At 44.2% G+C, this 72,089-nt stretch overlaps 1 protein-coding gene across 1 annotated transcript; it reads left to right on the top strand.

The window, feature by feature from the left end:
• Positions 1–19,534: 19,534 nt before the first annotated feature.
• SYT16 (synaptotagmin 16) lies at positions 19,535–66,367 on the top strand. The gene is made up of 6 exons (XM_024194407.2): positions 19,535–20,099; positions 37,818–38,030; positions 48,303–48,559; positions 53,304–53,747; positions 55,963–56,152; positions 66,054–66,367. The coding sequence occupies exons 1-6, from the start codon at positions 19,535–19,537 to the stop codon at positions 66,365–66,367; spliced, it is 1,983 nt and encodes a 660-aa protein (XP_024050175.2).
• Positions 66,368–72,089: the final 5,722 nt, after the last annotated feature.

Below are 72,089 nucleotides of genomic sequence, written 5' to 3'. Positions count from 1 at the left end.
TTTGGCTGTGATGAGTTGTCACGTTTGGAGTCAAAGGGGTGAAACTAGGAAGATTGGCGTTTGTAAGATGAGAATAATGGGGGCAGGAGGATTCTAATTAGGTTAGCTCATTCTTTGCTACCCACCAAATCAGAGAAAATAATAAACCTCACATGCCAAAATGTTTGTTTCCTTTTATTAATAGAAGTTCCTCGCAAATAGTTCTGTGGGTGGCAGTACAGGTTATAAGAGACACATGTGGAGTGGGTGATGGTAACAAGGCCTCTCTCTTACAGCTTATCAAGTCCAGGTGAGACAAACGAGACCATCAGAATGACCTTTTTGCTTCTCTTGTCCTTGAGGGGAAGGTGGGTCATGCTCGGTAAGCCTCTGTTAGTGCAGGAAGAAACCAGCAGGGGATGTTTGTGGAAATTCTGGAGCAATCACTTCATGCTTTCAATGTGCAGAGCAGGCAGGCATGAATGCGAGAGTTTGGTTTCTTATGAGCTCATGTTGCCGTTAGTGTCACAAGGAAGGAAATGAGTAATGGAAGAGCAAAGGGTGGGGCTGTGGGCATATTCTTTAAAGTCTGTGTTTGAGTGCTTGCTTATTTCCTTTTTGAGAGGATAGCAATTGATGGATGTATCATCACAGTGATGCATGTTATCCCCTCACTGTCTCAAAATACTGCTTTAGTGGTACCATGGTAATGAGGGAGCTGTCTTTAAAAAAAAAAAAACATAGTATGACTTTAGTGTTCAAGAAAGTTTGCAGACTGACAGCCCTGGAAACTGAGGTGTTCATACTTATTTGCAGGACAAGCAACAGTAGTGCAAGCTTCCCCGTGCTGACCTGCTGATGTGTCTCAGCTCTGACCTGGAGGGACCACCTCTAAAAATGTGAATGGTTTCTGTCCTCCTTCAGTCCTTAATCTTTCTGGCTGCATTGACTTCAGTGGGACTGAAGCATGTGCACTTTAAGTATCTTTCTGAATTGGGGTCTCTTCTGAGACCGTTGATAAGGTTGACAATTAGTGTCAACTACGATGTGTGTGAGGGATATGGATACCTTCTCTGCTGGGAGATGGACTGAGACCGCCAAGCTCCATTGACGTAGATCATCAGATGGTAACCTCTTTCAGGCACGCTCTCCATGCTCTGCATTTGAACTGATGCTCTAGAGGTGCGGGGTTCTGTAGCCAATTTTCAGTATCCTGAGATGTCCTTTGCTAGTTGCTAATGTTTGCTATGGGAAAGAAAAAGAGTTCTGAGCACTGCAGTGTGAAGATGTGTACTCTGTGTCTCTTGGGAAGGCACAGATCATTGTTCTTGGTCCTCCTGATTGACCCGACAAAGCATACAAAGGCTTTTGGGTGCCCTCCACATGCCAGAGCGTTTTCCTGTTGACTCAAGGTAAACACTGACCCAGAAATCAGCTTTAAAAGTTAAATGTTGGTCTTAGCATGATGTGGCTGATGATGCAGGCAGTGTGGCCTGCTTTAGGGGGTGGAGGGAGAGAGACAGACACCTGTTCCTGGCATAATGGAGGGGGACAGTGGTTGACTTGAAAATGTTCTTCGTAACAGTCCCAAATAGGAAGCCAAGTGCTGTACTGTAACCACCTACAGGTATATTCTTGTTTGCCTGAAAGAATAGTCCTGTGGTTAGGGTGGGCTGGGACTTGGGAGATTTGGGTCTGTTCCAGACTTCCTGGGTGACTTGGCGCAAGTTACTTAGCCTCTCTGTGCCTCAGTTCCCATCTGTACAATGGGGATAACAGCACTGCCCTACCTCACAGCTGTGTTGAGTATAAATAAAATAAAGACTGTGAGGTCTTCAGATCCTATGGTGACAAGGATTATACAAGTACCTGAGATAGATAGAAGTTACCTTATTATCCCTATTACTCTAAAATAGGCATGTCTGCGACAAAGCATAGCTCCCCCTCAAAGCAACATGATCCTTCAAAGATGGCCTGCAAATATATTACCAAGAACAAAGCCACTGGGATTGGCCTTACTTCCATTGATGGCAGTGGGAGTTTTGCAATTGATTTCAATGCGAACAGAATCAGACTCGTCGTCCCTTTATGAAGGGACTGAGAGGCATCCTGCTATCTGGGGCGTGAAGCAGTGCATAAAAATACATGGAGCCAAATTCAGCCTGGGTGAAATGCGACCTGAAATGAGAGTTGCACCCTCCCACCCCAAGGCTGAATTTGGTCTGTTTGATTTCATTTCTGGTAATATATTTACAGAAGAGTTATGCAACCATTTCATCCCGGTGTGGGAGCTGCCGCGAAGGGTCAGGCTCTGCCTTGTTTGAGATAGATATCAGAAGAGAGCTGCAATCCTGTGAAAACACATTTTATTTCTGAAGTGTTTGTACATTGTGTATGCAACGCACATGAATATAAGTGCCACCTGCTCCATGCTGATAACCGTGGCTCGGAGCATCAGTCATGTGTGCTCCCTGGCATAGCAGTTTGCTTTGTAAGGAAGTTGCTCCTAAAACTCTGTCTTGACCTGAATTTGTGAAATTCTGCATACTCTGGCGGTTGCTTTAATAGCCTCCATAGCGCTTCCTGAGCTCACATAGATATGGATTCTTCAGGATGTTGTTCAAATCGAATTAGCATTAGCACTGGCGAACGAAAACCCCTGAGACAGTTTATTCTGTAAATTCACTCCAGAATGCATGCATTGCACTATTTCCCTTTATGAACTTGACCCTGGCCTGCAGACAGGTGGGATGATCCCAGATTACATCCTGGGATTCGTGCGCTGCAGGCAAAGGATAAATGGAACCCTTAAAAGGGCCCTCACTGTGTGCATTACTCCACTGACAGACCTGTACCTCCACTGTCACTGCAGCAGCTATTTGGCCCCACACCATCTTCCCTCGATAGCTGCTGATAATTGCCAAGTACAGATGGCCTCCCATCCTTCGTTGCACGGTGACATTGTTGATAGGGATGATGTGCAACAAATTATGTGGGCATGCAAGTAGGTGGAAACTTTCTAATATGCCACAATAATAATAATGCTCATTTCTAATGCCACGCAGCTTTCTCTGGAACTTCTGCCCACACAGCAGCCTACTTAGTTCGCAATCCTATGTGCATGCTAGACAATTAGCAGTTGATAATGAAGAATGCCATGGGAACCAGCAGGAAAATAATAGCTTACTCCAAATATATAATGAAATGTAATTAGCACAGACAGTAAAACAGACAATTTATGGGGGTTTTGTAATTAAAAAGTACCAGTAAACACTCCTATTGCAGAAAGCTTGGAATCAATTGGAATTAAAGAACCATTGTCTGGAATAATTTTATTCAGAATTTAGCCCTTGGGAGGCCAGCTGTGATGAACTGGAATAAGATGTTTCACTGTACACTCTCCAGCCAGTGAAAGTACTATGTATGTGTTAGGTGCACTGAGAAACTTCCACTGTTTGTTTTCCTATTCTTGCTGAATGAGCTCAGTGTGTTTCTCAAATGGATGTGAAACTCACACCAAGCCAAACAGCGGGCTTGGAAACCCCCCCCCCCATTGAAGTTAGGGGCAAAGCTCCCGTTGACTTCAGTGGGGCCAGGATTCCACCCCTGGTGTACTGGACAGTTCCTTCTCTGCACGATATAGTCACTCCCTATAATGCTAGGATAGTTTGCTAGTGTGGGTACAACATTTACAGGATTGTAGCACCCTATGCTTGGAATATCCGCCTTCAGATATCGCTGATAAATCTCACTTCCATCACAGACCTCCTTTTCTCCAGATTTATCCCCTCCAGTGGTGTGCTCCGGTTTTCTAGACTGTGCATGCACAACTGCATGTGCAAAAAGAATGTGTGCAATTGGAGACCTAATTTGCAGCCACCAACATATTAAAGTATTTAATTTAAAAAGTGTGGGGGCGATGACAAAATGGAATGTGTCTATAATAAAGCACATCTCAATCTCGTAGTGTAATCTTTCTGCTTACATAGCTCCACCACCAGAGTATGTGTGCATGCCACACCTTTTTAATTAGTTTATCCTCACAACATGGCTGGCAGGTAGCAGGGTACGATTATCTCCACTTTACAGAAAAGGAACTGAGGCATAGAGGGATGAAGTGACTTCCCCAAGGTCACACAGGAACTCAGTGCCAGAGCCAAGGACAGAACACAGATCTCCGGAGTCCCCATACAGTACCTTAACCACAAGACCATGTTTCCTGTCATGGTGTTTCTTCACTTTCTCCCAGGCTCTGTCACCTCTTTCTGTCTAACGTAGGCCGTACCCACTGTGGTCAAAATCTCCTTTTCACTTGTCTGTGATGGTATATAAACAATGGTAGCTGCAAACTTTTGTTCCTGTCCTTCATAATCTTTTGGGTAAGGTAACAGAAGTGCAAAACCCACCAAAAACGGAAAAACCTTTTGGCACAATTTCTCACACTTGCTTTCAGCCCAGAGGTGTGAGTGTGAAGAATAACCCGTCAGCCAAGGAACGACAGGAAAGAAGGGTTGGGAAATCTGGAAAGCAATTAGGATACACACACAGGTGTGTGGGGAACTTTATTTTTTGTGCTGATTGAGGCGCAAACCATACAGCATGAGCTTGGCTACCCACACAACAGAATACATGATTCCAACTGGCCATCAGGTGCATTGATCTGAATGTCTCTTCCCAGGTACAGCATTCAAATGCTATCATCTGCACCTCGCTCACATGCACTAAGGCACAGATTGCTGGCACCCAGCACAAGTAACTTGGGGGTTTCCACATGCAGGAAAAGAGGCTTTTGATGAGTTCTGATGGCAGATGCCTCCCATCTTTGCAGCTAGCCTGTCCAGGGATAGGGGAGACCAGAGTGGCCCTGGTTTTCCCCATGACTCTTATTGCAGTTTGTTTCTGGAATACGTTCAGCCCCTGCAGCATGAACACCCCCTACTTTCCACACAAGTCTTGCCCCTTTTCTCCCTGGCAGCAAACAGGCAGATATGCGTATCGACTCTCTCCTTGCCAGTGTGAGAAGAAGAGCCTCTCAAACTTATGTTTGTGGGGCATAACCTCCTCCACTCTTAGAGCAGCTTCACCCCAGTTTGAGTGGATACCAAGTCATAACTTGACCCAGAGCTTCCCAACAGTCGTTTCAGACAGCCACAGTAAGAAGTTGTTCTATCCAGGCCACAAACTGAGGCCCAGAGATCTTGTCTGCGCTATGTTTTTTTTTTCTTCTGGGAAGCTTACCGTCTTGGTAGCCCCACCAAAGGGTGCAGTGATTGGAGCCGTGCTGTAGACAAGGCAGTGTTCGTGTGTTTATCACCATGACATTTACACCTGCTCTGAGCAGGTTTAGACTGCACAGTCTTTAGAACATTGGAGGCAGATTGGGCCCTGTCAGCTGGAGAAAATGGAAGCCGGCGAATGGAGACTCAGCCAGAGAGATCCAGTGACTTAGCTAAGCCCAAGGTCTAGCGGCCAGAGCCCGGGAGCCTGACAGATTGGAAGCTCCTTGGGCAGTCATCATTTTGTGTCCTGCTCAGAGTTTAGTACATGACAATAACATCTCCTTCTGCAACCATTAGACATCACTCCCTCCCCCTCAAATCACTAAAAAACCCTCAAAGAGTCCTGTGGCACCCTGTGGTTGAGTCTCCAACTCGAAAGCTTAAGTTAACCTTATATCCCAAAGATGCCAGCTGAGACATTCAGAGGACGGGAGGGGAAGGAGAGCTTGGATACATGGCCGCAATTCTTTCTCCTGCCAGAGCTGTATTTGGTGAAGGAAAGGGGTCAGTGCAGGGAGGGCAAAGGAGGCTTTATGCCAGCCTTGCACCTCTTTCGATTCCAGGGTTGTGCCACAAGGCTGTTCTGACTTCTGCTTAGCTACCACAGCCACCTAAGGGCTGTTGCAGCAGGTGAAAATAGCAGGGGTGCAATGGCACTGCTGCCCCACCTCCTTCCATGGCCATGCCCCAGGATACCCCTTCCGCCAGGGAATGTAGCAGGGGTCGGAAAGGGGCAGCGCTGGTACACAGAAAGCCATCAAGGGAAGCCTGTACACTGAGATGGTTTCCTGGCTGAGAGATTCGCTCTCTTTACAGACCGACCCTTTTTTGCTGCTGGATTGGTACGAAAGATCAGTATTGCATGGTGGAACTGGGCCAGTTATGTGCCTCAGTGCCCAGGGAGAAGAGGGCAAGTAAAGCATAGACCTGGAGGAAATACTGCTCGTTCAGACTGGTGTGAGCAAGATCAGAATCAACCCGCCAGCTTCTGCTTTACCTTGGCATTTCTCGGCTTTGCCAGGTTTCATTCCAAGCAATGTTAGTGTTTTTTCAGTGCAGCTTGCTTCTGAGAGCTTGTGATTTTTTGTTTTGTTTCTAATTAGCCACATCAGTCTGTTGTTTATAACCCTCCCTCCTGCGGTCCCACTACCTGCTGTCACTACAGGAACTGAAGACAATTCAGCCCTCTTCACCCCTGAATACTTGCTCAATCAAATCTTGTAAACATCTAGTTGAGTACATGACGTGTGGCGCTGACTCTGGTTATCTTGTTTCTTGCTGCCTGCCTCTTCAGTGAGCCATAGCTTCAAAATCAACATATGTCACCAATGTTTCATTTTTATGGGGCCTTTGACTTGAACTGTGCAACTGAACTTCGCAGCCATCTGATGTTAATTTAGTAATTACTGGAATAATATGCTGAATTATTTTGCAGATGGTGCTTATGCTTTTTGACATATGTGCTTTTGCCACCTGTACTAGCTGATCTATGTAATCTCTGTCCTTGCTTTTGGCATTTCAGTGTGCGTGATGTGAGACTGCTTTAAAAGCTTTTCTGCTAGCACCTATAATTCTTTCCAGAGCCAACGGCACAGGCAGAATGCAACAAGCAGAAATAAGAGAATGTTTCTCTACAGTTTAATACGAAAATGTTGCCTTACAGGGCCACTTTCTCAGCTGAGGTAGAGCCAGTGATGTCACTAGTTAATTTAGGTTCAGGCCTGAAGTCGGCAACGAGTTACACCTGCTGGGGATGTGGCCTTGTATTGTTAAGAGTAGTAATCGTGATTTTGGAGTTTGTGTCGTATTTCAACGAAGGAAAAACCTTTTAACAGGATACATTGAAGAGACAGACACATTTACCAGGTTCTTAGTAAATGGCAAAGGAATTCTCCCATACCAGAGACATTTTCCATCTGTGATGGTCTTATGTATTTTTGGAGGAAGTGTAAAACATTTCCAAAGGTATTTGCCTTCAGAACCAAGAGGTTCAGCGACTTACTCCCCTCCCCCTCCCCAAGGAAAATGCAATCTCTCCTTCATTCTCCTTCCGACTTGATGAATGCTGTTTTGTCACCCTTAAGACATAGCATTCCTTCTTTGCATATGGCCGTGTATGAATGGTTTATGACCAATTTACCCCCAATGAGCCTGATCCTGATTACACCCATGTGAATCGGGAGTAACCCTATTGAAGTTAATGGAATTCACTGGTGTATGCACTTGATTGAGCCAAAGCCTGTGGAAGTCAAGAGGAGTCTTTCCATTGACTTCAGTGGGCTATGAATCAGACCCAGAGAGAGAGGAGAATCAGACTCGTGTAATTTACCCCATTGTTTGTCACCAGTAGATTTGGCCCAATATGGGGGTTGCACCCACTAACTACAGGTTGCATTCTGCTGAGTTTGGCTTCTTATGCATTTGGGAGGGCATGGGTGTGGGGTGTAGGCATGGAGGTGGGTTAACCACACTTTGCTCGGGGACAGACATTTCCAGTTGCAATAATATTTTATTTCTTTGTTTTTGTCACTAGTTACTCCAGAGGCCATTGGGTTCTTGTCTGCAGTTGGAGTCTTTATTGTCCTCCTCACAGTCCTTTTCCTCTTAATCAACAAGAAACTGTGCTTCGAAAAGATAGGTGGACTCCCATGCTTGGAACAACCAGGGAGACGAAAACACTACAAAGAGAGGTCGGGGGTTCATGAGGGCCTGGGTAAGCACCATCATTATCTCCGTGCCTTTGATGTACAGTAACTCACGGAGGCTTTGATTAAGAAGAGAGCAGAGCCATTTTACTGTGTCTAGTGTTGTTTGTGTGGAAAATAGCTGGGGCTTGAGGCGCGGTGTTGTAACCTCTAACAGTAGATATAATGAATATACCGTTGCTACAAGGGACCCATCCTCTTTGTTGTCCTGAGCAATGTTCTCTTGAAAGATGGAAGAAAAGGTTGGAGAAAACACATTTTTCCATTGTTATCTCGTGGGAGTGCTTTGGTAGTGCAAAGAACAGAAAAATCTGGGCATTTCTGGCGTTTCCTCAGAGCAATGGGAATGTCGTTTGCTCAGTGTAGGATGCATCCATCCTGACTTCCTGGCATTAACTGTCATACGTATCAGCCTGCATTAGTCCCATTCCAGAAACATATATTAGACACTCTGAGTTGCAGAGAAGGCTTATGGGGGAGTTTTACTTTTCTTGTTTAGCCTAAGAACGTCGGCACGTAACCTGGAATTTTCAGACGTGCTCAGCTCTTACAACAGAACCAGACTGATTTTTTCAGAAGAGCTTTGCTCCTGTTTAGGCACCTGAATACGTGGCTACATTGGGAGCTGTAAGCCCTTTTGAAAATCTGACCATAGGTGTCTCAGTGGGAGGTGCTGAACTGCATGCAACTCTGGCCAGTAGCTTCTAAGGCTACATCTACACTACAGGGGGGAGTCGATTTAAGATACGCAAATTCAGCTACGTGAATAGCGTAGCTGAATTCGACGTATCACAGCCGACTTACCCCGTTGTGAGGACGGCGGCAAAATCGACTTCTGCGGCTTTTTGTCGGCGGCGCTTACTACCACCTCCCCTGGTGGAGTTAGAGCGCCGATTCGGGGATTGATTGTCGCATCCCGACGGGACGCGAGAAATCGATCCCCGAGAGGTCGATTTCTACCCGCCGATTCAGGCGGGTAGTATAGACCAGACCTCAATGTTTTGGTGGGAAGGAAAAATGCTAAGTAAATATTCTCTAGGGTAATGTTAATGCCAATAATGGGGGACATTTCATAGAAGTTACCTGTCATGTATCAGAACGTTCTACAATAAATATTTAAAAATATATATGAACACACACAAATCTATACTTAGAGGCACTGCCAAGCTGCTAGGCTAAAATTTGACCTGCCTTTAATGTTTTTTTCAGATTTTGCTTGCAAAGTCGGTTGCATTTTACATGTGTTTGGGTTTATCTGCCAGAATATATCCTTCAGCGTGCTTTTAATTAAATGATGGGGCAAGATGCCCAGTCTTCAAGATTAGTTACAGAAGGGCCTAACCCTATTAACACTTAGGTCCCAATCCTGCAATTCTCTTCCTGTGGATTGGTCACAGCCCTGTATAAAACCTCATAGACTTCACTGTAGCTATATCCAGTTGGCCAGGATCTACCCACACTCGGGCCTTAATAAAAAGCAAACAAATGCTTAGTCACAAATTGACACGGAAGTCAATGGGATTACTTATCAATTTAGTTAAGCATGCCAGTAAATCTTTTTAGTACCAAAGCCATTGGGACTCACCCAGAATGAGGGCTCAGCTTGCCTGTCATTTTTTCCCTTTTCTTTTGGGGCTCTGTGTCATAAATTTAACATGACTTAAGCATCGATTTTTTCTGTGTTAAAAGAAATTTAACAGTATTATTTTTAAGTCTTTATTTTTTTTCTGACAAGTAGTACAAGAGTGTGGCTTTTTTTTAAAATGACACATCTCTCAGCAATGTGTAGGTGTTGACGTTCTTTGGAGCTGTCAAAGACTATCATGCAAACATATATTTACGATGCCTTTTAAAATGTGAATTATTAATAAACAGGGTGGATTTTTTTTCCCTCCCAAATTCTGAAGGCATAAAATTGCTGCCAAGCTGAAGCACTCTGTGGCAATTTTCATTTCAAAGTAAATTTTCTATGACTGAGTAATAAACCCTTGAAAACATGGGTTTTTAATGGAAACACTAATTCAACTTTAACTACAGCTGTGCCGTACAAGCAAAATACCATACGCATTAATGAGGTGCTAAATCTGATACCGTAGAGGAGTACATTGTAATCATTAATTACAATGGGAGATTACTGTCGGAGCCTATGTTCTCCTTTACAAAGTAAAACAGTCATGAAAAGTTGAAGTTAGAGCAATTCAAAATGTCAGCTTTTCTATGGTTAGATTAATTTTGATATATAGGTATTTTTAAGACCATTATAAGATATGCTTGCAAAAGAACCAGGATTTCTTACAGACATAAACATGAAAAAATGGACCAAAACCTAATGGTTACATATCACATCATATGGCAGTTGCAGAAGCCTGGCATCTGGGCTGATGATGGGGTTGCCAGGTGGTCTGAATCTAGCAGGGCAGCTGTGGTTTATGCTGAAATCATTCTATGAGATAGCTGGAGTTAGTATAACTAAGGAAATCTCCCAATATTACTGCTAACAAGTAGATTTTTTTTCTACCAAGGAATTTGATTTTTGCTGTGGTAAATGTCTGTATATACGTATGTGTATGGGTATTATATTATTACAGTATATGCAGTATATAAATTACTTGTGATTCTGTTTTTTCAGTTCTCTTCTTTATTCTTCTTGGTGGAAGGTTGTCTTTATTATTAAAGGGCCAGATTCAATAAAAACCTCTGCTTCTCATTGTTAAGATGTAAATTGTTATGGTAGTAAGTAATGATGGGCAGATATGGTGAATTAGTGAAATCTAGCCACCCCACTTCAGGTGGGGTTTAGAATGGTTGAAACACTTCTTCTGTCAGCTATTGAAATTGGTTGGCCAAATCGAAGGGCAGGTGTAGGGAATCAAATTTTAATCTCCACTACATTGCTGTAAATCTGGAGTACCTTTAATGACTGCAGTGGAGTAACTCATATCTTACACCATTGTGAATAAGTTCAGAATCTGGCCCAAGAAGTTTAATGGCTCTCTGAATTTGATGTACATGACAATCTTCACCTATATCCTTGCTGGATTTGCTGTTGAATGTTGACCTATCTAAGAATAAAAATAAAGTTGGAAGGAAAAATAAATCTGTCTGGTTCATACATTGTAGATTCTTATGTTAGCCTTATATATATAATGAGTGTCTTCCAGTGCCCGGAATCTGAACAAAGATTTGACTGAAGTTGGCTGTACAGTGGCAAAAGGAGTTGAGTGAAATACATGTTTTCATCATTGTGAATCTGTGAGAGACATCTGGCCATTTTAGTCCTAATTTGATTGTAATAGAGGGGCCTGTGTCTTTCTGAAAGGAACAATATACTTGAAGAATCTTTACAGAAAAAAGTATTAATTGAAAACCCTTTAGGGAACTCAGGAACAATGACTTGTAATTACTGGTACGCAATGAGTGTCGTTTGTGGTACTTGAGGCTTTTGTGTCTAGTACTCTAATCCCTCTTTCTGACCTTAACGATGAGCTGCATTCTGGACCATGATGCTTTGCCACTGATTGTCTCTCTTCAAGTGTGTGTGCACTCCAAGCCGTGTTGGAGCAGTTCTGAGTTAGAGTGTGTACAGCTGAACAGAAGGAGAAGGGACTAACTGCTGGGTTGCTAAGCCACGTGTGCAGTTTCCCCCCGGGAGTTGGTAGCCATTGCTCTAGGAGTTGAGGGGGGAAGAGGAAATATTATCCCTTTGATCTGTACCAGTGGTTCTCAAACTTTTTTTTTGCGGACCACTTGAAAATTGTCGATCACTTACTGATCTTCCCAAATGTTGTTTGTACTGATAGCTAACTATTGTAAAGTGCTTTGGATAAAAGCCCTATATAAAAAAAACTTTATAATAATTAAAAAATTTTTGTTCTATAAATAAAAGCTCACAACTCGTATTTTAATATCAGTAGTCTTACCTTTCTAATGCAATGGATGTGCCCTCTCTCTCCCGCTGCGGCAGTACCCGAGCTGGGGCTGGGAAGGAGGAGGTCTCTCCCTCTCTCCTCCACCGTAGCAGCCTCCTAGCTGGGGCTGGGAAGGAGCGGGGTCTCTCCCCTGCCACAGCAGCCACAGAACTGAGGTGGGGAGGGAGGGCCGTCTTTCCCCACCAGCCGCAGCCCTGGAGCTGGGGAAAGTCACCTCTTTCTCTGGCAGCCGCAGCCCTGCATGTCCCAAATTCCCCCCCACCCTCTTTTCTCACCCTACTGCCCCCTCCCACCTATTCTCTATTCCCCCCCAAAGCCACCTCCCCTTACATATGCGTCTTCTTCAGGGTGCAGGCACCTAATTAGTGGAACCACACCTGCGTGGCTCCACTAATTAGGTGGGTTGTACTTCAGTCTCTTGTGTTCCAGCCATCCAGGCGTGCACCTTAGAGGGAATTATCTGCAGACCCCCTGTATGGAGCTTGGGGACCACTGGTGGTCTACGGACCACCGTTTGAGAACCTCTGATCTATACAATGCAAGCAGGGTGAACCTTGTTTCTGTGCAGAGGGTCAGGACAAGACCTGTGCACCACTTTAGTTTCAAGTGAGCTCTAGTTGGAGGGTGTACAGTGCTGCAAAGGCCCTTCGCCGGGGGTGACTTTTACCCTTGAAGTGGTGAAAGTTTACAATATGCATTGCTGAGCAATGCACTTCGATTGCAAAGTTCAGGACCGAAACCAGCTTGTTTGCAGGAATATGTAACAAGCACAGGGCAAACCCTTGTGTACATAGCCGTATCTAGCCACAAGCTGCAGTGCTGTGACTCATAGAAGAAAACAATCCACTTTGTGTTATATCTCGATTTAGCACTTTTTATATCGATGTGACTTATTCCAAAGTGGAGCAGAATGATCAATCTTACAGCCCACACTGAAGGCCGGAGAAGAAAATTATGGTCTCTTGACTCCGCTTTACCCAATTTACAGAGAAAAAAAGCACAGAATTCTGCCTTTTCCTCAAATAATTACCATATTGCCAACCACAAGCATTCAAAAATCACAAGTTGCACCCCCCCAAAAAATAATGAGATAATTTAAAATCATAAGTAAACAAAATGGGGGTGGTTGTTTTTTATTTATCTTGGGGTTTTTTAACTCTTAGAGTGCCTCAGTTTGTGTTTTTAAGCTTTTCTCCTAAGCCACAGGGGATAGCAACTTCCTTTAAAAAAAAAAAGACTGAAACTCTTACATAGTTACTTGACTGCAGGAGCTGGGGATTTAAGGAAAACACCCAATATCACAAAACTTGGAATAAAATCACGAGGGTTGGCAACACTGCATTTTTGTCTTGCTTTCTCAGTGTCTCCTTTTGTCTGAGTCCTCCGTGGAACCTGTCGTGGGAACAGAGGCCGTGACCATCTTGTACTGACACCAGGCTAACCCTTAGGCCTACTCATGAATGAGGAAGAGAAAGGGGAAGCAAATGGTGGCAGTAATTCGTACACTCAGTTTACAGACTGTGTAGACTGTCTTCCTCCAACAGCACAATCAATAGTGAAAGAGATTTGTGTCTTTCCAGAGCAATACGGTTATGGCCGCTATTAGCATTGCTTACATTAGCGGTAGCACCTAGAACCGGAACCCCTGTAGGCTTGGTGTTGTGCTGTCACAGGAAAAGGCAAGGTCCCTGCCTCAAAGAGCTTAGAACCTAATTGGAAGCACTACAGCACCGGTGAGTGAAACAAGCAGTAAGTGGGAGGAAGGAAGAGGGTAACTGCAATGAGGCCAAGCAGTTGCCTAGAATAGGTCTGTGACTTTCAATTCTTTAAAGGCAGCATACGTAATGGCTAGAGCACTGCTCTGGGATCCAGGAGACTTGGATTCCATCCCTGGCTCTGCCAGTAGCCTGCTGGCTGACTTTGGGCAAGTCACGTCACTGCTCTGTGCCTCAGTTTCCCCATGTGTAAAAGAGGGATAATGATCGTCACTAAAGTGCTGTGAGATCTGCTGATGAAAAGAGCTATGTAAGAGCTAGGCGTTATTATTACTATTTATTAATGAAGCGTTTGAACATAAATACCATACTGTTTCTATCTGCCTCACTGCCTAGCCAGTGTTAGGTGTCTGATTTCTGTAGGCATCGTGACAGAAGTGGATCATGAGAGGGTTGCGGGGTTGGACGTTTGGGTCAGTTCAGGGACTTAAAGATCCGCCCATGCCTCTGGGGCATTGTGAAAAGGAGTGGAGAGATGTGTGTCTAAAAGGATGTAGCATGTGGCGTAATGTGTGGGTGTATTCCCACACTGTTAACTGTGCAGCATTTGCTGGTGGTCCACGGAGAGCCGACCACCTAGAGCTCCACAGATGTATGGGGGAGATGTAAGGAAAGCAACAACAGAGACTGTGATTATAACTTTTTTTCCACAGGAGTTAAAAAAAATCTTTATCACAGGAAACTAGAAATGCTTCAGTACTTTTCTAGCGTTACTTTTCCATGCAAGCAATTGCTGTAATTGCCACAGGCTTGTTACATGATCACAGAGCAGAGAGGAGATAGCTAGGCCATGTGCTTGCAAAGGCCGGGGACTCAGGAGTCAGTCGGTCTAATTAGATGGGGTCTGCACTATGAAAACAGTGTGAGAGCCCTTGTGTGCGCGTGTGAACACACACACACTCACGTAGATGCTGAAAGTTACTTGCTGTGCCCCCTTCTTGTTACTATTCAGAAAGGAACCATCCAGTTGTTGTGCTCATTTGACCCGTGGTCAGAGAGTTTCTAAAGACCTGATTCTGGTCCCATATTGATTTTACACTGATGTAACTCCATTCACTTCAGTGGAGATACTCCTGATTTACACTGACAGCGGAGAATCTGGCCCTCCACTATATCACAGGCAACAGATATAGTCCAGATGTGTTTCCACCTACTCCCCACTTACCTCAAATTCACCCAAGAACATAATTATTGATCGCATTAGCACCTACCAGTTCCAATCGTGGACCAGGACCCCATTGTGCTAGGCGTAGGTGTCATGGATTCATGGGTCTGGTTTATGCCCTGGCCTTCAACCCATCTCCTGGGAGTAACACTTTTGTGTGTTGGGTCCCCTATGTCCCACGGGGCTGGTGCAGCAGCTCCATGACTCTGAAGCTGGGCTTTTGGGCCCTAGCTATCCCTGTCTCTGTATGGTTATGACTGCACAGGAAAGACAAACCTGCAGCTGGCCTGTGCCAGCTGACTTGCGCTCGTGGGGCTTGGACTGCGGGGCTGTTTCATTGCCGTGTAAATGTCTGGGCTCAGGCTGGAGCCTGGGCTTTAGGACCCTGCAGGGTGGGAGGGTCCCAGAGCTCGGGCTCCAGCCAAGTCCAGAAGTCTACACAGCAATGAAACAGCCCCACAAGCCCGAGTCGGTTGGCACAGGCCAACTGCGGGTTTTCTTTGCTGTGTCCACATACTCTCCGGGGCTCCCTGCAGCAAGTCCAGCCAAGCCAGACTCCTATGAGAGACTCCCTGCCACTTCTGGGCGCAATGCTCTCAGTAAGTATCTGCAGTATCCACAGCACAGGCCTTTGCAGAGGAAGGAAACAGTTTATCAGTTACCTGGAATACAAACTCTGAACGTCCTTGGGTTAGCATGAAAGAGGTGGAAGCCAGGGTTTTGCCATGCCTGCTTCCCTATGCTCCATCCCTGCTCTTTGTGTCTCCGTAGAGAGCCCCGTGGCTGTGTCTCTGAGGCCAGTTCTTAACACAGGTTCCTGTGTCCATTGTCCTTCTGTTGCAAAACCGTGCTGTGTTCACATATTCAGCTACCTCTGCAACAAACGTGTTGATTCTAGCCCAGACAGTCCTAGTGGCTATATATGTCAAATACCTAACCTGATCTCCCATATCCCAGGAAGAAAAATCAGTTCTTCCCGCAACGGGTAGCAGTGCAAAGGTGCTCGGTACAGAGTCATGTAGATACTTCATAAAATATTAAGGACAATTCTCACATTTGTCAAAGATGTATAAACACAGAACAAAAAGACAGTCCCTGACCCAAAGAGGTTACAATCTAAGTAGAATAGTAATGTGCCTATATATGGAATAAGTAGTTTGCGACACACAGAGCAACTCACAGAATGGAATAAACCCTTTGGGGTCAGGGTGCAATCAAACTGTCCTGCTCGGATTTAACGATGCTACTGCAGATGTTATTTCACAATGTTTGCGTTTAGGAATTGCAGAAACATTTTTCATCTTGTTTTCGTACTATTTCTCTACATTGTAGACAAGCCTGGATTCGTGAAACAGCTCCTAACTGTTATGAACAATTAATGTCAAGCTTACACAATAGATCTTGCTATCGCTCTTCCCTCCCGCCTCCCGTGATAACTGTAGGGGACAGTAATTTATAGTTGCCATTCTTTTACAAAAGGAGCGCACATGACAAAGGATCAGAAAGAAAGGAGGCTAAATATCCTGACAAAAATGTGTTTTATCAGGAAATCAGTTTTTAAAACAAATCCCGGCACAACTCCAAACCTAGCTAGCTGCATGCAAAGCTGTGAAGAGAGGAATAAGAAATTTCAGAACTCACTGCTTGGGCTCTAGAGCCTTCACGGCTTCTGATCCTTGTTTTATATTGCACCCATTACTGTGATATCCTGTTTTGGGAGAAGTGCTTGAGAGTTAAAGTATTTATACTGCTCCTCTGTCCTCTCTCTGTGTGACTGATGTACCCTCAGATACTACAGTGATCAGCGCTTGACACATGTATGTAGAAATTTACATGGTCACCCCTGCCCTTCCCCATCTTTTACTCCTGGGGGCATTCTGTGCCCAAAAATTACAAATTCTGTGCATACTGACCATACTGGGATTGTTGGGTGATTTAAAGGATGACACCTAGTCCCCTTTCCACTTCTTTTTTAGTTACACAATATGGACCTTTGCCTCAGGAGGTTCTATCTTCAGAGATTGATCTTGGAGTTCCTTTGTCTTTGTAAATCTTCAGGCCAGCACCTGACCCAGGCAACAAACACAGCCTCTGTCACCAAGTATGCCCATTGTTTTTATGCTGATTGGGTTGGCCTGGAGGCATACAATACACAATGGCCTGCCAGAAATATAAATATTTACTACCTCTGTTTATCACGTTTTGGCGACCTGTCTTAACTTAGCTATTTTAAGAACATAATTTTCAGGATACATACAGAACTCCTTACACATTATCTGCGCATACATCTCACAACAATGATGATGACCAGTGTGACACATGCTTTCAGTAGAGAACTTACGTGACCCCTCTTGGTGAATGTAGGGGATCTTTGTAACCCTATGTACCCCTGTGCCCTCTCCCAGTGGGCACCAAGAGGTCCTTGGGTCACGGACATGAACTAGTAACCCCTCACAAAAATGCAGAAAGGTTTTGTTCTCTTTATTTTTAAAGCGACTGTTCCATTTTAGAAGCAATGTTTAGCTACTGTGCTTAGCAATCATCGCTGGATGTAGCAAACCCAAATCACTTCCTACCTAAAAATCCCCGAAAGGCCTCACTCTCTCCTTCCCAGCCGTCAATACTGCCAGCGTCCCCTACTAACGTCTACAGTGCAGTGACTCATCACTAGTAAAAACTGCAGCACGCTGAAAACATATCATTTGGAGACAGTGTAAAATGAATTGAATTCAGAGTCAAAACAAATAGATCATACGAGGAAGAGTGGTTGGATGGGAGCTTGGGGGACAGTGAAGGGAATGGGCATGATTGATTGCATGGGAAATATAACCTTGGTTTAATGGGCCACTGAAATCAATGGCAAGATTCCAGTTGACTCCAAGTGGCATTGGGTCAGTGTCTGCACATGTACGGGAAGGCTTTGTGATGGCCATTAACTTTTAAACATGTATTGTCAAAGATTTAGTCACCCACGCTTTTATCACCGGGATAATGATGATCATTTTAAGTACGTTCTAATGACGACACATGTCTTGGAGATTTCTACAAAATGAACCATAGCCAGTTAAAAGAACATCATTTGGCAAAATAATCAGTCATGGAAGGTGCAGATTGAAAAGATGGATTGAGTCATCCACGTCTAATTCAATGGAGGACTATTCCCTAAAAAAAGACTGGACAAAAGACTCTCTCTAGTTTTATATATCCCAGGAAATGGGGCTCCTGTCAGTTTCCTTTGGATACTATTCTGCAGCCTTATATGTATAATTTTGGAGAGGTTTTCTTGATGGTCCCCCTCTATTTTCCCTTTCTTAATGTAGTTGCGCCTATCTATATTGCCCTGTGGCACGCTATATAATTTTTCTCTCTTTTGGGGTGAAACCCTGGCCCCCTCGAAGTCAATGATATCAGTGAGGCCCAGATTTCACTCCTGGTGTTGTAAAAAATCCCCCCACCCCCCTAGTTGTCACTCACCCAAGGAGTACAGGTGGTTCAGTCTTTCCTCCTAAACCCATTAGCCTTCTGGTAATTTTTGTTCCTCTTCTCTGAACTCCCCCCTGAATTTACCGATATCTTTCTGGTAATGTGGGGAAAGATTTTTCAAAGGCACATGAAGAGCAGATGTGCCAGAGGCATGCAGAGAAGGGCCCATTGCCTTTCTGCAATCCTTATGAAGATGAAAAAATGACACACATTTCTGTTTTGAGATTTTTAAACCTCTCTCCACACTCTACTTCCAAAAAATCAGAAACTGTCTTAGGTTCTGGTTCTGCAAGGTATGTAAACACATGCCTAACTTTAAGGCTGTGACTAGTCCCACTTAATTCAATGGGACTGCTGACAATGCAGAAAGTTAGACATGCTTAACTGTGTGGCTGAATCAGGGCCTGAGTGTAGAAAATGGTTATATTTCATTTAAACATCAAAAGAACATTGTAATTATTCTCAGCTTCCCCTTCCTTTGCCAACAATTGATGTCAAAATGTTCCTTTTAAACGTTCTCATAGAAATGAATACAGCCTATGGACTTGTTCCCCCCTGGGAAAAAACATTTGTGTAGTAAATGGCTAGAGCATAGTATTGGGAGTGGGGATTTCTGCTTCTGTCTGCTGTTGATTGACTGTGTGACCTTTGGGCAAGTCAATTAAAAAAACAAAACAAAAAAAGACTTTCTGTTCCTCAGTTTCCCCATCTTTAAGGTGGATATGATATGATACTTAACTCAAGGGGGTGTTAAGGGAATCAAGGTTTGTAAATGCTTTGAGAACCTTGGCTGAAATTTGCTATATAAGCACAGAGTATTTTTATATAGATTGTTCTGGTGCTAATCGTGTAATGTATGAGCACCACAAGAAGTGCTAGCGTTCAAGTGGTCTGTATTTAAGTTTTTGTCATAATGGCTTTCATCTAGCTGCTGTAAGATTATCTGGAGCTCTTTGTGTCTGCTACAAAATGCATGCCTTGCTGTGGAATCTTGGATTTCTGGTGGTGGCTTAGTGGCTGTATCTTTAAGCTGGTGGAAGGGTTCTTGCCTTTCCTTCTCTCTAGGCTGGATAGTTTTGATAGATAACACATAGACGTTGATGGACAAGTGATTTACGGTAATCTCTTATAATGCTTATTCTATAGCTCACAGAATTGTAAGTGTGGCATGCTGGCAAAACTGAACAACTGATCATCAGATACAGGTCATGGTATAAGCATGGCTTCTCAGAATGCTCAGAGTTTCCTCCAGCCACTCTCCTCCTGGATGTCCCGGATGTACGAAGCTGTCCAACAAGCGGGAGACTCCTTATCTTCTTCATTGGTCAACTTGAGCAGAGTGGACCACAAATCGGAGGAAGATGGAAACCAGGACTTAGAAGACAGTGACGGCAGTTATAAGGACTACTCTGAAGATTCAGAAGATGAAGGAAGCTTTAGCCAGAACATGAAAGGTGCTGAGCATGTGCATTCTGAAGACAGTCACTTTCCATCCACAAGTCATGATCTTGATTCCGAGGCACCTGCCCGTGGCTCTAACATGGATCTGCAATTGCAGAAAAGAGTGAGAAGTGGCACCAGCTCCTCAGAGCAACGTCCAGACGACACCAGCTCTCTGTCATCCCAGGGATTTTACCAAGAATATGACGACCACCAACTGCTAGGTATGCTTCCTGCCATACCCGAGGAGGAAGGCTACCTCAACAGGCAGATAAGGGATCTTCAGCGTGACCTTGATGTGGCTGGCTCATTAGAAAATATTAATGGAAAAGCATGTGTGGAAGGTAAGATGGTGGTAACCACCCGGCAGCATTATGCAAGAGGGCCGATTTCTCTCCTTTGACTTTGATTGATTTAGTTATTAATCTACTCATTTTATTTTACATCATCTCGTGTAGATTTCTCACAGCTTCAAAATCCCCAAACCAACCATGCTAATGGCCCTGATTCTCCTCTGTCTTTCAGAATTAATTGCATTAAAGTGAGTGGAGTTCAACGGGTGTAAAGACACGGTAGGTTAGAGGAAAATCAGGCCCTGTTATCGTATTAAGAAATGCAGTTCATGTCCCACATTTATTCAATTCAGGCTCATGAGCTTGACATGTTAGTGTGCTGTGGATTTCAGCCAAAATGCTTCAGGTATCAGAACCCTTCAAAGGGAGCCTTTCGCCTTAAGCCTTCACTTTGAGAAGCATCTGCTTGTACATCATTGCTTAAAAAAAGAAAATCAAACCTTGCCAGGAATCTCAAGATGTTTCTGTGTGGTTTGCTTTGAAATGGTGTACGGAAAGCTAGATGTGTTTTGAGAGTTACAGGTGAAGTACTCCCAGATCACTTTTTCTCCTCACAACTTTTCAAATAAGATCTAAGAGGACCATAGGTGCTGACTTCTACTGGCACCGGTGAGTGCTCGACCCCCCTCTGCCCCTGGCCCCGCCCCAACTCCACCCCTGCCCTGGCCCCTCCTACCCCATTCCAACCCCTTCCCCAAAGTCCCCGCCCCAACTCCGCCCCCTCCCTGCCCCTATTCCGACTCCTTCCCCAAATCCCCGCCTCGGCCCTGCCTCTTCCCCCCCTCCTCCCCTGAGTGCGCCACATTCCTGCTCCTCCCCTCGCCTCCCAGAGCTTGCTATAGCTGTTTGGCGGCGGCAAGTGCTGGGAGGTAGGCTGAGGAGCGGGGACGCGGCTCGCTCAGGGGAGGAGGCGGAGGCAGAGGAGGAGGTGAAGTGGGGCAGGGAGCTTGGCTCCCGGTGGGTGCAGAGCACCCACTAATTTTTCCCCATGGGTGCTCCAGCCCTGGAGCATCCACGGAGTCGGCGCCTATGAAGAGGACACTAAGCAGGAAATTACAGGAAATGGATCAGAATTTGATTTAAAAAAAAAAAAATAAGTTAAATGAATCGTTTCAGGGGTCTGAATCTCAGCTACCCAAAGGATGCATAGCAGATATCCCCCTAATAATGGCTTCAAGACTGGGCTTGATAAGTTTATGAAGGGGATGGTATGATGAGACTGCCTTCAATGGCATGTAGCTGATCTGCGACTGCTAGCAGCAAATATCTCCAACAGGTGGCGATTGGACACTAGGTGGGGAGGGCTCTTAGTTACTACAGAGAACTCTTTCCCAGGTATCTGGCTGGTGGGTCTTGCCCACATGCTCAGGGTCTCACTGATCGCCATATTTGGGGTCGGGAAGGAATTCGCCCCCAGGTCAGATTGACAGAGGCCCTGCATTTTTTTTGTCTTCCTCTGCAACATGGGGCACAGGTCACTTGCAGGTTTAAACTAGTGTAAATGGTGGATTCTCTGTAACTTGAAGTCTTTAAACCATGATTTAAGGACTTCAGTAACTCAGCCAGAGGTTAGGGGTCTATTACTGGAGTGGGTGGGTGAGGTTCTGTGGCCTGTAATGTGCAGGAGGTCAGACTAGATGATTATGATGGTACCTTCTGGCCTTTGAGTCTATGAGTCTCTAAGTTAAATGTATAGTTTCAAGGATCTGTATGTCACCTACCCAAAGGATGCAGACTAGTTTTCCCCCTAATAATGGAGAGAGAGAGGGCTGCAGTAATCTTAAAACTTTGGCTGATGAGCAACTTTAAACACAACACCCTTCGAGGTGGGTGGTGGTGGTCTGGAATTTCTGTGCTTCTGCACAATGTTGCATGTGACCTCATTGTGTGTATGTTCATGTGGAATTTCCTCTATCAATCCACTTTCCATGTGCGATCAGGGAGAGCTGGCAGAGGTGTAAAGCCTATGTGGACACTGCACGAAAACTAGCATCCCGACTACGTTGTATAGAGGTAATGATGTATTAAAGCCATTGTTTCAGGGAATTTATATTTTCTCTTGGCCTAGGGTAAAATTTTCAAAAGTGATTAAGACTTCCAAGTGCTTAACTCTTTTGAAAATGGCATTTAGACACTTCTGAAAATTTGAACCCGCTGTTGCAAAAGCTCTCTCCTGAGAGCGGCTAAACACCTTCGACTCCCACTGTTGCCAGTGCGAGCTGTGGGTGCTCAGCACCTCCGGTATGGTGCTTGATACTGCACAGGATCTGGCTCTTTGTTTCGATACTTGGTGGGGAGATCAGACATGGATGGTGTCAATCTTGGCAGTGGCCCTTCAAGAAAAATTTAAATCTGTCCTTTACTTTCTTCCCCCTGCACCATCATCCCCATTAAATAAGTAAATAATTAGAAAGGAAGGAATAACCAGCCAATGCTACTCGTTCCCACCATCACCCCCTTCCCCCAAACTGCCCTGCCCGATGCCTTTGATATTGTATTTTAGAGCTGGATCAATGTGAATTCTCAGGTTAGAAATCCATGCCTCAGTAGTGGTGTCTGCTAGAAGGTGAAATTCACAAATGCTACATGAAGCCAGAGTAATCAGGCATTTATGTGGCTGTGCAATGGGATGAAATCCAGCCCTCCTTCCCCTTCCCCAAACTGAGGGCAGGATTTGACATTAAAGGACTGGAATAGTGACCACGTGCTCTCAGCGCCTGTTCTATGGGAGTTCCTGGCCACCGGATCCATGTTAGTTCTTATGGCCTGATTCCTACCACCCTCTCGCCACATTAGTCTATATGGAGCCATCATGGGGCCCTGCTCTGCAGAGATCCCCAGCCCACCCAGCTGCTTTGCCTGAAGCCCCTTCCTTTTCACCTGTAAGCCCCAGCTTTCCACACTCCTAGTGCTTTTTCCTCCACTCTGCACTGCACTACGGACCATATTGTGCCCTCATGACTTGATGGCAGTGAAGTTGCAGGCATGGATCAAGGGCACGATATGGCATGAAGTCCTGACTTCTTTCATCTCAGATCTATCTAAAACATATACATTGCAGCAGCTCGCTGTAAAGTGTGAAAGCACCAAACCGTGATTGAAAGTGTCTTGCTTGAGATTTTTTAAATTTCCCCTGTCTTGGATGTGATTGAACATGTTCTGCTACCCAAAGTGTGACATACCCCTTCCTAAACATACGTGCCCTTCCTTCATCTTTCCCCTCGCTCTTTGGATCTGTTGATTGACACTGAGCATGTGAAATGATCTGATGATAATTGAGATGTGAGAAGATGGGATACCCTGACAACTTTAAATTTCAGGATTTACAACTGGATTGAAATGATCAAGGGAAATGTAAGAGGTATCCGTGTTTCTGTTAGCTTTCTTCCTAACTCTAAATGACAACATAAGTGAGCATATGGGCTGGCTGGCATTCAGTAAAGGAGAGTCATTCACTAGCATAAATATTAAACTTTTGAAAAATTTTCATCTTGCATTTGGCATTATTTGCCTTGGTCCTGTAAAATACATGTTTCCTGTTTATCCTTGGACTCTTTTCAGAACATTGCATCTTGATTTTATTTTACTTTAATGTACCATATTCCCCTCTACAACAGAAGATTTTTAAGCTAAATTGGCACAAAACAAGAGCGATGCTTGAATGCTTTTTGTTGCCATGGAAATATTTCTGGGCACTTACTGAAGACCTGGTTGCCAATAGTAATGTAACAGAGAAAATAGATACACTTCATTTAGCAGCCACAGATGATTAATAGACCCATTACAGGGTCATCCCAATATAGGCTTTGCTGGTTTTAAAAAAACAGCAGCAAAAGAAAAGCCTTTTGCTGGAAAAACATCACCTTTGCTAGACGAAGTAAAGATGACATTATTGCAGTTAAAAAATTGGGCAGAAAAGACCGATTTTATCAAATAAGTTTTTTAACAGATGGTTTTCAGCCACACTTTTTTTTTTTTGCTTTTAAGAAACATGCTCCCTATTTTCTAAATTAGCCCTTCTGCTGGCCTCAGTGCATTCCAAGCATAGATTATTGAAAGGCATCTCTAGGCTAAGGGGTCTAAGTGTTTGAGCATTGAAATCTTTGCGTTCTCAAATCACACTGCTGATAGTTAATGTGGCACATGCTGATTTGCTGTGGCATAGGTTCGGCTGCCACTGAATCCCTGCGTTGAGCCCCCAGTCTATAACTAAGAGATGCAAATACTGTTGTGCCACAAATGCATTGAGAAGTTCTAGCACTGTTTCACTTGGGTCACTTTTGGTCCATTGTCAGAAAACTAGGTACATATGAGATCTGTATAAGGCGCACTGGAGACTGGATACCCCATCCGTATTTAACTGAAGCTCAGTTGCCTTACTCCCTATTCCTCTGTCACACCAGTTTAGCACCAATGCGGAGGAAACATTCTTCTTCTTCGGCTATCCCTCGATGTGAGGATAATGTCTGCCAAGGGGGTTCATTGATGACTTTTTAACTGGCTGAGGAGCCCAATTCTTGCCCTGCAAATTTTCCCACAGAAGTGACAGTTGTAATCTTGGAGGAGATATAGTTGTTGGCTGGAATGCTGTGCCCTTTCTTTCCTCCTTTGTCACTTCTCTGTCTCACGAGCACCTCTGTTCTCCTCAAAGTGAGCTGTGGCTTGGTGTATGATGTGGCACCGCCGTGTTCTGTTCTGCGCCAAGTCCTCCCAGGTTGTTGGGAAGATGCCTCCCTTTTTAAGCTATACTTTCAGTATGTCTTTGAAACGCTTTCGCTGCCCTCCGCGAGCCCTTCTTCCCTGACTTAACTGAGAGAAGAGTACTTGCTTCAGGAGGCAAGTGTCAGGCGTACGTACACAGTGGCCAGCCCAGCGGAGTTGGTGTTTCATGACCTGCGCTTCCATACTGCTGATGCTGGCTGCAGAGAGAACGCTGATGTCAGTGTGTAAGTCTTCCCAGCTGAACCCGAGAATCCTCCTGAGGCAGCGCTGCTGGAACCACTCCAGCCGGTTGAGATGTCGTCTGTAGGTTACCCAGGTCTCACACCCATAGAGAAGGGTGGGGATGACAACTGCCTTGTAAACCAAGATCTTGGTACCTGTTTGTAGGTCCCTATCATTGAAGACTCTAGTGGAAATAGCATAAGAACCAAGTCAGTCCTTATAAATCCCTCACCGAAAACAAGTGATGGGATGGTTTACTAGTGACTAAAAAGAGGGGGCCTGTTGGCTTAGGGAATTGGCAATGGGAATATGGGCCAGCGTCACAGGCTTGAATCTAGTTCAAATAAGTAATACCCCAAAATGCTATGACGGCTGTTAGGCACCTGTGTGAAATGAATATGGTGGTCAGAGCCTACTTTCCAATGGACTAATGTCCCACACAAACAGAAAACCACACTCTACTGAAACTGCCAACTAGTATTCACGACGAGAGGCTGAATTTGGAATAGACATGGGGACTGAAATACCACTTGAGTTGAATCCTCTAGATCAGAACTGAAGCGCATTGGGGAAGCGTGTACTTCTAGTGCCAGTTCTGCGAATGAAGAGTCTCCAGGGCTGTCAGTCTGACACTGTGCTCACAATGTTACAAAATAAGTGAGCGAGCACTAAATTAGGAAATTCTCAGGAGGCAACCGTAACATTGCAAAATCAAGATTTTCATTTTTTTCTGTAATAAGGCAAGATCCATGCCAGCTAAAGACTACATTCAGATCACACTGAAATGAGTTTATTAGACCTTAGTAAACTAGGAAATCTGAAGGTTTATCATTACCCAAGGAATCTGGTTTGGCATTAGGAATCAGGAAGATGAGCCAAATTATCCTTGGCAGTTGGCATTGTTTAGACTTGGTTTTTATCCAAGGACCTGGAGCTGAGCCAGATGTCATTCATCTGTAGGCAGGCTGTGGGCTGGGCCCTCTGTATGATCTGTGAATAACATTTAGAATTTAGAAATTGAAGATTACTTTTCCGTGTGTGATCACACATGCACAAAAGGGCTTGTCCTCACTAGGAAAATACGCTGAGATTAGCGACCTCAATGTGTGTCATCCTAGACGTATTTACACCTAGAGAAGTCTTGAGTCAAACACAAGTTATTAGGCTCAATATGGGAGTAACTGGATGGAATTCTATGGTCTGTGTTTTGATAATATGATAGTCATCCTATCTCCTAGAACTGGAAGGGACCCTGAAAGGTCATCGAGTCCAGCCCTCTGCCTTCACTAGCAGGACCAAGTACTGATTTTGCCCCAGATCCCTAAGTGGTCCCCTCAAGGATTGACCTCACAGCCCTCGGTTTAACAGGCCAATGCACAAACCACTGAGCTATCCCTCCCCCCCATATGATGATGTATGACTATATGAACCTCACCCAGCTATATTGAGGTAGAAGGAGTAGATTTGTATCTACACTAGGGAAAACGTTGACGTGTACATCTAGAAGCCACATCATGATAGCTAGCTTTCATGTATTTTCTTAGGGTAGGCAGATACTTTAATTTCTGTGAGCCTTTTAGTATCATAGATTTTAAGGCTAGATGGGACCATTATGATTATCTAGTTTAACCTCCCGCATAACAAAGGCCATAGAATTTCAACTAATAATTATTGTTATGGAGGGAATTATTCTTCCCTTCAGAGTGAGCCCAATTTATTCATATTTGTAGAGGCAAGAGGCCCCAAACAGGGACTGGGTTCCCGTTGTGCACTTTACACATATAATGAGAAGAAGATCCCTGCCCCAGGTGCTTGCAGTCTACATCAAACTTGGTTTGAACTAAAGAATATCTTTTAGAAAGACAGACAGTCTCAATGTAAAGATTCCAAGGGAGGTAGCAGCTTCATTGGTAAGAACTCTGGTTGGAATGTGTACTCTGGAGCCTTTATAAGTCAGGAATGCCTTGCATTCAAAAAAGGAAGTGCTGAAAGGCCACACTGAATCAATAGGAACACTAGGAGTGAGTGAAGAGAATTAAAGGCGATGTACAGAAAATTTTTGCTACCAGAGTGGAGGAGAGCATAAGTAGAAGCTGGGATATATATCTGGTATCTCAGGAAGATTTTGCGGGAGTCTGAAGATTTCTGAAATGATGCAATAGAAATGAGCTGTGTCCACTGATTTTTTGAGCTAGGTGTTGAGTTTTTAAACGTATAGCAGCCACTCAGAATTAATGTGCGCGCATACATCTGTTGTGTGTGTGTGTAGTAGCGGGATTCATTTTTTTCATACGCTAAAGTTTTCCCTTTTACATAATTTCGATCTCTTCTGTTGTTTGAAAGTGTTAAGATTTGCAGAATAATAACGAACAACCCTTTGCAGTTATAAAGTACCCTCCAACCAGGATGTCAAAGCACTGTGCAAAGAGGAATGAAGCTCACAATACGCCTGTGGGGAAGGTCAGTCGTGAGCCCATTTTACAGATGGGAAGACTGAGACACAGAGAGGCTGAAGACACAGTTTTCAAAGGTGACAAGTAATTTTGGGCGCCCCCATTTTTGGGTGCCCACCTATGATTCTATGATTCAATGGCTCAGGCTTGATTTTCAGTGGTGCTAGCAGAATCAGTGACCATTGGGGGATGCACCTCACCTTTCGTAAACCAGGCCCAAAGTGACTCAGATTGGACTCCAGAAGTGGAGGTTGCACTTCAGACCCTGTTGATGTCAGAGTCCCCTGAAGGCATAGTTCAGAAAACGGGTATTTGTGTGTTGCAGAATGAGAAGAAGAAAGAGGTAGAAATGGAAAAGCTGCCTATTCAGAGCACCTGTCAGCAGGGGACTGGGTAGCTGTTGGTCATTGCTGTCTAGCAGTAGCAGTGTTTCATGATTTTGCTGTGGGTCTCTTGCTTGGGATTTAAAGTGCATATTAAGGACCTTAACTTGTGAAATATGGAAAAAAGCTACAGATGGCCAATAGCACTCTGCAGCCAGTCACACAAGAACAGTTATCATAGGCTGATGGAATAAATGCCTTTGAGAGAAAAAGTTTCTGATTAATCAATAACAAGACTTACTCTTTGTATTATGATGGCACCTAGAGGGCCAACCAAAATGGGAGCCCATTGAGGTAGACCCTGGAGTCTGTCCTTTCGAAGGCCAGGGGTCCTGGGCTAGCCAGCCCTGTTTGATTATCAGACCCATCTGGGAAGAGCTCAGGTGTTCCCTATAAAAGGGATGAGACGGCTTAGTTGAAGGTAGGGATGTAAATGTCATTTAAAAAGTTAACCGTTTAAACTATTAAAATTCTATCATTTAAACGGTTAACTGATTAAAGGGAGAGGAGCTGGGGTTGCTCTGGCCGGCGAGGCTGGGGTCGGCCAGCCGGCCGTGGGGCTGGGGTCCACTGGCCAGCCGGCGGGGCACAGCCTGGGCTGGGGTCCAGTGCTGCACGGCCAGGGGCCGGCTGGCGTGCATGGGGCTGGCGTGGCATGGGAAGGGTTGGGGGCCAGCACAGGCGGGGATCTGGCCGGCACAGCCGGGGGTTAACAGTTAATGTCGGTTAACCGGTAAGCCTAATGCTTACCGGTTAACCAGTTAACATTTTCATCCCTAGTTGAAGGGGATTGTGGGAGGAGTTTGGTTACTGTGAGTAGCCCTGGAGCAGAGAGGGGTGCAGACTGAAAGGCTTTGAGTCCTGACAGCTTGCTTTGGTTGTGAATTTTTTGCCACTTTGTGGGGTCTTGTTTGAATTAATAAAACTGTGCCTTGCAGGAAGGGCTTGAAAGACCTGGGGTGTGGTGTCAGCCCTTCCTGGATTGGGGCACAGGCCAGCACACTTCCATGTGGTGGAGAATGTGGGTAGGTAACTGGTCTGTGGAACTGAGGGGAAACTGAGGCAGAAACTAGCCCAAAGCCAGGCCAGGTAGGTGGCTCTGCAACACACTGTACAAACACATAGTGAGAGTTCCTTCTCCAAAGAGTTTACAAAGGGGTGTGTATTGTAGGGTGTGTATTGCAGAGGCATATGAAGTTGAAGTGACCTTGCCCAAGGTCACACCAGGTCAATGACAGAGCCAAGGATAGAATCCAAATATCCTGAGTCCCAGTTCATGACCCTTTATAGTAGACACACTGCCTCCTATCTACCTAAGAGGCATGAGAACAGAAGGTAACCAAGGTATACTTTGCAAGACGTCTGTCTTCTACGTTCACCGGTGAGTAGGTTGTATAAAGTTACACAAGCTAATCTATTATTGATAATCTATTCTAATTATTTATTAGCTAAGAGGAATTTATTGAAAAGGAAAACATGGGCGTTATGATTCACAACAGTTACAGAGCAAATTGTGTGTGTGTGTGTGTGTGTATTTGTGCATGTGTTTTCTGAGCCATTTTGCCAAGCAGCATCCTCTTCCCACTCCCCATATGGCAGCTGTGCCTCTCTCTTCCTTTGGGAAATTGTTTAGGACTTGAGACTTCATTTACCAATGAACAGCATCTTGGCAGCATCTGAGAAGTGTTGCATCTCTCATTGAAAAGCTGCCTCTTCACCTCTCATCTCCTTCTACTACTGCTCTATACAAGGTGGGAATCATCTCGCTGCGTTATGTGTCAAGTAACAAGCAGACTTGTACAATACTAACAATGTTGTCTGCAGAACTAGAACATTGTATTTTTCTGCAACGACTGAAACGTTTTTTTCCATTTGTAGTTTCAATACTTATTAATTTGGCCCCGTTTGTAGAAGGTCACTCCCATAAATTGTTGATTGCAAACAAATGTTACAAAACAGAACATTCTCTGGGTCTACTGGAAACTTGGGCCTTGATCCTCAGTGGCATTCGGGCCGTTTTGCACCATTCCAGTGGCATAAGCAGCTCTAAAGCCAGGCTATCCCGTCTCTGGAGGATCATCCCAGTGCATGGAGATCTGTTATACCACACAGCTGATATAACAGCCCCTACATCTCTCTAGTATGGGGGTATGATTAATGCTATCTTGCACCCCATCAATTCCTGGCTGTTGTAATTGACCATTGGCAGCTGGCATAATTTAGAATTGCCTTTAGATGTTGTTAGGGTGTATGGGACTCTTGAGTCATTGTTGGAGATAAACTATGGGAAGAGATGGATGTTGAGAGGGATTTGAAGGAGGGGAGTAAAGTTGTATGGTGTGCATGGACTTTTGGATGCTTATCCAAACCCTAAGTCACAACACTTAAACTGGTTCATTCAGCCACTTGATTCAAGGAGTCAGTTTTCATAGCATCTAGATTAGAACACAGACTGCAGGTTGTCTCAACGTCTTATCTCTAATTCTGGTACCTCTGATTCTTAACTTTCCAAGATGTCCAGCTTGTTAGGGGAATGTATGAATATATGATACATGAGACAATATTCTGGCTCTGAGAACTCAACTGTGAAAATATAAAGACCTGTTCTAGTCAAAATCTGAACAACTGTTAGGATCATGCTATGAATCTCTGAGGACAACTAGGGACCAATGAGATCCACAGATGAAGATTTGGTAACTCACTCCTCTGCTTTGATTAGTTGGGATTATATGTGGAAAAATGTGCAGTTGATGGTTGTAGGATGCCTACTAGCAAGTTGGTGTGATTGGGCTGTTTTACTGGAGGTGTTGTTCGTGTGATTCTGAGATGGTTCCCCCAGATTGAGCTAAGGAGATGATTACTAGCGTTTGTGTGTAGTTCAGTGGCGGACAAGTCTCAAGAGATTTGGGAGTTTTAGAAGTTCAGACAATGGTCCAGTCTTACCCAAGGCCAGTGAGCTCCTCTTCCTACTGTCTCGCAACAGGGCCATGGGACTCTCCTTCCCATTTCTATCCAGGTCCATGGGACTATCTCCCTTCTTCTCCTCTCCAGACATTGGGGGGTTAAGGAGAATTTGTGTTGGGTCCCTGTGCCTCTCATTTCTGGCTTACAATGCAGTCTAGATCATATCAAGCCAAAAGTTCATGTGAATGGTGTGCAGAAGAGCAGGGCTCAGCAGAGACCACAGCTGTACTGTACAGAACTGTACATGTTTAAGGTACGGGCAGAGGGATGTGTGGCAGGGCAGTCCACTGACTTCAGTGAGCTTTGGATCAGGGCCCTGCTAGAGAAGCCAGAGGCCAGCTGGTCAGCCACAGAAAGCTGTGGGTATGGGGAAGGGAAGAGTCTGAGGTCTGATTGAAATGGGGTCTCCTTAAACAACCCGATCTCCAACCTGTAAAAACACCTACGGACTTAGTTCAGTTTGGCGAAAGGTCTGAGGTTTGTCCAAGCCCTGCATCCCAGTAGTTTTGTGGTCTCAAGTTAGGGGCCTGCTCATATTACTAAAATACAGTAGTGTAGTTATATAAACACTGCTCACCACTGCCTTATTTGAATGTTTTTTTCCTTGGGAGTGCATCGCCATTGAAACCAATGGAGTTATGCTTGTATAGAACTTGGGTTAGGCTGTGATGAATCAGCTCCACTGTAACTAATCAAAAGCTTATATCCTTAAAAAAAATTATATTAAGTGAAAAAATAAATATCTGCTTTGTTGCAGTGCAATAGTAATCCTTAGCAGCCCTAAACAAATATCTTAGCTAGGGAATGTGTTCCCGCCCTGTTAATCAGCAAACAAAGAATGGTGGGTGTGAACCTGATGGTTAAGAGACTCCAAGTGTAATGAATTGTATTTAATCAGCACCAATACACAGGAACCAGCTGATAATGAACTATGGTATAGCGAAGCGCCGTTTATGGTGAAGCAGAGTGAAAGTTCTGAGTTGTTTCAATGCATTTCAGTGTACCAGCTGGAGTTCTGCAAATAGTGAAAGAGTTCTGGGAAAAAACACATGACTCCATTTTAAGAAAGCTCCCTTCTACTTAATGGAAAAATCTGAGGTAAAGTCTGATCTTGTTGCTGGGTGATCTTTTGAAAAGCGAGTTTGCAAAATGATGCTTTTACATTAGAAGAGTGAACAGCATCTAAAAAAAAAAAAGAGTGGGGGTGGTATATGAAGAAAATTCAAACCATTGTGCCATATAGCCTGCTAGAGAAAATATATGAGAAAGTTACATATATGAAGTGTAAACAATTTTCTTTTCTATTATGAGGGAAGGATGTGTCATGAAAACTGGCCTTCCTACATATAGGCCCCATCTGTAGTGTTTTAATTGCTACTAATTCATGCTTAATGAAAACCCATAACACACAGTAGAGATGGGCAAAATCAGGGGCAGTTTTGCTTTTGCAAAAACTTCTTGCTTGCCTTTTCGTTTAGCTGATACAGAAGCCCAGGCAGGGGTTGGTTTGGATCTGAGCACAGTTGCTAACTTTCATGTGGTAAATAAGCACCCCAACTTTCACAATAAGCCAAAAATCAAGCTAATCCCATTTCAAAACAAGGCCAAAACAACCCAGTCCCTAAGAGCCCCAACACTCTATGTGACTAAACTCCTCTGGCATGCAGTCTGGGACTGTGGTGAGCCCGCTGTGCACCCCTGACTCTCTCCCCCCCCTTACCCCTGCTTGCTGGGAGCCGATCAAAAAAGAGAAGTAACAAGCTACAAGCCAAAAACTAGCCCACAAGCAACTCACAAGCCAATTAAGCCAAAAACAAGTCCAATTTCTGCGTTTTTTTCGTGGGTTTGGCATGTCTGGATCTGAGTCCCATTTTTTTTTTTTTAATTTACATCCAGATGTGGGAATTGGAAGAAGGATACAGTTAAAATGGCCCAATACTCCAAATTATAGTAGGTGCTTCACGTTGTATATAGCTTGTACAAGGTCCCTGACTGGAAGAAACCTGACTCATGACTAGAGCTGGCAAAAAATGTTCAGTATATAGTAAATTCACCAAAAAATACAGTTTTGGGGGCCACTGAAACTATTTGTGAATTTGGATCAAATTCTAGGAATAGTTTCAGCTAAATAAAAATGAGGAAAATGTTTCCGGATAGCTCAGTAGTTTGAGCATTGGCCTGCTAAACCCAGCATTGTGAGTTCAATCCTTGAGGGGGGCATTTAGGGATCTGGGGCAAAAATCTGTCTGGGGATTGGTCCTGCTTTGAGCAGGGGGTTGGACTAGATGGCCTCCTGAGGTCCCTTCCAACCCTGGTATTCTAAAACAGTGAAATTTGTTTAAATGAACCATTTCAACGTTTTGTTTCAAAATGAACCGTTTCATTTTGGAAATGTTGTTTTGTTCAAACTGAACAAAATTTATTTGGTGGTTGTTTTGGCAAGGAAAAAAATCGGTTTGGTTCAGAATGAACCACTTCTTTTGTTTTGTTTGGGATTTTTCAGTTCGGCCACTAACCCAGAAAATCAGTTATTTGCTTAGCGCTACTCAGTCAAGGTAGTGGGCCGAGTGCAGCAATAAGATGTTACAGTCACTCACCTATCGGGTGCATGTAGCATGACTGAACAGTTGGCACTAATTTGCACTCTTGTTGACAGGCTCACTAGAGAGCATACAAAATGAATGGGCTTGGACATGTCCAAGTCCTTCTAAGGGCTGAGTTACATTGGTAGGGATGGAAGCTTCTGTTGCCACTGCAGGTGCATTACCTGAATCAGGCACTCTTCACAGTATTTAAATTCACAAAAAACACCATCCTGAAATGGTACAGCTTTAATATATTACAAAGAGGCCCAGTTTCTATATATTTGAAATATATTTTAGGCCTGACTTTTTTTAAACCAGGTCTCCTTTTTGACAGTCATTTTGGGTCCACAAGTAATTGTTAGCACAAACGAAGGCATATGGACACTTAACTACCTGATTGTAGCTATAGGTCAGGTAGTCAAATGTCTACATTCCCTCATTTGCACTCCCAATTAGTTGTACTAGCAGTTGGTTGAAGGTGTAAAAAGAGAGTCTGAGGCTTCCTTGGCGACAAAATAAGATCACCTCCAACGAGGGGCGGTAGCTTCGTCGCCTGGAGCGTGGCTCTGAATGATGAAGCTCTGTCCACACCAGTGCTTTTCGTTGTTAAAATTTTTGTCGTTCAGGGGCGTGTTTTTTTACACCCCTGAGCGACAAAAGTTTTAACGACAAAAGTGCAAGTGTAGACAAAGTTGAGGCCCTTTGAAGATCAGGCCTATAATTATAGAGGGAACTGGTAGTGACATCTATGTTTAGGTTGCCTTACGTTTCCATTAGAAAAGATTCCTTCAACCTTTGTTTTGACAAACTATAACACCTGCATTGTTTGCAGCTAGACTTTGAAATTTGGCAGGGATAAAGCCCTTGAACTATCGCCCTATTGTCCTATGGAATTCAGTTCAGATTTTGCTGAGTTATAAACTATTGAAAATCACCATTTCTCTTCTGTCACTAGTGTTCCATTGGGGAATTGTGGCAACACAGGAAAATAATAATTGAGCATGAACATTCTATGGTCCGGTCCATGTCTCTGCCACTGCTGCAGCAGACACTGTACTAAGAACATTTGTGATCTGCCAGGCGTCTGTATTATGCATATACATTACAACACAATCTTTAATTTCTTGGTCGCTTACTGTTTTTGCCACTGGACCCCTTGTTCATTCAGAGCATCATCCTGCTCCCATTGAAGTCAATAATGAAACTCCCATTGACTTCAGTGGAGCAGGATCAGTCTCTCAAAGCACAGGATGGGTACACACAAGAAAGAATTAAGGTTACCTGGGAAGGATATATGTGGCATTACCTATGTTCTAAGTGCTTGACCTCACAGCTTAAACAACCATCATTTAATAACATGCAAGTGGAGGGCGGTATGCAAAATACATACATTTTACACCATTCATAATATATTTTATCAGATATGTGAAATACATTCTTTTCTTTATAGGCTTTGAATAAAAAATATTTGATTCTTTATACTTGGTAACTATAAAGAAGTCTTGGACCATTTCTCTTGGGTGTTTTTAGCTGTGTAGTATTTGTCTGTAACCTAGATATCATATTGAGCATGTATTTGAAATTCCTTGCAAAAAGTGTCTGTGGTAATTGAAATGTACTGCCAACTCCCCTTTAGAAATGATCAGAGGTTTGATTTGTAAAATAGGCTGTGTGTATGAGTAAATGAGTTAAAATGAATGTACTGCGCAACATCTGCAAATCACAAGATGCGTTCATCATCTTTCACGAGTTTAGATCGTAATCATGGGCCCTTTATTTAAGTTTCCATGGTGATTCTCAAAATGCTTTCCCCCCTTTCTAATCAGAGCATTTGTAAATCTGAATGTTGAGTTTTTTCTTTCCCATGAGTAAACTTGGTTGTATTAATATAAAGATATTAGCGTGACAACTTATGGAGCTGTCTCCTTCCAGGACAAAGATTCAGCAGCAGAAGTCATATCAGGCATTTGCTCTTGATCCTCTAGTTCTAGCATTTAATTAGCATATGTTTTTAAAAATGCAGCTAAGAAACAGCACCCCACATCATAACAAGTGCTGCAGTTACACTTTGACTTCTGCTTGACAAATCCCCAAATTATAACTGTGCGGTAGCACGGTCCACACAGAGACTTATATTGTTGACTCGCATTCAATTTGCGATCCACTATAACCCCCATACTCTTTTCAGTGGTGGTACCACCTAGCCAGTCGTTCTTTTCTAAGTGTAGTACTTTACACTTGTCTTTATTGAATTTTTGTTGATTTCAGACCAATTCTCTAATTGTCAAGGTCATTTTGAATTCTAATCCTGTCCTGCAAAGTGCTTGCAAATCCTCTCAGTTTCGTGTCATCTGCAAATTTTATAAGCATATTCTTGACTCCATTTTCCAAGTTATTAATGAAAATACTGATGAAAACACTTTCTTGCTTTTTCATCTCAGCTTTAAATGCTCAAGTCTGATGAAGCAAATGTTCTCTCTGCACCTGCTAGCTAAACTGAAACCAAAAGTAATTAAGGCAAAAGCTTTCTGTGCAACAGAAACTGAGAGTACTTGACTTTTGGGGGGAAAAACGTAACTACTTGCATTCACCCCATTGGAAAAACTGGAAATAATACAGATACTTATTTAATGCAGTACATGATATTGTGAGAGATTTATAAAGCTTGAGTTGACCTCAACAGTTAGATGTCCTGTCCCTGCCCAATTCTTTAAAAAAATAAGAAAGCCCTTTTAACTTATTAAAATTTCAGGAGGGCTCATTGATACAGCATTGGTAATTGAGTGCCATTTACAAAACAACTATTACACAATTAAAATAGTGTATTTTCTCAAAGTAGAGGACATTTATTTCTCCCCACAGTAGTGAGATTTCCCCTGAGGCATAGGCAAATACCACTTACCTACCAGGAGACCAATTTCTGAGAGCAATACTGGTCTTATTGGCAATATTACTCAAAGCCAGACAACAGAGGCAAATCTGATAACAAAACCTCAACGTAATAAGATTCAGTTTCTGATAGATTCCTGGTGGAAGCAAATTTCACAGCCCCTGAGAGCTACCTTGTCCTGGTCCCCTAGGGACCAGGGATAGACGGCAGGCCTACTGCAACTGTCATGAAAGGAGGTAGGTTTGAGAAGCAGTCAGGGTAGTTCTAATTGGATTAGTATTGGACACACTTAATGGAGTCTGGATGTGTGGAAGCAGGGTCCTATTTCCCTAATCGTAGCCATGTAGCTGTGTATGAGTGGGATATAGATGAAGCTAGATTTCACCTCAAAAATCAGCCATTGGCATGGAGAAATGGCCCCACCTTTTTGCACTTGCATGCATTGTTCGTTTGTTCAGCGGCTTGGATATGCAATGGGGATTATTGAAACAAGTCTTGGCAGCCACTGTTGTGTTCTTTATCCTCAAGAGTAAGTAACAAAATAGTAACACACTTGACAGCTGGTGTGTTCACATGCACACACAAACACACACACACTCCAGCTGTCCATTACACCCACAACTCCCTTGGCCTCACAAGTTCACAAATGAAAACTTCCTCCTATGCTGTTTCCCCTGATACAGATGGCTGGGGAACCTGCAGTGTGGCATTGTACTTTCATCTCCATTTTCATTTGAAAAAGCAGGCCAAGTGTGGGACATCAGATCCCTTCCCCCCTCCTCCTCCCCCCCCCGCCTCCCACAAAGGATATTCAAACACTAATGAGAACGCAGTGATCCCATATTCAAAGCCAGCATTGTCAGTAGGAGGGGGAAGGGTAGCTACAGCAAAATGTTCAGATGTGTATCTTCATCTTTAAAGGTTAGAATTTACATTGTTCTCAAAAGGTTCCTCTGCTGACTCTGACATGCAGAATTGGTGATGCCTATTAGCTAGATGCTGTAATTTCGTTTTTGTGGTGTAACCCAAGAGTAGATTAACCCTCAGTTTTCTTTCTTCTGCACTTGGTAGTATTTGTTTCAGAGGCTGTGGAGGTATTATTGGAATGCTGAGAAGGTTTTAGAGCCCCGTGTTTACTACTTTGGCTCCTCACATGCTAATGGTTATATATGGATAATGGTTTTCCTTTTTTTGGTTTTGGGTGTGGGAGGAACAATCACATTTTTAAAAAGTTGGGGGATCTGCAGGATGGGAAGCCAGGACTGACAATGTGTGATTCCTGCAGACACAGCGAGGCACCAGAAAGATTTCAAAAAGTCTGAGGGAACGTGCCCTCCTCATCAGCTCCCCCATGGTAGTTATATGTCTTATTGCTCTCCTTTTCCTTCCCCCCCAAAGTAAATATCTGAATTGAAAATATCCCATGTTTTCCTACTTCTGTGTCAAGTCCTGTGAAATTGTCAAAAGCCTGTGTTGTGTTTTTCTCCCAGTGAACAGTTATGGGGAGGATGAAGAGCTAACCACATCTTCAGATAGCGACGACGAGGTGATTAAACAGTTTGCGATCTCTGTGTCGCGCTCGCAGAGTTTTCGGTCGGGGGTGTCTGAAAAGGCAACACAAGCAGGTTCAGAACGTAAACCTAAATTCAACCGCTTGCTGTCCAACCATGAGGAGTACAGTACCGAGGCATCTGAATGCGAAGGTATTGTCTGTCTCAAATGAGCATTAAAACACTTGCTTTGAATCCACAGCCACCTAACATGGAGAGAATCCTTTTATTTTGGGGAAGAGGCAGCCTTGGTTCTGATCTGCTCAGGCTAAAATCCATCTGCAGCTTATTCCTAAAGTACTGACTTAAAGCTGGATCCAAATCCTACTGAAGTCAATGGGAATCTTTACATTAACTTTACATGGATTTTAGATTAGGCTCCTTAATCATTAGACAAAATTCCCATGGATTTCAGTGGGAGTTTTGTCTGAGTAAGGACTGCAGGACTTGGCCTGATGAAATCTGTTGAACTGCATTTCTTATCAATACGGTGTGTTTTAGCAAGTCTTTGAATAGAAATTGCATGTTTCTTTAATAGTAGCTTTGCAAATACCAGGTAAATAGCAAATGAATTATGTAGCATCATTCACCAGTGCATATACTACATGTCAGGCAATGACAGAAGGTAAACATTTAGAGTACCAAAGGGAACATTTTTTTGACCAATCATTGTCTATTATTGTAAGTGGCTTTTGTATATTCCAAACAAACATGTATGGTTTTAGAACATTTACCCAAGCGCGAAATTGATCGGCACAATGGCATTCTATAATTCAGGACATGTCTGGGAGAACCTTTCCTGGGAAAGTTTCAGGAAACTGCCAGTGTGGTTTTAGTTGCACAAAACAATTGTGATTCTGAAATATTTAATTACCTGTTCATTATTATGCTCATTTTGATTTAGGCCCCTCTGTAGAACTGCTGTTGGATCATAATGTGGAATACAGTTACTTCCTTTGTTGTCTTTATAAACCAAAATTATTAGGATTAGTACTATTTTAATAATTATTATAAGTGTTAAAAAAAACTGTTAGGGCTCAGTCCCGCTTTCACTGAAGTTACTGGGAGTTCTGCTGTCTACTTTAATGGAAGCAGGATCAGGCCCTTTATTCCAAATAACACCCCCTTATTTATGTTTTAGATATTCTCAGATCCGCAGTCAAGTGTACTGCTAGCCTGACTGCATGATGGAGGATTCCCTCAGCCTGGGGAATCCATGGCTGAGGTAGAGTCACCATTGCAGGTATATGCCACCCAACCCCCTAACTCCCGATGGGGAAGGGGGTGTGGCCATAGTCTCTACATTCTTGTTATTCCCAGTTGGTGAAATGGCCTCTTGAGGCCAAAGAGAGGGAAGTATAAATTAGAGAAGCCCTGAGGCTGCTATTGCTTATGTCAGTATCCAGCTTGGCCCCTGGCTGGCTCCAGGATGAGAGGAGTGTAGAGATGGTGGAAAGTCACCTTTGTCCCTCTCCCTCTTGAGCTGCACAGACTATATGGCACCCAGCTTCCCTGGATCAGATCCTCAGAAGCCTTCCAGTGAGTTATGCTTTGTTCCCTATCACGAGTTTTAACACAATCGGGCGAGGAACTGCACAATCTCCTGTTGGGACATTCAGTAACCCAGGAAAGTGCCTTTTGTTAAATACTCTGTTGCCTTCATTCCATTTCTCTCTCTCTCATAGGGTGACCAGATGCTAAGTTGAAAATATCAGGACCGCCAGAGGGGACGCGCCTTTTTAAGTGTTACACTCACCTGTCCGGGGCTTCGGCGGGATTTCGGCGGAGGGTCCTTCAATCGCTGACGGTCTTCGGCGGGATTTCGGCGGCGGGTAATGAACCTTCCCACCAAAGAGAGAAGCACCCGCCGCTGAAATGCCGCTGAAGACCGTCAGCGACTGAAGGACCCTCCGCCGAATTGCTGCCAAAGACCCCGGACGGGTGAGTGTATAAAAAAAACCAAAACCCCCGAAACAAAATATCGGGACAAATGGCATCCCGACCGTGCTTCGGTCAGGACGCAGGACAAACTCCTCAAAATCAGGACAGTCCCAATTTTATCAGGACATCTGGTCACCCTACTCTCTCATCTCCTCTTTCGATGCCGCAGGATGGAGATAGTTATATGGGGTTTATCTTTCCCGTCTCTCTAGCTACAGTTTACCCATGTCCTGATCCTCCAGTCCAGCCATGCAGCAAAAGTAGCTGCTGTCTAACTGTTTGCAGTGGTCCCAAAATGCTGGTGCATGGTGTATTCTGTCCACACTCCCTTCTTCCTGGTATGCCTCCTCCCTTGTGGGCTATAAAGAGTGTGCTGTAACTTACAAGACAGGGGAGTGGCCAGCTAGCCACAAAGCAGCAGCCTCGTAAGAGCTTAGCATCTGGCTCTCATCATTCGCAAGGCACTGGATCCTCTGCAGTGTGTTAAGCTTCAGGAGCCTCAGCAGGCAGCAGCACTGGTTCCTCTCGTGGCCTCTCTGGCACATTTCCTGAGCACTGACTCAGTTACTTACCCCTTCTCAGAAATGGGGCTACTCAGCTCACCTGCCGTAGGCCCCAGGATCAGGGCTGAACCCCCCCCCCCCTCCCCAAGATGTCCCAGTTACTTAAACCCACCCTCTCCCAGCACCCCACCCCAAAGATGCAAAGCTTCCGGTTTGCAGTTTAACTCTTTCAGGGGCACACAGCAGTTGTGAAGCTATCAACGCACATGTGTGTGCACACTTTGCCCAATCTAACCCTTTTATGCTCTTTTACACTTAATCACGTAAGACACTGGAAAGGACAGATCATTCAAAACAATAAACATTGGAAACTGCAATGCCCCTCGCTTTTCCTTGTGAGTCCTGGGGGAACTATCTGGGTCCAGGCAGACAGTGTGTCCCCTGTCTCATGCAGACTGTTACATGGTAAGCGGTCTCTCTCTTATGGATTGAAGAAAATTGGCTCCGAGCCAATCAGCCTCTGCCCTTTTAAAATTTTCAGCCCCTCCCCTGCCCCCATGTCAGGTGACTGCCTTGCCAGCTTCACCATATGAGCACAAATCTGTTAGGTGACTTTGTTGCCAAGGTGACTTCCTCCTTGCTAAACCAGTTCTTCTGGACAGGGATCAGTCTTGTGTCTAGAGTGAGCAGATATCCAACAATTGGGAGCATAGGAGTCAATTACCTTCTACTGTCCGTCATTTGCTGCCAGCCTTTGGAATTTTCAACTCAGCATGGAGGCAAACAGACCATAGAGAAGACAAAAGGCTGCACATTCAAAATGGAGTTTGCAACCTGACACAGACATGCAGGATTCATAATCTCACACAGAATTCATAAATTGTATAGATATATTCCCAATTCATCACAGTTTCAAATGCTGGAGCATCCATCATTAACCTGGAGGGATTATTCCACGTTCTTATACATCTTGTTGGTAAGAAGGTTTCCCTGATATTCAGCTGAAAGTTTCTGCTGATTTAAATTCATCCTTGTATCACTCTAAAAAATGAATAGATTTTAAGACCAGAAGGGACAATTGTGATCATCTAGTCTGACACCTTACATGATACAAGCCTCAGAATTTCACCCAGTGATGACTCCATCCAGCCCAACAACTTGTAGTCACATTACAGTATGTCTTTTAGAAAGATATCCAGTCTTAAAGGTGCCAAGTGATGGAGAATTTTCCCACATCCCTTGGTAATCGGTTCCATTGTCCGATGATCCCCAATGTTTCTCTTGCCCATTAGTTGTGTTGTGATGAGAGTAGTAGACTTTTGTGGTTATAATGGCCAGGATCAGGCCATTTGCTTTTTTGAGAACTGGAACCTCAGTACTTCCTTTCTCCATCCCTTCAATACTTCTTCATTTGTCCGTGATTTTTTTTTTCTCCCCAGAAATAATTGTCCATGGTACAGTGAGTTCATTCTTCGTAAGTTCTTCTCTGATCTGGCACAGATGTTTTTGCTAAACTTCTTACAATGTCAAAGTATGCCCTCCCATATACACGAGCAGTTATCACTGACAGGACTACCGTAAATTTAAAGAAATAACAAGACTGTTCCATAAAGTAGTCAATGGTGAATCACACTTTTCTTTTATTTCCCTTGAAACTTGCCTTGTATAACACATTTGCTTTCATAACACTTAGAGAAAGTTGTTTGTTATATTAATATATTTCTGGAGTATTCCAATTATGAATAGTCTTTCAAGGCTTTCAAAATTCCTCTATTATTGATCTAGATATTATCCTGGCAGGAGTCAAAAACCACAAGACAATTGCCTGGGGATAATTTATTACTACAGTTATGTTTTATCTGAAAGTCTGCTGCGTGGTGTATGCTTTGATGGATGACCACCTGTTTAAAATGTGTCTAAGACACTGGCTTGCTAAACAAACACCTTAAGGAGAATCCATATTTGTACAGTAAATTTGTATACAGACATTTCTTTTATTTCTTGCTTGTTCTGCCTTCTTGCTTTTGCTTTTATTTTCTGTTTTTATATTTGCAGAAGAAATTGAGTAAAAATATAACAGTAAAAATCATGTTGCTTTCCACACAAATGGTGCAGTTCTTGGAAGGAACTAGAAAACAAATCCCTAAGATAAAAAAAAAAAGGCTTTGGCGTACTGGTTATGTAAATACAGTGAACCTCATTCTGATTTCATCACTTTTACCAGCATTACGGTGGTGTAACTCATTTTATTCCAAGGAAGGAAAATGAGTTATAGCACTGCAAAGCTTATTTATGTCTGGAACAAACCCTGCCTTTAGTTTCACAAGTATAAAATCAGAAGAGACCTGTTTTTCTGATTAAGCCACAAATGATTCTGATTAAACTATAAATGGAATCTGCCTAACCGAAGAGAGGATTTTCCTCCGGGTTCCACACTGTATCCTGCAGAACTCGTGCAGTTGCCAGTGCAGATTCTGTGTGGGGAGAGGAACAAGTGCTGTTTATAAAGAGATCTTCACTTTGGAGATAAGAAATTCACTGTTCGGACAAAGGAAGATAATTTTACCCTCAATAATTAACCTTCTTCGAGTAGTATCCCTGTGGGTGCTCCACTTCAGGTGTGCATGTGCCTCTCAAGCCTGTGATCGAAGATTTCTAGCTAGGAGTGCCCGTTCGGCCTGCACATGAGCCTTATGCCACCTTGTGGCAGATACCGAGGCTATCTGGGGTGCACGGGTGAACCACCCTCAGTTCTTTCTCTATCACCTTGGCCTGAGACGGAAACCTAGCATGTCCACCTAGAGCATACTCAGCCCTCTGTTTTTTCTTGCAGTTAGGTAGTTTATGGTTGTAAGTTTGTGTTTAGTGTTTAATATAGTTAGTTTTAGGTGAGAGGATTGTTTTCCCTCTCTCTTCTCTCTTGGACGCTTGTCTTCTCTGGGTGGGGAATGCCTGGCTCGCCAGGCTTCAAACACTGCCTCTCTTGCCCAAAGGCTATATCGGTAAGCGACGGGCACTCCAAGTATGTCTGTTGCCTAGGGGAGTGTTCCTTCTGTTTGGCCCTTAAGGCGCGGGTGAGGAAGAACAGAGAGATAAAGCTCAGACTGTTAGCCATGGAATGCTCCCTGTAACTTCCCTCTGGGACAGGTCAGGAAACTTCCCCTCCCCGCAATACATCTGTCTTCAGACTGTTCCAGTGGCAACCTTGAGGCATACTTCCCCTAAGAAAGGGAAGTCTTTGCAGCCTGCTGGGAAGACTCCCAGAAAGGGGACCATGGACTCTTACTCCAAGAAGTCAGCTGAAGAAAAGACCAGGTCCCTGTTGAGGTCCTCAGTCTCAGAGGGTACCATTGGGGCCAAGAACTCTTCCTCCAGTACCAGCAGGCCTGTGAAGTCCCGGAGCTCCAAATACAAGAAGATAGAGCACCAGAACCCTCCACCAGTTAGGAGGGTGAGGACTGGGTACCATCGAGTTCACCCCGTCATCAACTGCGAAGCATTTCACTCAGCCGTTGGTTCCATCATGTGCCTTAACCCAGCCACCAGTACTGATGCAAGCAGCTCAGCCAGGGCAAGCGGTATCATCTGTACCAAGAAAGTCATGGTGCCTGACATCTACAATGCCTGTTGAATGCCCATCATTGTTGATGCTGTCAGCTTCAGCTACAGCAACGACGACTACGGTGTCAGTACCAGGGTCGTTTCCGGTATCACAGGAATTCCAATACTCAAGGTACCTCTCGGGGTCAGATGAACCAGAGTCCTTGTTGACGGGTACTGAACGTTTCTTGGTACTGAGACCTTGGTCTCCAAGCGGCCATCTTGTGGTACAAGACTCTCCTGCATCCTCAATGGCTGCCCCATTGGAGGATGTGGAGGAAGACGACGAGGACTCCCAAGTGGTCTCCTCAATCTCAGTGAAGGGTTGTCCTACATACCCTTTCGGGAATCTGCCCTCACACAGGGAGGCCCTTGCAGGTCACCAAAGATGATGGAACCAGCTTTGCATGCCGCCCCCGCTTCCTTATGGACCCCTGCCGCGACCACATTGGGACCCATGGGCTGCCCATTGGCAGCAATTTAACAGATCACTGATAACGTCCTCCAGGGAGACCAGGGTTTCACATCCTTCCCCTCCACATCTGCCACGACAGGAAGAGACGTTAGAAGAGCAGGAGGCTAGAGCAGATTAAGTTATCCCTGAGACTCCCATTTCATCATCGTTGCTGGATGAGTCAGTTATGCCTCCACCACTTTCCATGGCTGATGGCAGTTTCAGGATCTCATGAGAACGGTGGCAAACACTCTGTAGATCCCTCTGGAAGTGGTCAAGGATCTGTAAGACAAGCTGCTGGATATCCTGCAGTTGGCAACACCCACCAGAGTGGCGCTACCTATTAATGAGGCTCTCCTGGTCCCCGCTAAGTGGCTAACACCTGACACTATTCTACCAGCGTGCAAAAGAGCAGATAACAAGTACTATATGTGCCCCTAAGGATTCTGACTTTTTATTTTCCCATCCACCACCAAACTCCCTCATGATGGATGAGGGGCATGAATGGGGTAGGCAGCACTTTTGGGGATCTACTCCCTATGATGAGGACCAAAAGCAGCTGGATCTCTTTGGACAAAAGTCTTACTTGTCCGCAGTTCCAGATCACAAACTACCAGGTGGTCATGGCCAAATACAACTTTACTAATTACAACAAGCTCACGGCTTTTATTGAGCAGCTGTCACATGATTGCAGGGAACAACTGTAGTTCACAGTTGCAAGGGGTCAGTCGTTGGCCAGAACAGCTCTCCAAATGTCTCTAGATGCTGGAGACACTGTTGCCAGATTAATCTCTACAGCGGCAGTTATGCTCAGGGCATCATGGCGCCAAGTTTGGGGGTTTCCAAGAGAGGTTCATAACACAGTAGAGAAACCCCATCTTTGACCACACAATAAGGAACTGTCTTCAATTCTTGGGCCATATGATAGCTTGCACTTTTGTGACCAGTCACACAAGGCTTCACCTCCATTGCTTTAAAGGTTGGCTCAGAACAATCTACTCTCCAAGGAAGGACTCCTTAGACAGGCAGGTGACAGTCCCTTTGCAAATAAAGCAACTCTGTGTCTGTGTGGACATCTCTTTCTGTCGCCCAACTCCATCATTGACTCTAATAACTGACTCATCCCTGTTAGGATGAGGAGCCAACTTCGGCGCACTCATGGTTCAGAACAGATGGACCTTGGCTGTATAGCAGGTGTTATTAAACAGTAGGAAAACACCAACCTGCATTGTTTACCTGCAGAAATCAAAGAGTTTCATCTATTGGTGCAGTTGTCGCTACCTCCAGCCTGAATTAGTTCCCTTTTCCATCATCCTAGATTTCAGATCCAGCAGGTAGACATCTGGGTTATCCATTAGCTTGGTCAAAGTAGACCTGGCTGCCATATCAGCCTTTCATCCCCCGGTCAAGGGATTCTCCATATTTGGTCACCTGGTATTGTCTAGATTTATTAAGGACCTATGGAATCTCTTCCCTCACATTAGACACCCCACCCCATCTAGGGACCTTAACCTGGTTCTAAACAGCCTTACGAGACTTCCATTCAGAGGCAACCTGCTGCTTACTTCATTTATCTGTGAAGATGGCCTTCTAAGGGCTGGTCTATACTTAGCCGCTAGTTCGGCGGCTGGGGATCGAACTTCCGGGTTCGATTTATCACGTCTGGTCTGGACGCGATAAATCGAACCAGGAAGTGCTCGCCGTTGACTGCGGTACTCCATCTCAACGAGAGGAGTACTGCGGAGTCGACGGGGGAGCCTGCCTGCCCCGTGTGGACCGCGTCTGAACCGCGGTAAGTTCGAAGTAAGGTATGTCGACTTCAGCTACGTTATTCACGTAGCTGAAGTTGCGTACCTTACTTTGACTTGGGGGGTTAGTGTAGACCAGGCCTAAGCTTCCATAACGTCGGCCCGTAGGGTCAGGGAGATTGGAACCCTTTACAATGTTCCTTACGTCCACATCCTCAGTTCCTACCAAAGGTTAGGTAGGAAAATCCTACCATCGGTTTTCATCTTACCCAGTCTATCCATCTTCCAGTATTATTTCCAAAACCCGATATCTCTTAGTAGAAATTCTATTTCTACACCCTGGAAGTTAGAAAGGCCTTGGCCTTCTACCTGGATGGGAATAAGCAGGTTAGGAGATGACCTTGACCAGGGGTCGGCAACCTTTCAGAAGTGGTGTGCTGAGTCTTCATTTATTCACTCTAATTTAAGGTTTCGCGTGCCAGTAATATATTTTAACGTTTTTAGAAGGTCTCTTTCTGTAAGTCTATAATATATAACTAAACTATTGTTGTATGTAAAGTAAATAAGGTTTTTAAAATATTTAAGAAGCTTCATTTAAAATTAAATTAAAATGCAGAGCCCCCGGACCGGTGGCCAGGACCCGGGCAGGGTGAGTGCCACTGAAAATCAGCTCACATGCCGCAGGTTGCCTGCCTCTGACCTAGACTCTTCGTCTCCTGCGCAGATAGCTCTAAGGGGGCTTCTATCTCTGCTCAAACACTTTTCGAAATGGATATCGAGTTGTGTCTCTGCCTGTATGAGTCTGCTGGTGTTCAGCCCTCTCAGGGGGTGAGAGCAAATTCAACCAGATCACAAGCAACATCTACTGTATATTTGAAGAATGTTCCAATATCTGAGATATGTACAGCCACTACTTGGACTTCGGTATGTTTCTGAAGCATTACTGCCTGCTCCATGCCATCAGATCCGATGTGGTACTTGGGTCTGTAGCACCATCTTCAGTTCTGGACTCTGTTCTGAAGCTCCCTTCTCCTCCTGGGATACTGCTCAGAAGTCACCTGAAGTGGAGCACCCATTGGGACACTACTCGAAGAAGGAAAGATTACTCACCCGGTGCAGTAATTGGAGTTCTTCGAGATGTGTCCCACTGGGTGCTCCACTACCCACCCTCCTTCCCCTCTGCTTCAGTTGTTCCCTTGGGGACACTGGGTAGAGAAGGAACTGAGGGCGGTTTTCCTGCACCCCTGTAAATAGCCTTGGTGTTTGCTGAGGCATAGGGTGCATATGCAGGCCAAACGGACACTGCTAGAAATCTCCAGCCAAGGACCTGAGAGGCACATGCACACCTGAAGTAGAGCACCCAAAGGGGGACACATGTCGAAGAGCTACAGTTACTGGTCAGGGTGAGTAACATTTCCATCTTCTAACATGTGGGATAGACATGTTGGGTCAGATGCATAAAAGCTGTCCTGGGGAGGCCGGAGAGTTGTAATGTGCATCTCCCTGCACCGATGAGCATCCCTGTGTCCCAGGGAGGGTTTGACCCAAGCTCAGACTGGTCGAGTTAATGTTACCACCTTCCTCAGAGTTTCCATTTGGTTGGAGAGCAGCTTTAACCAAAGCCCTGCAGGTGAGAGATGCAGTGAGAGGGGAGGATTCTATCAAGCATCCCAAGCCAAGCCCCTGTCCCTATTGGTACTGTCCTCCTATTGGGCTGTGCTGACCTCTGTGCTGCTTCCCACCACCTGAGAAGAGGAAATTGTGATGGTTTCCCTCCACCACACCCTTCTCTCAGGATCAGTCCCGTGCATTATGCTTTTCCATTTCATGCCTGATCTGTCTCTTGACTGGTGATGCCTTCATACGGTAGGCGTCCTGAGCACCGTATTCCCAAACGTCCCTCTGATTATCCTGTGTGACCGATGTCTTTCTTTGTGTGAGGCAGGTTGATTCCCTGCTCAGGATGCAGAGGGAGAGCAGCCGTTTTTATTCCTTGCAATGCTGATCTATGCGGGTTGTTGATTTTTGTGGGTTCAATGCCGGGGATCTCACCATGTCGTAAGCAGAGCTGTTCCTGCCAGGCTCCTACTGTAGTGGAAGGAAAAAAAGGATAAATTAGGGGGGGAAAAGAACGTTATTTTAATCACTCTGAAATGATTTTCTTGCTGAATATTGTTAGAACTGGATGGGCTAAGCCAACTGAGTTTCCAAGACAACCTATCCTATCATGAAGATGACCACATATCTGTTGATTCAAGAACTACCTCTGAGAGTAGGGGTACCATGCAAGCCAAAGGCCCTGGAATGGAGGCTAGCATTGCCCATAGCCTTAGCCAACAAGACACAGAAGGGAGCTTGCAAATGGAGACAGCGTTCAGCAACCAGGGATTTGAAGGAAATGACGCAACTGACAGCTCATCCGCTTGGAGCCCTGAGGTATGGTGAATTATTCTGTATTACACACACTGTTTCTGTTCCCTGGAGATGTCTGGGCTTCTTGTCCGAAATGTTACGGAAGAAATGAAGTGAAAAATCAATTGGCACAACCCAGGATAGTAATCCCTAAGTGCATGCATGCACACACCTTGGTGTGTGTTTTCCCTTTTCCTGATACGTTGCCTGCTGGAATTTTGAATAGACTTCACTAGTATTCCTTCAGAGAGGCTGTTTTCTTGCCTGATTTCACACACTAATCATATCACAACCATTTCCCGCATGACAGAAGTTACTACGAATTAGCTAACAATGTTTTGTCATGCTTTGAAGGAGGTAAGTGGATTTGTTACTGCCCGTGTATATGGTGTGTGTCTGTAGGGATACAGTATGTGATTACTGGGTCAGATCCTTGGTTCCCCTTCTGGCTGCTTTCCATTGCTCAGGCAGCATGAAGCGCCTGGAAAGTTGCCTTAAAGGGACAGCTGGGGGCTTCCCTAGCTGTTTCTCACACTGCCCTCCATAGACACAGAGCACATTTCTACAGCAGGCTGGGGAGGTTTACAGCCCCCTTTCCTCTCCTGCACCCAGCCTATTCACCAAGCAGGTCTTGGCCAGACCTAAGGATTTGGCCCTTATTTCAAAGCTAATACCTGCCAGCAAATATTCCAGATTCTAAGAGAGCCCTTATTGGGTTAGCTCACTGCTTACCCTTCTCCTCTTTCTATGATTAAATATGGGTTTTTCCTTTATTATTAAAAAAAATCGGGGGATTATTATTGACCAGCTGTTTAATTTCTGCAAGAGTATTGAATAGCATCCGATATAAAAAAAAAAAAAAGAAAAGCACAGAAGGTCACATCTCTGAGTCAAAAAAGAACATCCCTTAGCTGCACAAGGTAATCTCTTTGCCCTAGGAAAAACAGGGCTTGGCAGAAAATATTCCCTTCCTGTGAGCAAGCTGCTTCCACCCAATTGAAGAGAGTGAAAGCAGCTTCTCAGTGCATGGGCTTTTGACCTGTTCAAAGCAGACATTCACATAGAGGCATTAAAAATAGGCCGTACTTTTGAATGCTGCACAGATCAGCTCTGCATCTATGCCCTGATACACCAGAACCTCCTGCAATAAGAGTCTGGACCCTTTTTTCTACATTACTGTGAGCCATGATGTTTATCTATCTGTGGATCCTGTGCCCATTTCTCTGTCTATTCCATGCTCATCACCATGGTGCACAAGTGCTGCGGAATCTCGAGTGTCCTCTTTTCATTTATATTTTGAATGTGCCTATCATTCTGCCCCAGGTGCATGTATATTAACAACATGAACAGCGCATAGAGAATTACAGAGTTCAGATACACCTGGATCCTGATTTGTTTGCTGTGAGTAGCTTCTTGTCTGACCTCTTTATGTGGCTTAATGGAAGATTTTTCTCTTTTGAGTGAACTAAATGTTCTGACATTCCAGAAATACCCAAACATTGCTGTGCTACTTTCAAACGGGCCTCTGTTTGGAGACAAAATCTGTAATGTTGTGCTTCTGCGGTGGATATTCAAAGGGCATTTCAAGGCTGCACCCATAATTACCTGCTTTGTGAGATTGATTTATTTTTCTGGCAGGAATGTGTATTTTACATATATACACACTCTGTCCGATATTGATGATCTGTTCAAAAAGACACACTATACTGAGAGGGGTATTTGTCTTAAACATGTGTAGATTCGTACAGTTTAAGGAGTGAAGGGACCATGCGGTTATCTAGTCTGACCTGTCTATCAGGTCCTATAATTTCCCCCACTTACTCCTGTATTGATCCCAATACATCAGAACACCTTACTGGAAAAGAAAAACATTTATTTCATCTGGAAATACTTAACTCCACACAGCACTTAGATTTCAATGCAATTACTCGTATTTACAGAATATTTATGGCCCACCTGTAACCCATGAAAGTTAATGGGAATTTTACCAGTGACTTCATTAGGAGTAGGAGTAAGCTTCTGCAAGCAACCTCTGCCATATAGGAAACTTGAACATGAGCAGGTTCCAGACATCAGAGAGTTCTTTGAAAGTGCCAGCTGGCTGTTGACTTTGTGCTGCACCACCAGCACAAATCATCACTGAAGGTAGTATAGCCAGCCATGGAAGGGTAACACCACTGGAGAAACATTTTGTGATGCCAGAGGGTTGATGTAGCTTCTGCCACTTCTCCCACCTCCTTAGGGTCAGTGTGAGGGACATAGCCAAAACTAAGGGTACGTCTATACTTACCTCCGGGTCCAGCGGTAAGCAATCGATCTTCTGGGATCGATTTATCGCGTCTTGTCTAGATGCGATATATCGATCCCGGAAGTGCTCGCTGTCGACGCCGGTACTCCTGCTCCGCAAGAGGAGTACGCGGAGTCGACGGGGGAGCCTGCCTGCCGCGTGTGGACTCGCAGTAAGTTCGAACTAAGGTACTTCGACTTCAGCTACGTTATTCACGTAGCTGAAGTTGCGTATCTTAGTTCGAAGTGGGGGGTTAGTGTGGACCAGGCCTAAGAGAGGTTGGTCGAGACATCCTGATATCCAACTCTTCAATGGCTACTGTATTAGTATTTGGTGGGGGGACTGGTAGTTGGCATGATTTAGAGCAGCCTTCAGGGTTCTCAGCCAAGAGATTAGATTGGGACAGCTAGCCAGGGATGGCGGAAGTACAAAGGCCATCTTTGCATACTTTATCCTACAGGGCCGTGCATCATCCACAAAACTGCTGCTTTCCAGCTCAAGTACAAGTGGAGGCAATGAGTAGGTGCACATAAAGTTACATACTAAATGTAGTCCCCCGCACTGAATGTTAGCAAGCCACAAACCCATTGTGATCCGACTTCCTGAATGGCAAATGCACATGGTAAAAAATGGGAATGAACATGTTTGGGGAGAAACAGGCTTAAGTGCGATCTTTCTCATGCTTGCTCCTTAAGCCTTACTCCAGCAACCCGGTGGAAGCAGCTTGACAGACACGCAGCATCATTCACATGATCAGGTTCTCCGGAACAACCTGTCCTGCATTGCACTTACGCATGCAAAGTCCTGTCTCTGTGGTGTGCTGGAACAAGCCATTTGTATGTGCTCATTGGGTGTCATTCTTCTTTGGCTAGCATTAGCAACAATTCTGCATGGACAGAGGGGGCCAGTTTTTTACTGCATTCCTCTCTCTCTGTAACTTGTATTTGCATGCACCAGTCAAGTAACTGCAAACTACCGTAACCAGCCTATATGAAAGTGGAAATGTGGGATTTCGCACTTATACATTTAAGAGCCTAAATGTTCGTCAGCTAGATCGATGGGAGGTAGTTGAAAATTTGGCTTTGTTTGATAAATAGACCCCATTAGTGCTTCTTAAGGGGATCACTATTACTGCTCCTAATCTATGCTGTAATTAGATCCACATGTTGAAAAGAAATGTTAGTTTAAAAACGAAAGATAAAGGCTTGAGTTGCCCTCCTCCTTAGACTGCCAGCAATGGGCCTTGATTCGCCTTCTGGGTATTAACTGGAAACTTTTCCCTAGTCCAGTGTATACACATGTTTAAATACAAATGATGGATTGTTATAGTAATGCCTTTATCACATGAAACACATTCTATCGCTGAGATAAAAAGCACCTGTAAACAGAAACTCGCGCACCCCCATCAACAGGTGAAGTGAGCAACGGTGGGGTTTTTCATCTTGTTTAATCAAATAAATGTTTTAAAGAAGCTGAAAGAAAGGGTAATTTGAGAATTGTTTTACATACGTGTTGCTTGTATGTTTTGAGTTCTCATCATGAAAATATGAGGGCTCAAAGTGAAGAGAAGATTCGAGGCACTTTGGAGGGAGATGCACACAGTGGAAGATGAGCCAAGGAGTGTTTGATTCAAAGATTGCAAGGCAAGAAGGGACCATTGTGATCATCTAATCTGATCTCCTGTACAACTCAGGCCAAAAAAACCTTCCCCCAAATAATTCCTAGAGCAGATCTTTTAGAAAAACATCCAATCTTGATTTAAAATTGGCCAGTGATGGAGAATCCACCAAGACCCTTGGTAAATTGTTCCAATGGTTAATTACCCTTATGCCTTATTTCCAGTCTGAATTTGTCTAGCTTCAACTTTCAGCCGTTGGCTCATGTTATACCTTCCTCTGCTGGATGGAAGTTCCTTATGTCGATACTTACAAACTGTAACCACGTCGCCCCGTAATCTTCTGTTTGTTCAGCTAAATAGATTGAGGTCTTTGAGTCTGTCACCATAAAGCATGTTTTCTAATCCTGTAATCATTCTCGTCACTCTTTTCTGAACACTTTCTAATTTATCAACATCCTTCTCGAATTGTGAGCACCAGAACTGGACACAGTATTCCAACAGCAGTTGCATCAGTGCCAAATACAGAGGTAAAATAACCTCTCTGATTTGGAAGATGCACATGAGGATGAGGTGATGTCTGTGTTCTTATTGCAAATGGTGCTTTGCTCAGGATATTTCTTCACTACTAGAAAGACCCACAGTCCATCTAGGGATTGAGTTGATGAGGCTATAGTAATAATAATAGTAATACCTACTTCTTATATAGCACTTTTCATCGGTAGATGCCAACGTGCCTTATATTTGGTCTCTGTCATGTTTGCCGGTTATCCTATCTCAAATGATCTTTGAGGTGTTTGATTTAATAGGGCCTGTATAAGAAAATGTTTTTTTATATACACCTTTATTTATTCTCTCCATGGCAGGAACATGATGGAGGGAATAGTCTTCCAGCTCACCACAGTGCCCATGAACCCATTTCTAAATGCGGTGACCTAGACGTCATCCTCGATTATAAGGCCTCGAGCCAAAAGCTGCTGGTAACCATCCTGGAAGCTAAGGATATCCCAGACAAAGACCGCAGTGGTGTGAACACCTGGCAAGTTCACACCGTCCTGATGCCCAGCAAGAAACAGAGGGGAAAGTCGAGCATTCAGAAAGGCCCCATCCCAGTGTTCAAAGACCGAATGACCTTTAATAAGCTGGAGCCGGAGAAGCTGAGTAGCTACGCACTCAGGTTCCGTCTCTATGCAGTGCGCAAAATGATCCGGGAACAGATGATGGGGGAGCAACTGTTTTATCTGAGGAGCCTAAACCAGGAGGGGGAAGTGAAGGTGACACTGGTTTTGGAGCCCAGGAGCGATATGAGCGTAAGTCTATTAAACAATTCATTGCATCATTGGCGGAGGTGGAGGGGTACAGCTTACTCGGCTAATGCACCGACTTCTTCATTAAGGATTCTTAAACATGCTGCTGGCCCATTTCCTAGCACCACTGTTCAGATCTCAATTTTCATCCTGGTCTCAAGTGATGAATGTCGTCCATGGTACCCGACGCATTCACTAATGCTCCCTTTTAGATGTTTCAGTAGGATTGAAAGGGAGCAGGGGTGCATGGTTTTTAAAGTGGTTGTTTGCCAGAAGCTGGAAATGGGCGACAGGAGATGGATCACTTGGTGATTTGCTGTTCATTCCCTCTGGGGCACCTGGTATTGGCCACTGTCGGAAGACGGGATACTGGGCTAGATGGACCTTTGGTCTGACCCAGTATGGCCATTCTTATATTCTTATGTTCTTTCATAAGACAGAATTTCCACCTTGTATGCATTTAGGGACCAGATCTTTCTATGTAATCTATCGTGTTCTGAGGTTAGAGGGCCAAGTTTTCAAAATTAGGCACACAAGTTCCATCCACAAAAGATGAGTTCATGGTCTCAGACTAGTAACTGCTCATAAAATATGCAGTAGAACCCACAAAAAGGTCCATTGCCCACACAACCAACCTTCCATTTTGCATCCTTCATTACCCATTTGCTTCCACGCATGCATGTTTTCTACCAGTTGGACACTTTCTTTGGCCTGAACATTTTAAGCAGCCTCTTGTACATTCCAGAGAACTGCCCAGTTTTCAGAGTCCTATGTATAGACAGTGAATATCACCACAAAAGCATTGTAGCTGGGGTTTTCCAAGGAGTCTGAGGAAGTTTGGTGCCTTGCTTCTGTAGGATTTGGTCACTTTGCTCCTTTAGTCTCCTTGGAAAATCCCAATTTCCAATCCCAGGCCTGGTCTACACTAGGACTTTAATTCGGATTTAGCTGCCTTAATCCGAATTAACCCTTCACCCGTCCACACTACAGAGCCAGTTAATTCGAATTAAAGGGCCCTTTAAATCGATTTCTGTACTCCACCTCGACGAACGGAGTAGAGCCTAAATCGATTTTGTTAATTCGAATTAGGGTTAGTGTGGACGCACACCACCGAATTACTGTGTTTAAGTTAATGGGGTAGTGTGGCCGCACACCACTGAATTAATGTGGTTTAAAACCGAATTAAGGTGCTTAGTGTGGCCGCGCACAGTCGAATTTATACAACCTGTTTCCCAAATTCGAATTATCTAAATTCGGATTAATCCTGTAGTGTAGACATACCCCCAGATTAGATCATCTATGATATCAGAGTAGCAGGATAATTGTTGTGCCATCAGGTTGATTTTGAAACTATAGCCATTAAACTTCTTCCTCATTTTTGTTGTTGGGAAAAATTACATTTTCAAACACACAGTTTTGTGTTGTTTTTTCTTTTTAAAGCAGGCATGTCTTGTACTAATATTCAATCCTTTGGTAAAAAGAAAAATACTAACAGGTATTAAAACAGGCCACTCTTTCCTCTAAGGCCTTGTCTACAAGGAGACAGGGAAAAGGAGGGAATTGAGCAGAATAATTATTCCAGAAAAAAGTCACTCGTATTCCAGAATAGTGTCCATATAGGGAGCTATTCCAGAATAGCTGTTGCAAAAAAGCTTATTTTGCAATAGCTATGCCGGACAATTTCCCTGTGTATACAAGGCCTAAGACTTTTCACCATATAAAAGAAACTCCATATGAGATTGTGCACACAAAATGAATAATAAACCATGCATTTGCGGGGGGAGGGGGAGGACAGAATTGAACATGATGGTAACTAGGAAGAAAGCAAGAAAATATACAGCAAGTGACATAAAAGATAGAAGATTGTGCTAGACACATTCCATCAGAAAGTCATTTTCAGGGAAATTTACTCTCCTTTTGATGTACTGGAGCATATGTTTATCTCAAAGACTTTGATTTACACTGGTAATAACACATTAGACAGGGCTTCTGGCCTCTCGAGAGAGAATATTGAAAGATGTGTTTCTGCAAAGTGATGCTGGAGACTTGTTCCTGCAGTTCTATCTTCTGCCCCATTGTTATTCATGCAGATGATTCTTAGTCATTGGCAACTCCTAGAAGAACATCACAACCCTACCCAATTAAACCACAAGGCATACATTAAAGGGGGAGCGGTGTTGAGCATTCCAGAGGGACTCTCTTTGCTCTTTCCCTGCAGAGCGGAGACTCTCAGATCAGTCTGTCGGCAATCTCGCACAGCGATAGCGCTTCTTCAACACAGTCCCTGTCGCACGGAGGCGTACCGGAGCTGCTGGTGGGACTGTCATACAATGCTACTACCGGACGGTTGTCAGTAGAGATGATCAAAGGCAGCCATTTCCGCAACCTTGCTATTAACAGGCCGCCCGGTAAGTGAAGTCTCTCGTAATGGCACACCTATTCGATAGAGCCACTGAGCCACAACCTGGTTTTATTTTCTTGATACAGTTTTTGCCCCATCAAGCTATCCAATTAAAGCATTTCCCAATTGAGTCTTTGCACATTTGAATTTTACATTTAATAGTGAAATAAAAAATATTATTCCAAATGCATGTGCTGGTAAATTTGCCTGTGCATTTCGAATAAAGTATCTATCTGTGGTACTGATGTTGCTGCCATTACTATAGTATCAGAGCGCCTCACAATATTTAACGTATTTATCCCAGCGAGGCAAAGAAGTAGTATTAGCCCCATTTTATAGAGGGGAACTGAGGCACAGAACCACTAAGTGATCTGCCCACAGGAAGCCTGCAGGAAAGCAGGGCCTTGAACCCAGGTCTTTGGACCAGCCATCCTCTCTAATATAAAAATCGGAGCCAAGAGAACATATTTAATGCTTTAATTGTGTCTAGTGCTCATGAAGCATGACAGGGGGGAGGGATAGCTCAGTGGTTTGAGTATTGGCCTGCTAAACCCAGGGTTGTGAGTTCAATCCTTGAGGGGGCCACTTAGGGATCTGGGGCAAAATCAGTACTTGGTCCTGCTAGTGAAGGCGGGGGCTGGACTCGATGACCTTTCAAGGTCCCTTCCAGTTCTAGGAGATAGGATATCTCCATTAATTAAATTAATTAGATTGACAGCGATGCTGACCAAAGTCTGCGCTTTGCTGCCAATGTGCCTCATTCAAAGCTAGAAGATACCTCCTCTAGGGGCGAGTTCAAACTTCATGGCCCTTCAGTCTTTGGCCTGTCACCTCATCTGAGACCTAGCATGAATTGAGGAGGTATTTTTGGTGATGTGGTTACTTGCCCATTGAGAACTGGATGTGGACCATTTCACATAAGCCTCCAGACATCTACCTGATGGCAACAACATTTGGTCACTATGAACCTGGGCTCGATTTGAACTGGGGATCTATAAATGAAGACTCTTCGGGCTTGAACCTGCAGAAGGCTGTGCACCTTTGGCTCTGATCCACCAAAGCATTTTAGCACACACTTAAATCTAAGCATGTGGGTAGTTCCATTGAAGTACTTAATTGCTTTGCTAGATTGTGGTCAGAGTGCTCAGAACCTTGCAGGATGAAGCCCTATATCTGATTACCTAATACCCACAGCTAGCCAGACCCTGAAGAAATAAGATTTTCTTAGAATTTTAATGAAAATCTTCAAATGTGTTGTGGTCACAGGTCTAACTGCCCCTTTCTGGTCTCTCAGAGTGCCCCCAACTCAGGTCTTGGGCCTTGTGCTCTTTCCTGTCTCAGGCTAGAATCATGCAGTTCTTCAACTCTTAGACCAGGACCTGGGCTATACTACCCTGTGTATGAAACAGTCTTGTCCTGCAGGTCCAGCTGGCTTCAGGCACCTGTGGTTCTTCCCTTCAAGAGCCAATGACCAGTGGTATATAGGAACCAAACAGCCTTCTTAAAACCATTATTTATTTGGTAGTGGGAACAAAGTGTAAAAGAAAAAGGATTTTAGAACAACAGAGGCTGCACACATGTCTATCTTGCCTTGAGGCCTGTCCTCCCACAAAGGTGACCTCAGCAAGCCTAGCTTCCCCCTACACACACCCAGCGGGCCCTGTGTCTGTCTGGTTTCCCTGTCGCCCTCTATCTCGCTGAAGGTATTGCAGAGTTTACTTGGTTGACTGGCACCCAGATTAGCCTCGTCCGGGTGTGAGTTGCCGCACTGCAAGGCCATCCCCAAGTTACTGCGTCCTCGCTGGTGCGGCACTCACCCTGTGTGTGTATGTGTGTGTGACTAGCACTTGCAGGGCCATATCCCATGGTTCTTTGTGCTGCAATAAGCTGATCCATTTTGTGGTTCGTTCCCAGTGCATTGTGGCAGAACGTGTCTGTCCTTCTGGATGCATGGCGGGAATTGTGGGAAGGCACTGGAGGACTGTCATCATTCGCATGGTTTAGCCTGCATCTTCACTGCAAACTGGACAGCTTCCAGCCCAGGTTCTAACCCCACTCCCAGCCAGGCCAGGTATCCAAAGCTTACAACATCTCCAAACCTGGGATCAGAGGTTTTTCTGTGTGGATGGTAGTGGGGTTGGCCTAAAACTCGGGTGAGAGCCTAGGTTAACTGTGCAATGAAGATATACCTGACAAGATGTTGTTTTGATGCCTGCCCAAGTTCTTTGTTTTCATGTTTGCAGGGCCCTGGTTATTGCTGATTAAACCAGTTTTGTAGGCTGATTGGAGACTCTGACAGTGTCAGCAAAGCAAATAAGTCTGGCAGTGTCCCTTAGCACTTAAATATTTGCTAATAAGTGGCTATCTTGAGTTCTTCTCCCACTTCCTGCCTGTATCCAGACAGCTCACTATTGAATTAAATCAATACAATAAACACCATCCCCGTAACCAATACAATATTCATAATTTGCTGCAGGGAAGTTCCATATCTGTCACAATATGCTTTCCCATCCAAAGTCACATCATTATTTTCTGTAATATACTGTACTTGCATGCCTGGAAAATTACTGATAATGTGATGTCAGGGAAAAACCTATCAAAAAGAGAGCTCCAAACCCCAGGCTAGAAACTGCAGTCGTCACCACTGTTGGCACTCCAGTGAAGTAGTATGAGATGCAAGTTGCTGCTCTGATTAGGGTGCTGTTCTTTGGGTGAGATATTAAACCAAGCCTCTTTTCCAGGTAGAAACTAAGAATCCCACCTTGTTTTTGAGGAGCAGGGAGATAGCCATAGAGTCCTGGCCAATATTTCTTCTCTCAGTTAAACGTGTTCTGGGGTCCAATGCTGAGAGAGCTATTTTTGAAAGACATAACAGGAACTTTAAGCATAATGGGGCTTTGTGAAGGGCTTTGGGACAGCTAATGTAAAAGGCAGTGGAAAACCAAACCACTATGCAATGCGCACTGTACATGCGAGAAGACATTGAGAGAGAGAGAGCATGGAGTACAGGAGTGAGGTACTTGCTGCACGTAACCTCCCATGTCATAGCCCCCGCCAGCTTAGTAGCTGTTGAAATAAGTGTAATGTTTACTCTCCAGATGGCGTTGGGCAGATGCTCAGGGGAGGCAGCATGAGGGAAAGAATCTTTCCCACCCCCCTACGTGCACACAGACTGCAGAGTAGCTGCAGAGCCATTCCATGGATACTACTGCAGTTCAGTGCTTCATGTGTAATGAAAGAAGTGCTGGGGCTCAAGCACTTTTTTTACTTTCATAACTGACGCGGCGAGTCCAGAGGTGCCGGGGCTACGAACTGCCAAGCCCAGAAGTGCTGGGGCTACGAACTGCCAAGCCCAGAAGTGCCAGGACTCAGCACTGGCACAAATTAAGCATTGCTGTAGTCCAATGGCTTTCGTATCCTCTGCTGCCTATTGGTCGATCCACACCCACCCACCGCCCTCACCAGAGTGTAGGGGAAACAGCAGGAGGAGCTACACAGCAGTGAATCGTCCAGTTCAACCCTACCATGCTCTGTCCTCACTCCAACCTGGCTCTCTGCCCCACTGAGGGCCCTCCATAACTGAGCTCCATGCCTCATGTGGCATGCATGCCCGCTACACGGCTCCCTGAATCCACAGTGGTTCTGGTGCCTGGGGAGGCCTCCACACCTGCGGAGGCAGGAGCTACATTTGGACCTCAGTGATTTAGAGGGCAGCATCTTGGAGTCTGCAAAAGCTGTAAGAAAGAGTTTTTTGGGCAAGGAAAGAGTGTTTCCCCCCTGGATTTTATCTTGTGCATCACGAAACCTTCAAAACAAACTGTTGTTGAGAGCTGAACTGAGTGAGTTAAATATTGCAGCCTCCCTTATTTATCCTGCAAAAATGTCAGTGATCCATCAATGTTAATTTTTTAAAAATCTCAAGATTATGATGCACGTGAGCAGTTTTTTTGCTGCTTGAATTTCTGACGCAGCGTCTCCTGAGAAGGACTCAGAAATGGCATTTGAAGGTAGTTTGGTCCAGGATAGAACTTCAGGAATTGTTCACCTGGACCTGCCGGGCTGTAGGCCTGAGTCTGCAGTTGTTACTCATGTTAGTAGTTCTATTAACTTCCCTGGGCACCCTGGAAATACAAACAAAAGTAAGGGCTGCAGCATCAGCCCCTAAGTGATCCCTGTATATTTATCTGTTGTTACCGGCAAAGCAAAGAAAGGGCTGGCAGAGCCCTGAGGAGTTTGTGTGGCTGGCGAACAGGCTGGTGGTGTCAGGGAGCTGACATCTCACTGAGCACGTCTCTCTCTCACTGAAGCAGGGGTTTAACAAGGTGACACTCAGTCCCAGGCACCCTGAGAAAGTGTCACACGAGTGTTTTTTCTGTAGTATGTGCCTTTTTCCATGACGACCCTCTCCGTATTTTATCGCTAGCCATGTATGTATAATATGTATCTTGTTTTATTTAGTCCTCCTTAAACTCATCAGCTTGTGCTCATGTTTCCATCCATTACAGAAGAGAAGAACTTAGGCTAGGTCTACACTATGGGGGGGGGGTGTCGACCTAAGATATGCGTCGGCATATCTTAGGTCCATTTACCTGGCCGTGAGGACGGTGGTGAGTCGACCGCTGCCACTCCCCCGTCGATTCCGCCTTCGCCTCTCGCTGCGGTGGAGTTCCGGAGTCGACGGCAGAGCGATTGGGGATCCATTTTATCGCGTCTACACTAGACGCGATAAATCGATCCCCGGTAGATCGATCACTACCCACTGATCCGGGTGCCCTTATCCTCCTTTCCTTCCATGTTCTATTCACACTATTTTACTGGGCCCCAAGAATGGTTCTGGGGGTTATATTTTAGTCTCCTGGGTGTTTTCCTCAAAAACCCGGTATTCTCACTTAAGTGGGGGTATTTTACAGTGAGTGACAGCTGGGACCCGCAGCCTTGATAAATGCCCTTGTCTTATTTATTATTAATTGTTATTATTTATACTGGGGTAGCGTCTAGGACCCTCAGTCATGAACCAGCACGCCATTGTGTCAGGTACTGTACAAACAGAACAAAAGGACAGCTCCTGCCCCAAAGAGCTTGTAACCCTCTGCCAGACATTTCCTGCTGTTCTGTTTGACTTCTCTCCTTCCAAGCACAATCTTAATTCTTTCCCTCTGTGCATTTCTTGTGGGGTTCATGTTAATGTATAATGCCCCTTGTCAAACACTATTGTTCCGACTTCCCCTCTGGTAAGAATAACCCTCACAGCCTTTCAGCAAGTGCAGAATTAATCACACATGATAATTACAACCGTACGTGATCATTATCATACCAGCAGCATATTAACCCCATTAAACAAACACAATAGCATTAATGTTAGAAAAGAGAGGGCGGGGAAGAGAGAGAGAATGAACAAATCAAAATCGGAAAGGGAAAAGCTCCTCAAATCGAGATTTAACGGCTGATGAACAAAAACCAATCTGTGTTATGAGTAGTGGGGGCAAGAAGTGCAGAGGATACTGCAGATTATCTAGCTAAGAACTTCTATGATCCTCGTCACCATGGTATCAAAGTGCCTCATGATCATTAACAGATTTTATCCTTTCGACACCCTGGTGAGGCAAGGAAGTCCTGTTATTCCCACCTCGGGAACTGAACTACAGGGTAGATTAATTGACTCACCTGAGGTCACACAGAAAGTCCATGGCGGAGCCAAGAACTGAACCTAAGTTTCGAGAGTCCCGGTTGAGTGCCCCACCACTAAAAGATCCTTCCTATCTTATACGGTATTTGAGTGGGGTGAGGTGACCAAGACAAGGAGGACTAGGAGATAGCTCCAAGTGTGACTTTGGAACTTGAAACCTTGACTGGTCTTAAATTTTATCTGATGCCTGTTGTATTTACGCCTTCATTAATTATTTCTCGTGTGAATTAAGAGCTCTCTTTAATAGGAATTTGAACAGGGAGAGGTGTGAATCTAGAAAAGCCTGGGACCAAATTTGGGTTAAATTATGAGAATGCATAATTCATTAGCACAAAACCTTCCCCTGGGTATATTTTACCACTCAAACAAGTGACACAGCTCCCCATGCTCACCACTGTCAATTAGGATTTGGGCACCACCACATAATCATTTGAAACCAATCAAAACTTCTCCAGCCCCTTTTAGGGGTTACCTAGCAGATTTTGTAGCCCTCTCTGGATGGCTAGTCATGCCATGATCCCTCAGGAGAATCATATAGTCCAGTAAATGAGCTAAAATGGCAGCTGACTATAATTCATATTACTTTTAGGTGTCAGGGTTTTTATGGAATCCTTCAAGAAATATCACCAGTTTCAGGTGAGAAGTAAAGTAGAGTTCTTGCCTTGCCTTCTGTCTTTAAAAAAAAAACCAATGTTCTGTAGTGCCTGGGATAATCTGTAGAACATAAGTAGACCATAAGATGATAGGCAGTAAAAGTCCACACAGCTCCAAAGATGATCATCTATGGATGTACACCAACATACCGGTCACTGAACTGGGAACCTCCAGAGCGAAAAGCTAGAACTGCTACAGGTTCAGCCAAGCTGTGTAGGTCGGGTGCTATCCAGACTCATATCATCTGCAGATCAGGCAACATGCACTCACCAGTGAATTACAGACATACTGTAGTTACAACTAGTTGCTTTGCCAGGGGGAAAAAAAAAAGAGAATGCTTTAATTAACCCTTCAGCATCCCTTTATTCTCCACCCCTGAATTTGCCCCCAAATAACCCTTAGAATCTGATGATGAGTGATCAGCATAGCTGAAAATCAAGCAGTAAATTCATTAACTTTTGGCAAGTGCATAGAGATTTTGCGTGGGAAGTGCAGTGGAAGTTCAAATGATTATTATATGCCCAGCAGTGAATGGTGCCCAGTAACTTGGCTTAACTTAATTATTTTAAATGTGTAAGAAGTATAAAAAAGCAGAATCCGTACTACAGACTCACATCTTGGAAAATAAAAAGCAAAGCTATTTTTGAGTTAAGGGAATGCATTTGCAGCTGGATATATATTGATTCCAGCACCAGCTTCATTCCGATGTCTTTAAAACAAGCCGAAAGATTTTTTCCAAACACGTGTACAAGAATATAAACTGGTTCCCAGCGTAAAATCTTATTAAGCCCAAGTTTCAGGTGGAGGTGAACGTTTGCAGCAAAGCTGCAACAAACCCGAAGAACAGGATTTACAAGGGATGTGCTAATAGATCATAAAATAAAGCAGCACTAATGGGTGCTAACCCAATAAGCAAAGAAACGAAAGCTTTAAGTGCTGTTTTCATTGGGCCACAGCTGAGTTACGGTCTGTGTTGCTGAGAATAATACCCCCCACAAGCTGTATAGTAATGTTTATTTGATACACTCATTGCCATCTGTTAATGTAACACAATGGGCATGCTAAACTCTAGTTCTAGGAGCGGAGACATTAGGGATTTCCTCTGACACTTCACTTACAGTTAAAGTCCCTCCCCTCCCACTCTCTGGGGTTGACAGGTGAGCAAAAAAACCTGCTTCTCGTTGCCTGAAGCATTGATAGTGAAGTTTCCCGTCTCTTGAAAGGCCGGACACTTAGCACATCCAGAGAGGTATCTATATTATGCTTTAGTTGCATGAGCTCTTTCCCAGAGCGAATGTTAGTGCTGCTTCTCCTAGGGACTGGGTGGTTCAGCGAGCGAAGCGTGCTGCAGCCAGCTGGCTTCAAATCCTCTCTGACTTCACCAGGTGAAATTATATGGGCGTTCTCATGCTAGAACCCGCTGGTCATTGGTGCACCTTAGTTGTGGGGGAGCCTCCAAAGGTCTAGACTCTGAGGTTGTCCAGAACCTACCTTAAGTATCCCAGTGAAGATTTCAGTCATTTCCTTTTGGGCTCTGTTGGGTTCAGTTGAATGTAGTCCCAGGAACTAGTAGACCAAGAATAGAGCCCTTGTACCTAGTTCCTAACTGGAACCCATTTTAAAATTTCCATCTGGCATTTCAACCAGGGAAGCTGCCCCTGCCCTAAAACCAAACTTTCTGCAGCAAGGGCAGGTTCGTGTAAGGGCAGAACTTCTCCCCAGGATTTCCTGAAGCCTTCCCCCCCCACCAGTTCTAATATCAAGAAGCCCCCGTAGTACCCTGAGCAGTGGCCAGAGCCTCTGGCTTCATCATGACACATTTCTACAGTGCAGCGATGCTTTGTCAGTACAGACACCCGCAAGGTAAAATAAACTAAAATCCCCATGTATAACACCAGGAACCCTGGGCCGATTGTTTGGTTTGGTTTCATATGCTGTCCAGCTAAAAAAAAAAAACATTAAAAACAAAACAGAGTTTTTGGGTATCTGAAGCTTCTGGGTATCTGAAGCTTCTGCAAGATTCAGTTTGTGTGCCACCAAAATCACAAGCCATCCCGCAGAAAGTAGAGTTCAGCTTTCAGTAAAGTACATGGGAGGGACCTGTAGTCTGCTTTGTGCCACATGGATTATTCACGTTTCTTGTATTAAGTGGGTTTTTTTCCTTCCCAGCCACAATCACGAGACTATTTCATGACAGAATAAATTGCTCTCCTTTTCTTTCTACGGAGAAGATCTTTGCTGGCAAGCTTTACTTTGTCTCTAGTGTGATGCTGGCAGCCAAATTGCCATAGCTAGCTGGTGATAGGGCTGAACTTTTCCTGCAATAACCTGATAGCTGTACAGCTGTGCAGACTCACAATTTACTCCTCAATTGTCAGTTTCCTGACAGCTTTTTTCAGTGGAACAGTTTGAGGAATGGAGAGCCCTGCTTTTGAGCTACAGAAGTGTTTTCACACCTGAAGTGTAATTTCACACCTTGTGTTTCTCAGCAGATAAGTGCGTAACATAGCACATCAAACAGGAATAGAAAAGGATAGACGTGCTGTAGGAAGGAGACAGTGGGTTGTAATTTATTTCCTATCTTCAGTGCACTCTGAGGTGATATTAAATTGCAGGACCTTGGTCTTTGATGTTTAAAAAGGTTAGAGCTGGCGTGACCTGGCAAAGTGAACCGCAAACAGGAATAGGCTGTAAATTTGCACCGAGCAGGATTTGTGGGATGATGAGATTGGGGATTTTGACTGTAGAAAGCACATGATGTTAGTGGTGGTATTATAGAATCATGGAAACGTAGACTGGAAGGGACCTCAAGAAGTCAAGTCCAGCCCCCTGCACCGCATTAATGTAGTTAATACAGATGTCTGTACACTAAACAATTTGAACGGTGAATGAAATTGACCTTGATTCTGCTGCACTCAGGATGAAAAGCAAAAAGAGGATTTTATTGCAAGCTTGGGACAAATCCTGAAGTCCTTACTTAAGGCCAGATCATGCCACTGCATGCAGATGTCTCCTCTCCCATAAGAAAGAGGAGAATGGTCAGCAGCCTCCATTGAACCTGCCTCCCCCTTTCAGGAACCTATGAAGGGCTGTCTATGGGGTCATGATCTGTCCAGGATAGTAGGTAGTAGTTGTCTTCTTTTAATGGGGAGTCGTGAGAGGCAAGTGTAGCCAGGGGAGGCCCTGGTGGAGCAATTCCAGTGGAGCCATGCTGCCAGGAAATGGAGGAGGGGGTGCTGGGACCTCAGCTGGAGCGAAGATTCCATGGAGATGGTCATGGCCTCCCAGTGGGACCTGTGGGGTTTAGGGGCCAGACTTGTAGTTTATTATATGAGGCCAAGGGGCAAACCCTGCCTGCCCACCAAGACTTAATGATGAGGAAATCCTCAGAGTTTTCCTCCCTTCTTATGCCCCTCCCATGGGTTTTATGATGGAAAGGGGGGATCTGACCTTCAGCTTTTACTCAGTGCTTACTCAGACAAAGCTCCCATTTGCTTCATTTGGCCCCTTGATATTCCTTCGCTAGTAGCAAAAAACTAAACGGTTTCTCTTCTCTCTTTTGTCCCAGACACCTACGGAAAACTCTGCCTCCTCAACTCCATGGGCCAGGAGATGTCTCGTTGCAAGACATCCATCCGTCGAGGCCAACCAAACCCCATCTACAAGGAGACGTTCGTCTTCCAAGTTGCCCTGTTCCAGCTTTCTGACGTCACGCTGATGATCTCCATATACAACCGGCGCAGCATGAAGCGCAAGGAGATGATTGGCTGGATTTCTATGGGTCAGAACAGCAGCGGAGAAGAAGAGCAAAACCACTGGCAAGAAATGAAAGAAACGAAAGGGCAGCAGGTCTGCAGGTGGCATACCTTACTGGAATCCTAATGGTCCCTGAGCTCCTGGGACTGCCCACTGGACCCTCCCATAATCACCCCGCTGAAAGCAGCCATCCCATAGCAAACATTATGAACCAGCCGAGTCTATTTTAACTGAATTTTTAAAACTCAGCGCACTCAGTGAATGTAGGTGCTGGGGCCCGGTGAGCAAATTTACCTGTTGCCTTTGGGGGGTTTCATATATTTTCTCACCCAAACGATAACCAGAAGGGAAGTGGTTATGAAAAACACAAAGCTACTTTTACCCTCTTGCCGTCAATGCCTCATTGATCTAAATTGCTTTTGATGCTATTTTCTTCTGGTGTCATGTCTTTCTCCCACCTCCATTCCTGTTATTGATGTATGCAAATGTTCTTGATACACAGATGACGTCATTAGTCTAGCACTGCATGCCACTCGCTCTTCCTTTTACTACAGTGTTTCTAAATCCTAAAGATAAACATTTGATACCACTTAAGACTGATTAATATATTTTCAGGTAGCATGGGAAAGCACTAAAGATTTCTCTGTAAACTGTTAAGTGCCTAGAGATTGCCATTACTTTCTTGTATTAGCGATGATCTTATTTACTATATTTGAAGTAAGCATGTTTCCTTTCTTGTGCAACCTATATCCCCAGATGTTTGTATGAGGTGATGGGTGTCAATTTAACATAGTAGTTATATAATGCATCTTTAGATGCTTCCCTGTTTTCTTGGCTCATGGCTTCTATTGTTGTAAAAACAAAACAAAACAACAAAAGAGAGAGAGACTAAAACAAGCTGCACATCTGCCTTTGTGCCTAAACCACAATTCTTCTAGATCATCGTTCACTCTTCTTAGTTTTTTCTTAATGTGAGGTTCGCTCGGAAGAGTGGTTCTGTGCACAGTGGGGTTTCGTGGTTATTATCTTTCAATGACTGTGTCAAATTGGCTCCAAGTAAAAAGTGCTTTTTCAAGCGTCCTGTAAAATATTCCAGGGATCTGAAAGTCAAGGTGAATTCTTTCCTTCTCTGACATCACGAGGAGGGATCTACAGGCCCCATGGTGCTATCACTTCCCCTTGTGCGAAGCCACCTCAAGCAGTGATGTCGATGCACAAGAAGGAATAGAATCCCACTTGCTCTCTTAGAGGTGTTGGCCCTGGAGGGCTAACAGAAGTGAAAAGTATGAGAGTTCATGCCTGTATCTGCATACCCACAAAGGGCAGATGTGCTGACTAAGGGGAGGTGATTTTTAAGTAGTCGCGCTTCAGAGCGTAGTGACACTTTCAGTTTTAATAGTCATCTTTTTCCTGCCTCCAAAGTGGGTTAAACCCAGTGCAGGCAGTAGGTAGGGGAAGAAGGCTAATTTTGTTACTTGATTATTGATAGATCCAGTGCTAGCTGCTGCTGAGTAATAGGACCCTAGTGCACAGAGCCATACAATGATTGTATTGGTCTTACCGGATGAAGATCGGTGCCAGATCCCTAAATAATTTCAAACAACACCTATTGCCAAGTCTCTAACTTAAGCCCTTCAGCTGGCGTCTCTCCATTCCTACTGACCATAGTGAAGCACAAAAATACTCGGCTGCAAAAGGCTTTCAAATTTGATTCACAGTTTCTCTGTTTCCCCCACTTAGAGAGAATTAGGGCCAAATTCTGCTCTGTGGCACCACTACGAGTCTCACTGACTTCACGGGGGCTATGCAGGACCTAACATAAGCCCTGAGCCTTGGGCTGCATCTGAGCTACGGTCATTGCATCTCTTGCATCTACTAGCTCTTTTGCACCTGGAGATTCTCCCTTGTAGGAGGAATCTCCTCCACTCCCTAGTTAAGCTGGCATTACAGCTGCTGTGCACCACTGGAGCAGCACAAAGCAGCCAGAGCTGGATCTGGCCCATGTAATCTAGCAAACAAATTCCTTTTTGGCTGCAATGCTAATGCTATTGAATCACTGACTGAAAGGAAAAAGGAGTTCAGTTGAGCAGTTAAGTGGTAAATCCTGCAGTCTGGGGTTTATTACATGTTTCTAATGTACTTCCCTTCAGGATAAAAGCACAGTAAATTGCCCTGCTTAATGGCAGTCGTCACGGTGTTTAGTCATGTTTTGTAAATTTTGCATCATTTTTCTCTGACCCACACAAAATGTACATACTAGTGTTTTTTTAAAGAACTGTTCTATGTGCGATGTGTGTATAATACTGAACTTACAGCATTTTGCTTATTAACCTACTGCACATGCAAAATGCGATATGTGATTATATCATTCTAAAGGGGAATTACATATTGATACAAAGTTTCAGCCACTAGTGGAGATACACATGATTCTATATCTGTGGTGTTTTTAAACTCCATCCTCACTCAGCCTTGGAAAAGATGATTTTTCAGAGGAATGAAGATAACTGGTTTGGGACTTCCGCAACATTTCACACCAAGATCCATTTTGAAGTTACGTTATAAAGGGACATTGATTTTAAAATATATCTACACTATAGAAAATAGGTGGCCACAGTACAGCAAAATATGTAATTTAATCAAAACTATTAATTTTTCATACTTGGCTAAGATATTTGGGATTAGGCATAGGTTTTTTGTAACAATTGTTACGGCAGCGATTTTTTCGTGGTACCTTCCAAGGAAAATTACTCAATGGGTAAATGGGTGCTCAGAATTATTTAAACCCTGTTAATCAATAGAATGGTTCAGTCCAGAGCATCACATGTTTGTGGTTCATCTAGTTTCTGCTGAAATGTGTAGAAATTTAGTAGCATTGGAGCAGACTTCCCTTTCAGTGCTTCCTCTGACGGGTTTATGTTCTTTTTTGTTGCACTCCTATTAATGACTTGCTTCTCTAATTTTTCTGTTGAGATGAAGCTGATTATTCAGCAGCAGCATGTTCCCACCTGAGCCAATGTCCCCTGTCCTACATGGCTCTTTGCAGAGATGTCTTGGATTCGAGTATTACTCGTATTGGTGAAGTTGGACTTGTGCTCACGTTCTGTATTGTGCAAAGCTGACTGCAGTTTGTCATTTCTCTAACCTCTTTCCCCCCACAAAAGTGGCCGAGGAGGTTGGTAGATGAGTCTTTGGCAATGCTTCCATTTCTTGACACCACCTTTTGATGCGTTTTATTCAGATTTCTGCTCAGCACTCAGCTCAGAAATGGCTATGAGCTGTAGGCCTGTGTTTCTGTGCTCTCCATCCCTGGGGGTATAGAGGATCCTGTGATGCAGAGAGAGGAAGAGAGACGACCAATCCCTGATCCCACAAGACCCCAGGGTAGGGCTTGGCTGGGGCCGCAGTGAAGTGCAGCAAATGGTGGGCCAAGGTTGAGTTGCTGTAGTGTCAATTCACAGTGACTTCCCCTTATGCTCATGTTTTTGGATAATCTGTCCCCCATTTAGCCCTGTTGACCAGACTCTTTGTATCCTACTTGGATTTTTCTTTCCTTTTTAAAAATTCATCATATTCTTAAAGGGAGGAACTAATTGCACCACTCGAGCCAAGCATGCTGTGGAGAGGTTCTCTGAAAACATCACTTGATCTCTACCAGTCCACCTCTCCCAGTTGTGACCTCTTCCTTTCTGGGGTCTCTCCTCAGCAGAAACGGCCAGTCATGGTAGAATCTCTGCTTTTTTTTAATGTGCACCAATGACAAATAGGGTGAGCCACCACATATATTTTCTCTTATAGTAATGCTGAATTTTAATTGAGATCCCCAGAGATGAGTCTGAGGGCTTGTCTTCATATGAAAGCTAATCTGGAATAAGGTAGTGTGTGAATATAAAGAGAATTAACTACTCTGATAAACTCCATGTGTGGATACTCTTATTCTAGAATAACAGTGCCTTATTCTGAACTATAGCGTAATCCAGTGGGTTAAAATAATACAGAATAAAGCACTCTTATTCTAGAATAAACTCCATGTGCAGACGTTCTTATCCAGAATAACTCTACTTAGGTTTCAGAGTGGTAGCCGTGTTGGTCTGTATCAGCAAAAACAACGAGAAGTCCTAATAAATTTGTTAGTCTCTAAAGTGCCACAAGGACTCCTTGTTGTTTCTACTTATAGAGAAGCCCTAATCTGTTAATGAACTGGACCCCAGAGCTGCCTGTTTGCAAAGGTTTTATCTGGACTGTCTCACACTCTCTTAGATTGTTATAGATTTTTTCCATCCATGTCTTAATTACTTTTGGCAGTTAGAGAAATAACTTGGCCTATGTTACCCCAGGATTCTGCCGTGCTACAGCTCTGTTACTGTAATGCTCTGAGTTTCCTGTGTTTTCCTTGGGGGCTAATGTTTCAATGGTTACAGTCTCTTGGATCTGCAGACAATATGCGGGTGTATTTTTAGCTCCTGCAGATCCTACGAAGCAGCTTGATGCTTTTACATAATTGACTGATATTCAGTCATGAATGTCTTCAGATGGTCTTGAACTCAAAGAACTAAACACTGCCAGCTGCTATTCATTTTTTTTTCTTCAGCGCAGAGTCTCAGGTGACATCTTGCAGAGGGAGAGGGTTTCCTTTGGTGGCAGGCCTCTATTCTTCAGATACAGCTGGTGATGACCTTGGAGCCGGCATATGTGCTGAAGCTTGTTTTGTTGTTGCTGTTGTGTTTTTTTGTCAGTCCCACAGTTGTTATCAACTTTAATAGGATAACTGGTGAGCAAAAAGATGAAGTGAAGCAATCTGTTACCCTTCAACATGAGTCGCTAACATATAGCTGGAGAGTGGGATATGGCCTTCCACATTCTGTTACCCTGACACTATAGTTTCGTTGGCTCCTAGGAAAGCAGTGGGTTAATCTGAAGATTATGGTTGTAATTTACGAGCTTCTGTCTGACCCAGGCTTGGTCTGCACACAGATTTTTGTATTGGTATCACTATGTTGGTAGGAGAGGTGGCTTTTTTCTTTTTTTTTTTCTAAATAAAAATAATTACAGCATACACTTATACTGGTGTGAAGGGCCCTTATAGCAGTACATCTTATTCCCTTTTGTAAAGCACATTTATGCCAATATAATTGTGTCTACCCTAGGTGGAGTTGTACCACCTCAAATATAGTGGTATAGGTAAAGCAGTATAACTTTCTAATGTGGACAAGGCCTTTGTAATTTTTACAAGTTATTGCTTAACTTTATGATTCCTTAAGCCTGTGTACCAGGTACATATGGTCAGATCCTCAGCCGCCTGGCTTAAATCAGCCTAGATCAGCATAACTCTACTGGCTTCAATGCCGCTATGCCAATTGCTGAGGATCTGGCTCATAGACTTCCTTAGTTAATGCATGATACCATACAATGACACTGTATACGTCTCAGCTATAGAAATAATTTAATAATAATGGTTTCTGTTATATGTACCAGACCAATGGGGGATGGAGTCCTTCCTGAGCTAACCTGAGAGGGACTCCGTTACACATTGCGCTTCACTTGGGTCAGCAGTTACATGCCACAATTCATCCCTCCCTTCCTAGTGCAAACTCATGCATTGAAAAGAGAGCACAACCGGAGAGCTCTAGAATGCCAGGGCTGGCAGCCTCCAGATCCCCCTAAATATGGGCTCTGTGCTAAAACTACCATCTAGCCCATAGTGAAGAGTAATGCTTGTTACTGTCAAATTTGGCCCCAAAGTCAGATTTTACTAACAAGGTTTTTTTTGTAGGGGCTTGAGGAATGGGCCCCAGCTTTGCACATCCTGAATGATAAAGCTCCCTCCCTAGCCACATTTTTACACACACAC

The sequence above is a fragment of the Terrapene carolina genome, unplaced genomic scaffold (assembly GCF_002925995.2).
Source record: "Terrapene carolina triunguis isolate 2854851 unplaced genomic scaffold, T_m_triunguis-2.0 Scaffold189, whole genome shotgun sequence".
Lineage (NCBI taxonomy): Eukaryota > Metazoa > Chordata > Testudines > Emydidae > Terrapene > Terrapene triunguis.
This window is presented reverse-complemented; position numbering and strand designations above follow the sequence as displayed.

Bases quoted from the DNA above. Each gene is read 5' to 3' on its own strand.
- SYT16 (XM_024194407.2), top strand. From the start codon at position 19,535: ATGGCTTCTCAGAATGCTCAGAGTTTCCTCCAGCCACTCTCCTCCTGG. The intron at 20,100-37,817 runs GTAAGATGGTGG...TTTTTCTCCCAG, and splicing joins TGGAAAAGCATGTGTGGAAG to TGAACAGTTATGGGGAGGAT. The intron at 53,748-55,962 runs GTAAGTCTATTA...CTTTCCCTGCAG, and splicing joins AGCCCAGGAGCGATATGAGC to AGCGGAGACTCTCAGATCAG.